The 71,523-nt window shown below is 38.1% G+C and overlaps 5 protein-coding genes, 1 long non-coding RNA gene and 1 other non-coding gene across 11 annotated transcripts in view; 3 read left to right on the top strand and 4 right to left on the bottom strand.

Annotated features, from left to right (window-relative positions):
- LOC105046512 (DEAD-box ATP-dependent RNA helicase 27) overlaps window positions 1–6,444 on the top strand; it is a 7,455-nt gene extending 1,011 nt beyond the window's left edge. Inside the window, 13 exon segments of the mRNA XM_010925109.4 lie at window positions 1–140; window positions 2,095–2,280; window positions 3,088–3,171; window positions 4,253–4,294; window positions 4,374–4,445; window positions 4,522–4,821; window positions 4,912–4,950; window positions 5,048–5,152; window positions 5,241–5,309; window positions 5,398–5,523; window positions 5,955–5,997; window positions 6,000–6,044; window positions 6,047–6,444. The exon segment at window positions 1–140 is cut by the window's left edge and continues 46 nt beyond it. Coding sequence (XP_010923411.2) covers window positions 1–140; window positions 2,095–2,280; window positions 3,088–3,171; window positions 4,253–4,294; window positions 4,374–4,445; window positions 4,522–4,821; window positions 4,912–4,950; window positions 5,048–5,152; window positions 5,241–5,309; window positions 5,398–5,523; window positions 5,955–5,997; window positions 6,000–6,044; window positions 6,047–6,132 — 1,337 coding nt within the window. The 3' untranslated portion in view covers window positions 6,133–6,444.
- A 5,332-nt stretch (window positions 6,445–11,776) lies between these two features.
- Window positions 11,777–15,629, bottom strand: LOC105046514 (leucine-rich repeat receptor-like tyrosine-protein kinase PXC3). The gene is made up of 3 exons (XM_019851126.3): window positions 15,304–15,629; window positions 12,705–15,184; window positions 11,777–12,610 (listed from the first exon to the last, which is right to left on the bottom strand). Exons 2-3 carry the CDS (start codon window positions 15,052–15,054, stop codon window positions 12,285–12,287), a joined length of 2,676 nt encoding a protein of 891 aa, XP_019706685.2. The 5' UTR covers window positions 15,055–15,184; window positions 15,304–15,629; the 3' UTR covers window positions 11,777–12,284.
- A 4,681-nt stretch (window positions 15,630–20,310) lies between these two features.
- Window positions 20,311–20,939, bottom strand: LOC140858618 (uncharacterized). The gene is made up of 2 exons (XR_012142219.1): window positions 20,628–20,939; window positions 20,311–20,524 (listed from the first exon to the last, which is right to left on the bottom strand). It is a non-coding gene; the product is annotated as an uncharacterized lncRNA (long non-coding RNA).
- Window positions 20,940–22,690: 1,751 nt separating this feature from the next.
- On the bottom strand, window positions 22,691–44,386 carry LOC105046603 (peptidyl-prolyl cis-trans isomerase FKBP42). Of its 5 annotated transcripts, XR_012142218.1 has the most exons (7): window positions 30,541–30,870; window positions 30,355–30,406; window positions 29,532–29,718; window positions 27,837–27,922; window positions 23,128–23,312; window positions 22,847–22,958; window positions 22,705–22,737 (listed from the first exon to the last, which is right to left on the bottom strand). XR_012142218.1 is itself a non-coding variant. In XM_073259879.1 (6 exons), the coding sequence occupies exons 2-6, from the start codon at window positions 30,355–30,357 to the stop codon at window positions 22,937–22,939; spliced, it is 483 nt and encodes a 160-aa protein (XP_073115980.1). In that variant the 5' UTR covers window positions 30,358–30,406; window positions 30,494–30,870; the 3' UTR covers window positions 22,691–22,936. The 5 variants fall into 5 exon arrangements, 4 of the variants coding, with proteins under 4 accessions (XP_073115980.1, XP_073115977.1, XP_073115978.1 ...); XM_073259879.1 differs by having other exon boundaries at window positions 22,691–22,958; window positions 30,494–30,870; XM_073259876.1 differs by having other exon boundaries at window positions 22,691–22,958.
- On the bottom strand, window positions 30,945–31,017 carry TRNAE-CUC (transfer RNA glutamic acid (anticodon CUC)). Its single transcript has one exon. It is a non-coding gene; the product is annotated as a tRNA-Glu (tRNA).
- A 5,131-nt stretch (window positions 44,387–49,517) lies between the features above and the next one.
- On the top strand, window positions 49,518–65,029 carry LOC105046515 (uncharacterized). The gene is given in 15 exon segments (XM_073259875.1): window positions 49,518–49,684; window positions 49,813–49,949; window positions 49,952–50,157; window positions 56,933–57,119; window positions 57,197–57,246; window positions 58,490–58,582; window positions 58,670–58,758; window positions 58,957–59,035; window positions 59,427–59,509; window positions 60,279–60,357; window positions 60,439–61,192; window positions 62,006–62,095; window positions 62,304–62,913; window positions 64,271–64,408; window positions 64,528–65,029. Coding segments are annotated over 15 exon segments (2,655 nt in total). The 5' UTR covers window positions 49,518–49,652; the 3' UTR covers window positions 64,556–65,029.
- Window positions 65,030–67,051: 2,022 nt separating this feature from the next.
- Window positions 67,052–70,240, top strand: LOC105046516 (uncharacterized). Its single transcript, XM_010925119.4, has 2 exons — window positions 67,052–67,801; window positions 69,811–70,240. The coding sequence occupies exons 1-2, from the start codon at window positions 67,133–67,135 to the stop codon at window positions 69,967–69,969; spliced, it is 828 nt and encodes a 275-aa protein (XP_010923421.1). The 5' UTR covers window positions 67,052–67,132; the 3' UTR covers window positions 69,970–70,240.
- The last annotated feature ends 1,283 nt before the right edge of the window (window positions 70,241–71,523 follow it).

Here is a 71,523-nt window from a genome sequence, read left to right as displayed (position 1 = left end):
TGGGGGCTGCAAGGACGGGTTCAGGAAAGACTCTAGCTTTCTTGATACCCGCGGTCGAGTTGCTGTATAATATCAAGTTTACTGCTCGGAATGGAACTGGAGTAATTATAATTTGTCCAACAAGGGAGCTGGCTATTCAAGTATGAATCTTTTACTTGCTTCTGTAAATCTGAGGAAAAGCTTTTGGTTCCTGAGCTTCTTATTTATCTAAAATGAATGATAATGACCTTTGAAGTGTAAAAGCGTAACTAGAAGCATCAGAGACTTTCACTTGCAAGATCGTCTACCAAGTCCATAGGCATATGAGCTAGCTAAAAAGACTTATGCTGTTTTACCATGTCAGATACTTGAATTCTCAAATGAAAAAAATGAACCCAAACTCATGGTAGTTAACACCAAAATTTTGAATGCCTGTCGCTTCAAAGGTCTAAGATAATTATGTTTTCAAGAGAAAACTTATTGTGTTCCTGAGGAACTTCAGCTTTAATATGGTTGGGACCTATGTAGCATGCTAGTCTTGCATAAATTACAAATATATCTATAAGATTGCAATATCCACGGGATTGATCTGGTTTTCCAAAGATGGTTCTGCTGAACTTAGAGTACTTTAGGTATCTTGTTGGATATGTTTTTCCAACCTGATTACTTTTTTCCATTAAGATGTTTGCATTATCCATTTTCTTTAGGTATTCCAACATTCCGACATTCCGAAAGAAAATCTTAATAACTTGTTGATTGTATATCTTGTATCAATTTTGAAGTCTTTCCCAGGTAACTAGCCTTACTGTATGAGTATTCTGCTCCTTGCTCAAGATTGAGATTTCTTATGCACACTTTTCCCCTCCACTCATCAAGGTGATGTACTAACTCTTTCCGCTCAAGTCCAAACACATCCACCTGTGTTCTTATTACAAAGTTCCAAGTGATTCTCCAATGGAATGCTAAACATTCACATCATATTTAAGATTTGAAATAAATATATTCCCTGTCTTTCCCCAACAAACTCCTAGCTGCATTAGACCTTCATTTCATTGGCACTTCCTAGCAATTTGTCAGATCTTGGAGACTGTAGGGAAATTGGGGTTAGAATAAGAAGATTGACTGTTTTACTAGTTGCTTTTACAAGAATTGTTGTTCATGGCACTTAGAACTCGCTGCATTTGATTCAAGAAAATAACGGTAATATGAGGGGCATGATTTTTAAGGGGCTTATGGTATATGGAGCATGGATATTTTGGCCAAGGCATTGGAGAAATTATATATATGGTATAAGGGTCAAAATGTTAACTGTCATGTGCATTTGGTGTCAATTAATTCCAGGAGTTCAAACCTATTGAGATGAAAATGATTTTTAATGTTGTATATTAAGACATAAATGTCATGGTTCTAGATTTGGTAGGTTATCTATGTTAGTTGTATCATTGTATGTGTTTTAGACCAATGCTAATTTTAGTATAGGTAACAAATCATGTGTTAGGTTTTGGAATCAACCTTGATAAATGGGTATTGCTCCTTAACATGTCATACTTGCTTGTTTTCAGCGACTAATGAGTATTCATCTGGATAATTTTATAATTATTTCCAAAATGGAGGTGTTGGACTTGAACACGGGAGATTGCTACATCATTTTTTAGGTTTGAACGTTGAACAAAATTTATCTTATCAGCAGAAAGTTAAATAAAAAAAAAAAAGACTTTTCCTATGTTCTCCATGTGGGCCTAGATCAGTGAATAGGGATTGCCTCTATGTAGCTTTATTAAAGGTAGTTATCTTTTCTTGGTAGATGGGCGTAAATAGTCTGCTTTGGATTTAGATGAACTAAGTGGAAAATCATTATTTTTTTCAGATTATTTTTATTTTCCATTCTCACTCTATGTGTGTGCAGCACATTGCTACATATGAGTATCTGCAATATTATGTAATCCTTTTTATTCTGTTGAACTTATGGATGATATGGTTTGGCTTAAAGGTTGATGTAGTTGATTTTCCCCATTGATTGGAATTGAGCTCAATTATATATTGTCAAAAATGGTCATGCTAGGGTAATCTCCGATGTTATGTTTCTGAGAGTTTAATCTTTTGTTTATATTGCAGACACATGCTGTGGCAAAGGACCTTTTGAAACACCATTCACAAACTCTTGGATTGGTTATAGGTGGTGCAGGACGGAGAGGAGAAGCTGAGCACCTCGCAAAGGGAGTAAATATATTGGTAGCTACACCTGGCAGGCTTTTGGACCATCTTCAAAATACCAAGGGGTTTATATATAAAAATTTGATGGTAAAGAAATTTTTCTTATTTATCCGATGTTGTAATTTTCATGACCTTGTTGTTTATTATTTGTCTGAGTTTTTATTTGTTTTTCATAGAATACTATATTGGAAACAAGTTATTTTTCTACTTTAAGAGCTTAGTTGTTTATGAAAATTTGGGGAGGTCATCAGCTGTTTGAATTTATTAAACTGTTTTGCTGCTGAGAGGTGGAGAACATGTTAGCTGTTATCACTCAAAGTATTTGGGAAGAAAATCAGCTAAATTAGTTTATGCTTCATACAATGTTTTTCACATGTGATTTTGTCAATTTAAATTAAGTTAGAAGGTTCTTACTTGATCTATTTGAGCATCAGGTGTGTTGTTGGAGGCATAGTCTATGTGATCGGTCTTTCATGTTGATTTGTAATATGGACATGCAGGTGCATGTTTATCACATGCACAAGTTGTGTTCTTGTGCTTATGAGAGAAAGTTTGTGTTTTTCTGTGAAGTGATTGCAGTCCCATGTGTACAATCATAATACATGAATGTTGTGAGTGTATTGCATGGCAATTTGTATGTTTATCTCCTTATCTCAAACAGTGATGATATTGTTCAATTTATGTCATATCCTATTAATTGGGATGACCATGTACTCAATTTGTTTGTTTATTTCATTGTTATCTATGCCTGTTTATTATATGCATATTTTATGAAGATTCAGTGGAAAATGGATCTAGAACCTCTTGTCTCAAGCTCTCATAATCAGGAAGTCAGTGCTTATTAATGCAATGTGAATATATTGGTTTTTACTTGTGGTCCTCTTCCAAATGCAGTATCTTATAATTGACGAAGCTGATCGAATATTGGAAGCTAACTTTGAGGAAGATATGAAGCAAATATTTAAGCGCCTACCTGAGGTATGTCAATGATCTAATTCCAGTAATTCAGTTGTTTCTTTTTTGTCTTGTCTACATAAAGTAGAAACTGTAAAATCTTGTAGGTGTGATAATTGATATGACCCATCATTCTGCTAAATGTGGGAGAAGCAGTAACTTTTGAAACTCAAACTCTTTCATGAGTGTAAGACGCCAACTGTTAATTGATCATGCATTCCAGCCCAAAATACATTTTCACCTGTGTTTTTTTTTTTTTTCCTTTTTTCTTAAAAAAATTAGCAGTGCAAACATACCATTTGATTTTTACTCCAGGTAGAAAAAGCAGGTATATTGCAGAGAGAGAAAGTGACATGCAGTCAGACCTCCAGTTGAAATGAGTCTGCACAATATTTCTAAACGAAGCCAAATGTAATGCAGCAGCATCTGCAGGAAAAGTGGACAGAAGTTACCAAGAAACATCTGAGAGCAACTATGATAGAAGCAAGACAGAGACCCATCAACAGAATTGGAGGAAAAAAAACCCGGATAGTTGGCAAAGTATTACAACAAATTAGAGAGGCTACAGATCAGCACCTCACACTGAACATTTACACCAAACCGAGCCAAGGACAATAATCCAGACATTAGACATTTTCATCTTTCTCTTTTAAGAGTTTGCTGAATTACCATCAATTAGAAAGTCCTGGGAGTCAGCTTGGTTGATCTAGTGCATGTCAATATTTGTCCAGATCTATCTAATTTGCATATAAGTTTGCTAGTCAAGGTTGAAACAATCATGCTTTATTAAAGGGTTCAACCTTTCATACATGTTATGGTTCCCACCCTCCCAACCTCACTCGTCTGTTATTTGTGTCGATGTTTCTTTATGTTGATTCAGAAACTCTTGTTATATCTGAATCATATTTTCTTGCTATGAGCTTAATGGTTACATATTTCCTCGCTCATGAAATTTATATGCTAATTCAGATGCTGATTAAATCTGAGTCATCTATTTCCATTTCTGAGTTAATTCATCTTCACTCTGATTACATTGTTTGGTTCTTTAGACATTGGATATTTTGTGATCCTAATTGTGAGCTTATTTTATGTCATTAATATGCAGAAGAGACAAACAGCTCTTTTTACTGCTACACAAACCAAGCAGGTCCGTGTTTTTCATTTGAAAATTTACCTCAGTTTTTATTTTCTATATGCTGATTGCATGGAAACAATGCCTTGCACAGGTAGAAGATTTTGCACTTTTGTCATTTAAGGGAAAGCCAATATACATTGGAGTTGATGATGGGCGGTCTAAGGTAGGTTCCAGGTGTGCTTTGTCACTGCTTATGCCCATTGTTTCACTGTGCAGTATTGACAAAGTGCATGCTACAGGTTACCGTTGAAGGGTTGCAGCAGGGCTATTGTATTGTTCCAAGCAACAAAAGATTTCTTGTTCTGTATGCTTTTCTGAAGAGGAATCTGTCCAAAAAGATTATGGTTTTCTTTTCTTCCTGCAACTCTGTCAAGTATCATGCGGAGCTTTTAAGATACATCCAGGTTGATTGTTTTGATATCCATGGAAAGCAAAAGCAGCAGAAACGGACCACTACCTTTTTTGACTTCTGCAAAGCAGAGAAGGGAATCCTGTTGTGCACTGATGTTGCTGCTCGTGGACTAGACATTCCTGCTGTTGTAAGTATTTCTACTTCTACTTAGCTGTCATGTTCCCGTCTTTGCATCTTGTCTAACCTAAACTACCATGCTTTTCTTCTTTCTCTTTAGGACTGGATTGTACAGTATGATCCCCCTGATGAACCAAAGGTGGGCACCTGAGGACATCTACCGACAATTTTAATGTGTGCTCTGGTGCTGATTAAAACAAATGTTAACGTCTCTTTCTGATTCTGTGCACTTCCAGGAGTATATTCATAGAGTTGGACGAACAGCCCGTGGGGAAGGTGGCAAAGGACATGCCTTGCTGTTTCTATTGCCTGAGGAGCTACAATTTCTTTGCTACTTGAAGGTATAGGCATCACATCCTCCCAAAATTAGTCAGTTATTATGTTAGACAGGATATATTTGAATAATGGTATGGTCCGTTATGCTGTCAGGAAGCCAAGGTGCCTGTAAAAGAATATGAGTTCAACGAAAAGAAGGTTCCAAATTTGCAGTCTCACCTGGTATCACTTTCTGTGGATACACTTGAAGTTGCTTTTCCTGTGCTTACATTGCTTTGTCATGAGCTAAATGGTTAAATGGAACTTGCAGGAGAAAATTGTGGGAGAAAACTACTACCTGAGTCAGTCAGCAAAAGATGCATACAGGTCCTATATTTTGGCGTATAACTCGCACTCTATGAAGCACATCTTCAACGTGCATCACCTCAATATGAAGGTACCAACAACCTTCCTTTTTAAGTGGTTCCTTTATCTACATGTTGCTATTAGGAATATTAGGAGAGTGCAGGTTCTGCATACAACCTGGCCAAGTCTATTTACAGTTTATGTGAAAGGCTTCTGTTTAATCTTATGATTCTTGAAAATTTGGTTGAAATCAGCATTTGATAAATTAATTTCCTAGCATCTTTCTTTTTAATAGGTTTTATAATAGCAATTTTCATCAAATCTAGTGAGCATTTTCCTTGAATTGTTATTGAATAGCCATATATTTTTCATTAAGCTGCATCAAGTTGCTTGTACTTGGAAATTAAAAGACTGCTGTCTGTTTTATTTAATGCTTGTGTTGATAAGATCTTGTGAATACTCATTAAAAGAATCATGTGGATTGTGGTAGACTAATTTGATTTATTGTGGGCTGTTTTATAGGATGTGGCAACATCATTCTGTTTTAGTAATCCACCAAAAATAAATTAGACTTGGACAGCAGTGCATCCAAATTTAGGAAGAAGATGCGTAAATTGATGGCAGCCACCATGGTTTCAGTGCAAATAATCCTTATGGAAGTAAAAGTGCTGACAACAAAAGACAGTTTTCAAGATTTTAGAGTGATGTTTGTGCTGAGGTGAAGAAGCTAGTATTTCAAATTGTACGAGCAACCATATGGAAAAGTCAATGGACTGGAATTTTTTTGGATGTCGAGCCATTCAGAATGAGTTGGATCTTTTCATGTTAATTACTTAGTCACATATTGCTTATTTTTTGGCTGCAGATGCCAGCTTTAGTTTCTAGAATTGTATTTTACCTTGTTCTTGATTAATACTCTGTTGCAGTAACCGATGAGTGTTATCAACCGGGAAGTTAATTTGAAGAAATTGACATATTTCTGAATACGATTAATGTTCTATCGGTTTTGGCATGCTCTTTCTGGTCTTTGATTCAAAATGTTTTGTTTTCGGAGAATGAGCAGAGCTAGGTAACGTGGAAGTCTTGCAAAGAAGCTACCACATGTCGATTTTTAATTGCATCCATATTCGCTGCTAGACTGTACGGTGCTAAAATACAATCAGGCAATAACCAGAGTAATCAGTAAGACAGAATTTCGTGTGTTGGACTGTTACTCCGGCACCTCTGGGTGATTTGGTCGTTACATTTTGCAATTCAAGATGTGGTTGCAGTATTGATCGCATTGTCATTCTCATCTTTGAGCCTGCTCCACATAGGATCATTTGACTATTCTTTTGACCAAATCCGGGTCCTATTCTTAAACTTTGTAGTGTTGGAGAAAGACTGCACTTCAAAACAAAAAGTAAGTGAAAATTATTGCTGTATTATTTGATTTGATTCTAAGGAAAAAGCAAGATGCAGGACGCACTGCCTTTGGTCCCTGACTGTATGCCACAGAAATGCTGAAAAAGCACTCCCATGTGCTATCAGAAATACAACCAATTCTTATCACGTACATGAAGGCAGATAGAATCGATTGTGTTCAGTTCTCACATGGCTGACGGTAATCAGATTGACTTGGTTTCTCTGGCTGCGCGCCGCCGCCACCGCCCCACTTGTACTCACGGTGATGGTGCCTGCACCGGAATGATCGAGGGTGGTGAGTCGGAGAGCAGATGCACTGCTTCGGCCCACTGCCAGGTGAGGAAGAAGCCGCCACCGCCGCCCGGTTCACCTCATCAATGGCTGAAAGGAGATGGGACCGCTGTCGCTGCTCGAGGGTATAGCCATGGGGAAGCAAAGGCAGACCAGGGTGACACATGAGCTGGTGGTGGTGGTGGAAGGAATGGTGCAGAATTGTGAGGGCTGCAAACAATGAAAGAATGGATCGGAGAAGAGGAAAGAGGTGGAGAGGAATGCTATGCTTTTAATGGGAATGAGAGGATTGTTTGCTATGATGGTAGTAGCTGCTGTCGTTGGTATTAGCTTGCTTGGTTTGAATGGTAGCTGAATTCCGCCGAAGGAGTGGGCGTGCGGCAAGGGATAAGAACGGACGTGGGCAATGCATCGTTTTGGCTACTTTCCTTGCTTTCGTTTCTCAATGCTCCCAGCCAAAACCGCTTCATTTGGCCGTCTTATTTATTTATGCAACCTTTTTTTAATGTTCGGATAACATAATTAGTTGGCTGCAGCCATGGTTGTAAAACTGCAATGGTTGACTGAGCAGTAGTCTAATTAAAAAATATCATCATAGATCTATTTTGTACTTCACTATTGTTATGTGAAAATTTGAAATAAAAATAAAAATAAATGATTTTTATTCTAGCCGTTTGGTTGGAGGAATTTTATTTGATTTCATTTAGAGTGGAATAGAATAGGAATGCTCTACTATCTCTAAAGTCCATTTCGAAGTCTTCCTACGGATTTAAAGCCCATTCTAGATTTAATAAATTATTTTCTTAAAATATCCCCGCCTCCCCCTCCTCTGCTCCCTCCTCTCCCAGATGGCCCTTGACTCCTCCCCTGCCTCGATCCCCTCTTCGCCCGCCATCTCCTCCTCCCTTTCCTCGCTGCTGCCCTCCCACTCTTCCACCTCTCCTCTCCAACTGCCCCTCCTGACCCCTCTCTTTCCTCACCCTCCTCTTCCTCCTCCTCTCCCTCTCTCTAGCCGATGGCCTCCCCAACGCCCTCTGCCTCCTTGCCGCCTTCGCCGGCCGTCTCGAGGCCCCCCTCGGCACCCTGCCCTCAACCTCCTCGTCGCCGCCCTCTGTGGCGCCCTCCGCCCCGACCTCGCCCTCCACATCTTCGCCGACTTCGGTGCCCACTATTGCTACCCTGATCGTGACACCTACCAGGCGCTCATGCGCGGCCTCTGCGACGCCGGTCGTCTCAATGATGCTGTCCACCTCCTCTAATCCATGCTTTGCCGCATCTCCCAAAAGACTACAATGCTGACATCATCGTCTACCGCATCCTCTTTATGTCCTCTATGCCGCTGGTCGGGCCGTCGAGGCCGAGCACCTCCTAGCCAAGGTTCTCTTGAAAGGGCTCAAGTACCCCGACGGCGCCGTGCTTTCCAACTGTCGGAGCTCCAGGGTGGAGCCTGGAGGACATGAAGAGGATCATCGATGACGCCTTGGTTTCGGGTGGGGTGCGGAGCCTCGCGAGCTACAAAACGATGGTCCAAGATTTGTATGCGAAGGGCAAACTGGGCATGCGGATAAGCTGTTTGATGAAATGATTCATGAGGGTTTCGGTTGCCAGTTTCAAATCTCTTGATATATATATTTTTTTAGTATTAATAAGATAAAAATATTAAAAATATTTGAAAACAATCAATTTTTGGAGATTTTAAGTTCAAAGATAAAAACAAAAAATTGAGTTGATTCTGATTCTTTTTTTAAATGAACCAAGCAACAACAATAGAAATCATCTATTTGATTCTGATTTCGATCATGGACCAAATGCTTGGGGGTTTGTCATTTTGATTTTCATTCCAATCTATTTCAATTTCGATTTTCGTCGCAAACCAAACACCTCCTAAGAGTCTGTTTGGATACTCTCATATGATTGAATGGAAGAAAATTTTTTTGTGCACCGCAGGCGGTATAGAAAATCCGATATCAAGCATACCGTCTTGTCCGATTGGTTCACGTAGTCACTACTTTTCAATGCACATTTAATGTCTATAACTTTATATTTGATTTAAAATTTTGAATGATGAAAATACTCATATTCATTGAAAAAATATGACATCCTACGTCCATATTATGATATTTTACATTCAGAAAGTCATAATTTTTGTCCACAGAAATTATAATATAATATAGGATGTCATAATATGCACAGAATGTCATAATTTTTTTCAAAGAATAGGAGCATTTTCATCATTCAAAATTTTCAATGAAAAAGTAAAGCTGCAGACATTATGCTTGTAGAAAAATAGTTGGACAAAAATATTTCTTTCATATTTTATAATATTCTAGCTATATTATAACATCCTGCATATAAAAAAATCATAATTTGACATAAGATGTTATAATATGCACAAGATGTCATAATTTTTTGAGCCATATTATGATATTTTGTATATAGAAAATCATAATATGCCACAAAAATCATAATTTTTTTAAAAAATAAAATATTTTCGTCATATAAAATTTTTAAACTAAAAAGCGAAATACAGACATTAAATGCGCATTAAAAAATGATGGCTATATGAATCAATCACATAAAATGGTATGCTCCATGTTAGATTTTCTACATCACCATTGGTGTACAAAGAATTTCTCTAAAAAAAATTCTGTAAAAGTTGGGCTATTATTTCATCCATTTTGCATTGCTAAGAGCCTATCAAAACTTAGCTAGATACATTTAGACTTTCAAGAGAAAAAAAATAGTACATGAATGCTTTTTTTTTTTCCTTCCCATAGAATTTGGCTAGGTAGTATTTGGCTAATACAAGATCATGCTTAAATGAGCAATCAAATCCATAAATCTTATAAAATTTTCAACGTAATTTTACAAAAAAATCTAGATTGACCTTAAATAGTTAGACAATCATGTACACAAAGATTTGGATCTAACATCGCAATTTTTTATAAAATTTGACTTGTTCGGGTCACAATCCTCTGCAGTGCAACTTTTGAATCATAAAATCCTATACCATCATGGATGGCCCTCAGGTTATACATCTTAGAGATGGAAGGCTCTCTCTTGTCATTGCAATGTATCATATGACATTATCTCATCATATTTGAGCAATGAATGAAAATTATCCATCTTTATAAAGTAGATAATATGATGGCCATCCACAAGATTAGATGATTCTGTACGGTACAATGGTTGAGGATCCGAACTTTTATCTGCTTGCCCCTATTTCGAATTCCTGTCAAACGGTCCAGTGAGCACGTCGCCCCTAGAATTTACATTTGACCGTTGGACTGGAGGATTCGCTTGTGGACACTGGCACAAGTCCCCAGGGGCATCGTCTGCGACCGGAAATGCATGTCGACATCCCCCACGAGCGACGGCGGCGGTCGTTTGTTCGGGATATGTCTTGCGGCCTCCACCAAACAGCCTCGACGACGTTGGACCAGTCCCACAAGCTGACCATTGAGCCCATCACAAGAATTTTAAGCACCATCCATTAGGTTTGCCATTCTCTATATAAGAATAAGTTTTCCTGTTGGACCTGTATCTAATTCTAGTTCAGGAAGGTCCCCTCATCAAACTCATGTAGGACCCTGGGCCCCATATAATGCATGACCATTGTCTTTGAGTTAAGATGACTGGTAAAAGCTTTAACATAAATATGATTATATCCTTAGACTTGATTAACATGCCAACCTAATGGTTCAAAAGCAACAAACTCCAAGTTCCAAAATCCACATCAACCCACAAGACACAAGCCTGTGTGGCAGGAAAAACACCAATGACCTACTACTGTTGCTCAAGGTGGTGACCGTGATGGAGCTTGCATTTCTCCTAGCCCATATTTCTCTGCTTGTGAACTGATTATAATAGATGATTCATTATCGCTATCAAATCAGCTGGTGTTCATTATGCTTTTTTTTTCCGGAGCTCAAATTTTGGTAGGATCAGTATGTATGCCATTTTGGAAAGATGATATAGGGGGAGCATAGTTTGGATTTTATGGATTTTCCTATTAAGCTTAACTTTGTAAGACATGTATGTCCAATTATAGGCTTAAAAAAATAAAATAAAAAATAATAAACATAGTGAGTGGACAGTTTCTAAACTGCTTGTACAAGAAAGTGATGACTGATTATAAAACCACCTACAAGCTATAACTCCCATACAAAAAAAAAGAGTTTGATTGGAAGTGAATATCTACGAGACTCCCATGAAACTATCTGCAAGAGAAACAACGTTACTATCTTTTCAAGAAAAGATAAACATAGTAAAAAAAAAAAAAAAAAGCAACAATACGAGATTAAAAAATAATTTAGACTGTGATAATTATTTAAATTATTAAAACTATGATCACAAGAACAAGAGAAATGATATTTAATCCATCAAGATGATTTTCTTGGATCTAATGATTTGATCCACAAGAGATAAGTCAATTTCCACTATAATTTTTTAGTTTCTACAACCACCATCAAAGATGGAATTGCTAGTTGAACATTTGGCAAACAATCAATTCAAGGAAAATGCAAATATCAAAATTGGATCCATATATCTAATGATTTATCATATGAAAAGCCTTTCCTCATACTTGTTTTCCAGATTTACATTAAAAAAACAAGAACCAACAATAAAGTCAGATCATGCAGAGATGGTTAATGTTTAAAGCAGACTATCTATAGAGATCAACATCGAGGTACAGAACTAGATTGCTGGTTCTTTTTCAGTCTTCAAACAATGTCAAGTTCATTATACATACAGTTCTGCGGTAGAGGAATCAGATCCTCTCTTCAGATTGACCACTAAGCTACTAAAATACACCATAATTTTTTTTTTTGGGACATGAATCAACTTTGCAAACAGGCATTGTTGTCTCAGAAGATGTCCATATCACAACAAATCCACCATGACATCCAACATCCACTGTACTTACATAAATCTTGCTTCGGCTTTCACTGAAACACACAGCACAAGTTGGGACATTCTTCCTTCCATCCTTCTTCATCCCAGAATTTAAATTTCTTAATCTTTTGGCAATTTGAAGCCTAACCATTACTAATGAAAGCATAGCAGAAGCTCCAAATCTGAAGTGCTTGAGCCTTTGTACCTATCACATTCTAAATCTCGCATGAAACATTGGAGGAATTCCTGAAAATCTTACATTTAATTTTCTTTGGCTTCAAGAAGCATCTCCACGGCTTTCTTCATCTTCGGCCGCTTCGCTGGCGTATTCTCAGTGCAGAGCATTGCAACCTTCAAAACTGCTAGCATTTGTTTCCTCCAAGCAAATGAGACAGTACTTAGCCTTGCATCCATGATCTGTTCTGGGGCCTCACCCCTTCCTGATGCATTATGGACCCATTTCACCAGATCTATCCCTTCTCCAAAGGCCTCATCAACTGGTAATCGCGATGTTAGGATCTCAAGTAACACTACTCCAAAGCTATAAACGTTCCCTGGCACTGTGACTTGCATTGTGTACGCATATTCTGATGGAAAGAGATGGATGGTAAACAAAAATGTTAGTGCTACACATCTTTTAGGCTCAGTATATGGAGAGAATGGAAAGAAATAAAAGTTTACCTGGAGGAATATAACCAAAGGAGCCAGCCACCGCACTGATACTTGCAGTTCCTTTAGATGGATCCAAGAGCTTGGATATCTCTATCTCCCCAATCAGAGCACTGGAATTGGCATCAAGAAAAATGTTACCAGATGATATATCCAAATGGATAATGGCAGTGTGGTGAAGGTAAGCTAATCCTTCGGCAACTCCGATAGCAATGGACAGCCTTCTTGGCCAATCAGGCTCCAATTCAGTGCCGGTGGTGTTGTGAAGAAGTTGTGCCAGAGTTCCATTAGGCATGTGATGGTGAAGCAAAAGAGCGACATCCTCGTAGATCACATAACCAATAGGCCTCATCAGATTGGCATGGCAAAGATTTCCAAGCCTTTCGAGCTCTCTTATCATTTTATTCTGGTGGTGAACAACTGTTCTATCGACAGATTTCAACTTCTTTACCGAAAGAACAAGTCCTGATGGCATAACTACCTTATAGGTGGTACTAAATGTCGCATTGCTCAGTTTATTTGAATCCTTCAAGGTCGCTTTGACAGCACAGTCGAAATCAATGGCTTGCTTCAAGCTATCGATAAAGACATTCCCAGCAGTTATTTGTGGAGGAGTCACAACTACTTCCCCTGCAACCATGGTACCCTTGGCATCCATCTCTTGTCTCTCCCTCAGCATGAACAAGCTGACAACAACCGATACCGTAGTGAAAACAGTCAAACCAGATCCAACAACAGCTAATATGATTTTGTAGGACACCTTGTGGTCATCGGAATCATCAACCGAACTGAAATAGTCCCCGCAATTAAAATCCAATGGATCACCACATAGGTCCTTATTTCCTGAAAAACTTGAACGAGGGCTCTTCTGAAATGGACCAAAGATTGGTATCTGCCCAGAGAGATGATTGTTTGAGAAATTAACTTCTATCAAACTAAGCATGCCTTTGAGTTCAGATGGAATGTCTCCAGACAGTTGATTGTTGGAGACATCCAAGGAAACCAGCTTGTCAAGCCTTCCCAGCTCCTGAGGCAATGGCCCTCTGAAATGATTGAAGCTAAGATTTAGAGCTATCTGCAAGTTCTTAATCTTGCCAATCTCAGGTGGGATCTTACCAGTCAGGTAGTTACTGCCCATATGCAGCTCGAGCAGCCTTATGCAGTTGCCAATTCCCCGAGGTATCTCCCCACTGATAGAGTTATGATCCAGAAGTAGGAATTGCAACCTTGACATGTCGCAGAGGTCTTCCGGTAGGCTTCCTTTGAATCGGTTAAAGCTCAGATCAAGCTTGCTAAGGTTCCTGCACCTGAGGATGGACTTGGGGAACTCACCGGTGAGAATGTTATCCGAGACAATGAACTCTTGGAGGTTCTTCAGCTCTCCTAGTTTCTCAGGTATGGTCCCTGTGAAGCTATTGGAGGCTAAATTCAGAAGTGTGAGGTTGGAGCACTGCGCAAACTCTGGAACAATCTCTCCAGAGAGGTGATTGTTGTCTGCCTCAAAGTATGTAAGACTACTAACATTGCCAATTGATACAGGAATGCTTCCAACAAGCCTATTATTTCCGATTCGAAGACTCGATAGGCCTTGACAGTTCCCTACCGATGCCGGAAGGCTACCATTCAATCTGTTCACAGTCAGCACCAAAACTTGCAGCTTCCCTGACATAAAAATGCTCTCAGGAATCACTCCTTCGAGCAGGTTGGAGTGGAGGTTCAGCACCTCCAGCTGAGAAACAGAGCCCAGATTGTTGGGAATCACACCAACCAAACTATTCTCATAAGCCGAAAAGACCCTCAGATCAGTTAGGCTGCCAACCCAATCAGGAATGGAACCACTAAGATTGTTCCCAGAGATCTGGAGCTCCTGCAGCCTCTCTAAATACTTGAACTCATCAGGTATTTCACCCGAGAGCAAGTTGTTAGAAAGATTTAATGATTTGAGGTTTCTGATACGGCCTAAAGAAGAGGGAATCCAATTCTCAAACTTGTTCATGGACAAATCAAGGAACTCGAGCAGAGCTAAGTTTCCAAAAGAAGAAGGAATGGATCCATGAAAGGAATTGCTGGAAAGATCCAACCGCTTCAGCGACAAGAGCTCGGAGATGAGGGAGATGTTACCTCGGAGGCCGAGGCGAGGGAGGTCGAGCGCCACCACGGTCTGGTTCGAGCCAGCGCAGGTGACGCCGCGCCAGGAGCAGTAGGTGCTTGGGCTGTTGGGGTCCCAATCCACCACCATCAGCTCTCTCTGGAGAGCCACCATGGTGGGGAGATCCTGGAGCTGGCCGGCGGCCGGCCGGGGCCGGCTTCCACATAGAAGACTAACCACAAGAAGAACAAAGCAGCAGCAAAGGGAAGCCATTGCGCCACCTTCTTTCCTCTATCTTCTTTTATTCCGATCGAGAAACCACCTTGCACTTCCTGCTTCAAGGATTACGTCTCCAATCCCCCACATCAGATCTTCTGCTGGAGGCCCATTGTCTCATATCAACCTGCTCTTTTACCATGAAGAGGTGATTTTTTTCCCTCAAATCCAAAGCATGTAACAGAGATATTTACATCCTTTAACAAAATGACAGCAGCTGGAGTTTGGTGGAGGAGTGAAGCATACCAGAAAAGAACTCCTGGCACCTTCCTTTTAACTCCTGGGCATAGCTAACAGCAAGCTTTGCAACGTTGACACATACAAGAGAGGAAGAAGAGATGATGGAGGAGTTATTGAAGGAGACCTGAAGCCTTAATTGGGAGGGGCAGCCAGTTCTTTTGCAGCGACATCACAGAAGTCTCGTTTGGCAGTAGTAGTTGGGTCATGGGTGGAGCAGCAGCAGCACAGCAGTACACAATTTGGCCTGCTACAGCTGACATGACCTTCCCCTCTCCTCTCTCCTCTCTCCTCTCTCCTCTCTCCCTCTCCCGTTTTTTTTTTTTTTCCTCTTGTTTTTAAGGAATTAATTAAATATTTTCGGATACTTTTATCCATTGGGAGGGGTTTAATTTGGTCCAAAAGTTGGAAATGAACAGCAGATGTCAGAATTCTAGTGCTCCACGCCATGAGTACGTCATTTGACTCCCGTCAGAGCCAAGAATATTTTTAAGTCTAATAACGTTGGATTAGCGTGTGTGCTGCCAATGGGTCCGGGAGTTTTAAAAGGCTGATAGCGTGGGTGGCAACCGCGGTGGGTGACCGTTACGGGGACAAGGCTGGAGTTGGAGATATTCCCCGGATCTCGGCCAATGGATGACCGAGATAACGTAACGCACAAATGCTTTAGAACCCTGCAGGCGAGCCTTTGTAAAAAAATTCTCTTTGCTTACAATTGGAATAAGGGCGTGTTCCCTAGCTGAATGATTCAGTGACTGGAGTGTCTTTTTTTGGGGGGCTTTTTGCTTTTTTCGGTTTTTTGGGGGCTTTTTGTTGAAGTCCAAAGCATAGCCCTCCTCAGATTCTGAGTTTCAGAATCCCACAAGTGAGGCCTGTATGTTGTTAAGAATTAGATGATGTATCTTTTAAAGCATTGGTTACAAGTTATGTATCATATAAATAGTAAAATAAATATCAGTGAGTAATTCTAGACTAACATGGAAGAACAAAATTAATGGTAAAGAAGTAGGGGATGGACCACAAAGAGTCTTTAGATCACTAACCTTAACTGTTGAAGTTATTTATCTACTTTCATGCTAGTTTACCACTAATCTGTTGGCCTTACTGGCAATGAATGTACATGTAATTTTTAGAATTGATGAGGTGAATATTGAACTGATATATATGCTATTCCTGTTTATTTGTGAAATAAAGAACAATGGATGAATGGACCATAATTGTACCGTACAACTTAGGGGTAATAACAAAAACAAGTACGTCTGGGGATATATTAGTCCTCCCATGATGTGAGTGAAATCATACCAAGCACATGTTGTTAGGTTGTTTGATGACAGTTTGAATATTACTATCTCATTTAAAGCATCCATCTTTTGATAGACAAAGCTTGTATGTTGGACCTAGGTTATGTGGGTACATTTTTCTAGCCTTTTCTTGAGGGTCACGCCTATCTTTTGGCTTTACTATATCAGAACATTGGACTCTGGTTGGAAAGACTGCCCCCTAGCTTTATATCCAGATTTTTGTCCTTGAAACCAGGAACTTAAATATTTCTTTTTTGGTGCTTCCATAGGCCCTACATCAGAGAGATCAAAGGTCTTGATGCACCTGGTCTGCACTTAGGATTCCAAGAGCCACCTCTGCTCCTCTGTTTGTGGTCAGCTAATTTTCAGAGCTATTGGCTTGCTTCTTGTTTCCTATGTGTTTTGATTTCCAAGGCAAGCATCATGACATTGTGTGCGTTTGGCCAGTTTCTAATGCCAAGATTTGTTGGGTTGCTACATATTATGGAAGAAAGAGAATTGCCCTTCAGAGGATGGATGTTATCAGATACTGCAATGGCATCCATTAACATGATGCCCTCTTTTATTAGCAAAATATATTAGGTAACTTGCAACAGTTAATCGAACTTGTCTGGATATTAACTAGTTTCTTAAGATTTTTCTCATAATTCCGCTGATTAAGATTTGTTTCAACAAAATCCTGGTGATAAACAGTGTAATCGGAATTCAAATGCAACATACACCATATGTTCAAAAAGTTTGCAGACTTATCACAAGCCAGGGCAGCAGCAATATATTATTCCCCATAAGTTGGTGGTTTAGATTTTTTTTTTTTTAAATAAAGAAATTAAAGTTGTTATGAGAGTTTTAAGTTGTTCACTTGATAACTTGGTTCTCCAGCTTGCCTACAAAAACTTCACTGGAGCTTGAAAAATGAATTATATAAATAAAACAATAAATATAGTGGTGATTTTTTTTTTCCAGAATTTAATAATCCTCTTCCTCACTCACACCAGCTGCTGGGCCATAGCGAGGCCGAGATGTACTTGTATATGCTCATGCAAATGTACACGTAAAACACTACATACAGGAGAGGGAGTGAAACCTTTTTTTCCCAACGTTATCACACTTCAACAGCTTTTGATTAAGAGCATGGAGCAGGACAGCTCTAGTTGTGGATGGATGGACCCTCCCTGGCTGTCTTGGTACTCTCATAAAGGAAAAGTTAGCAGGTTCGTTGATCCAGATCAATAATGAATGGGGGACTGGATGTTTAGAGAGACAAGAAGGAGAGGATTTTGCTTTAGGGTTCGTGGACTGTCCTACGACTTAGAAACAAGAAGGCCCTCATTGCTTTAAATTTCGCTCCATGTTGTCAAGGAATCTCCAGAGACCGTTCATAACTAGCGGACCGATCTATTTTCTCGTCCTTTTTATTTGATAAATTCAAAGAATTACACCATTATAACATAATCAGTTGTAGAATCCCATAGTTCCGTATGATTAGCTATATGAAATGCCATCCAATCTACTAGGCGTTAGCCTTTCTGTAGATATTTACACCATCTCTGCACTGTTTGCCCGTCCCTTTCATTACACATTGCTCTTTCAAAATACAAACTAAGAGTCGTCAGTTAATATTTCTCTTACTTTTCTTCGGATCTTACTGCTGCTTATTTCTATTCTTTTATGGGGCATTTGATTGAAGAGAGTTGGGGCGAAATTGGTATGGAATGGATGATTCTCAATCCAACTATTTGATTGGAAGAAGTCTTATTCTGATTGCCATTTCAGAATGAAAATGATCTAATTTATCTAAAACTCAATTCTACTTTTTTTTTTCTAAAAATTTAAATTTTCATTCTAATTCTGATTTTGATTCCGATCACAGATCAAACACTTCAGGAGATTTAGCTATTTTAATTCTAGTTCCAATCCATTTTGATTCCATTTTGATTCCAATTCCGATTCCGATCTGAATCAAATATTTCAGACCCCAACTCTCTCCAACCAAATACCCTTTAGGGGGTGTTTCGTTCACAATGAAATAGATTGGAATCAAATTGGAATGATCAAATCTCCCAAACATTTGGTTCGGGACTAAAATCGGAACGAAAATTTAATTTCTTAGAAAAAGTAGGGATTGAGTTTTAAGTATATTGAGCCATTCCTATTTATCCCAGAGTCGGAATCGGAATCGAAATGAAACTCCTCCAACCACATGGTTGAATGAAAATCCTATCCTTCTTTTCAGATCCTAACTTCCCTCAATCAAACTTAATATTTTCCATGAGTAACCAATTTATGGTTTGTTGTCCTTGTTAATGTTGGTTTTCTTCGGTTATTATCATCAGTCATTAGGCGCATGGTGCAGAAAATTATAGCATAACCTTTTTCTTTTGGATGAAACCAGCTGGAGCTGTCACCTTTTTGCCTTTTGTGCTGTGTAAAATGTTTGTACCGAAATGTTGACCCTCTGAAGGTCTTGGAAGGACAACTTCATGTTGTAGGTGATGCGGTGGTTTGTACTAAGGTGGATCAACATGTGGGAGTGCAAGCTGGTCCAAATGCGATTAGGTTGCAATTGATTTTTTTTTTTTGGGTACAATTAGGTTATATTTGATAGAAATGGAGTCATTGGGCAGAATTTGCGGCTTTGGGGCAGCGAATGCTCACTGCCACTAGCTCTTATGCAATCACCACAGCCATCAAAAGAGTCTTTTGAGATGATGGAGCATGGTGGGTCATAATGGTTGTACTTTTTACTGATTGCAGATTATTATTCAATAAGCATCATGATGAGAAAGCCTTGAAGCAAAGGTTACTGCTGATTACTCTCTATTGTTGCATGCAAAAGCTAGACCCTGTGAAAAAATAATTCAAGGCTTATAACCAGGCATCAAGAAACTCCGAGAAGCTGCTTTGCTGCCCTCTGTGGCTGGTCTTTGTTCCAAGAATATTAGAGTGAGCATAAAATAAAATAATAAAAAAAATCATCTCAATGCACTGTGCTCACACAAGTTAAAGTGACCCCAAAAGTCCTCTGAAATATATTATCAAAAATGCACTGAGCGGTGATCATGAAGAGAAAACTTTCAGAGAACCACCAAGAAGTCCGCCTTACCTAAACAAACAACCAAAGGATCGCAAGCTCACGGCATGCTCCACCATTTTCATCACCATTTGTTTTCTTTTCTTCTCTTTCTTTTCCAAATCATCAGTTCCAGCATCAGCACTCCAATGATCTAAAACCCAGGAATCAGGCCCATTTGTTCCCCCTGATAAAATTTGGCAAGACATTGGCAACTACTCTCTCTCTCTCTCTCTCCTCTTTTTTCTTTTTTTTTCGTTTTTTTTCTTTTTCTTTTTTTTTTTGCCTGAAAGAAGAGAAATGGGCAACTTTTAAAAACTGAACAGGCTGGAAAGGAGAGGAAATACAGGTCCTTTTGGCCTTGTGCACTGACAAATGTGTAGCCTCTGATCAAATAAGCATATCCTCAGTGAATATACCTATTACTTCTTGCAATTCATTAAGCAGCTGCATTTTGAATGAAGACCAGAGACACATGAAAATAAAATAGAAAGGAACAGCGATGAACCAAAAAGGAAAAAGGAAAAGGAAGATATGCATATATAGAAGACAGCCAAAGACAAAGCATCACGGGTGTCACACTGACATCTGGAATTTGTTCATGGGAGCACAGACTTCGTAAGAAAAAAAACAGCAAAGGCCACATCTTCTCAAAAGAAAAGTAACATTATAACAGAAGCATGTTCCGAGATTCCTTTCTGCTTGTTGTACAAATGTTACAAAGTCCTTACCAATTGTTTTTCAGGACTTGAAGATAAATTACACCAAAATTTGATGCCTTCCTCTGGCAGAGATTGATTAGAAAGATGATGCCACATTTGCTTTTCAGCAGCTGTCTTTTCAAGCAAACTTCAGTCACCTGTCAATATCACATACTACTTTAGCCTGTAGCCCATTAAAATTTCATATGATCAGAATTGGACATGTAAAATATGAAGTGCCTGGCAACACAGTCATCTTACAGGTTGTTATTTCTTAAACAGCAGAGAAAAAAGAGCGAACTTGAAGAAGCTTATGTTCTTCGTAAATGTTTGTATAGGCACTAAATTTCTGTATTTTGAAATGGATCGCGCCATATGTATCCGTAAATAATTGGCAGAGCATTCAAATTGTTTCTAGAAGATCACAGAGCTCCCATTGCCACTAAATCAATTCATTCTCACAAACCTGAACATAAGGAACATGAAATACAAGATCTTTCTGATCCCATTTAAAAAGAAATTAAGGTAACAAGACTAGAAGATCTGATATCCTAACAAGAAGTGACAGAGTTCTATTACCGTCTCATTTGGTACTTAGTCAGCTTTAGGCCTTCAGCACTTGAATAGCCTGCAAATCAAAGATACAAGCCATTGCCAGAAAACCACCACCCAACTCAAACTCTAGGGTTTGGGTTCAGGTCTCGGTCCAAAAATCCCCTTAAAAATCTCTTTCTGCCTCTGATAGACAGCTTTGTCATGCTCAGCAAGCAGCTGCAGTTCTCTCACAATAGCCTTGTCTTCTGGAGCAAATTTTCTGGCCTTTTGAAAGTCCTCCCTGGCAGCATCAGTTTGACCAAGTTGTGCTCTGGCTTTTCCTCGTCTGTATGATGCTTTCACATTGTTTTCATCTTCTGATAATACCTGAAAGCCCATTGCACTTGATAAACTTAGTGAAATCACAGATTTATCTCACCATGACATCTGTTGACATGGATTTCTTTATGCTAAAAGACATTCATACAAAAGAAGATGCTCTAAACGTCAATAGCAACAAAACTCTAATCAGTGCACAACATTATACACATGTAACTTTTCAAGATCAAGACAGCCTTTATGGAAAGAACAACTAAAATAGCACAACCCTCAGATGCCCTACTTAGAGAGCAGAATGAAAACCATTCTTTCATTCTTACAGAGTGGTGCCAAAATACTTTATATAACCAGCCAACACCAGCATTCGAGAATCAAAACAATCTTGTAAAATAGGCAACAAGGTCGAAAAGAAAACTATAAAAGATTGATGTTTCATGATAGAATCATAAATTTTGTAAACTTCGTATATTTCCTTCCTCATAAGGTATATAAGAAAAAAAGGAAACCAAGTTCTAAAAGATTACGGCAGCCAATATGAAGAAGTTTACCACACTGGGGGTTCACTCCTATTAAAGTTCACACCCTCAATAGATATGGATTTTCCAATTCCAATCTTACAACTTCATCAAGGTTTATGTAAGTCTGCTCCTCTTCCAAACCCTACCGAGGCCTTTTCTAGTTTTTACTTGCACAAGCTCAATGAGTTCTTCATCACTTCAAACCCTTTAGAGTAACTTGTAAGCTTCCTTGAATTCTAATTTATCATTCCAGTTTTGTTTGTCACATGCATGATTCAATATTCATAGCTTTGCAAAACCTAGTGCATATGTCTGTGCTCACCTTATTGTTCAACATTCCCACAAAGCATATTTAGTTTAACATCAAAAAACAAACTTTGTCCCATATACATGTGGTCAACCTATTGGTTTCATGGTATGCTTTTTTGAATTTTGAGAACAATTTGCAACAAGTTGGTATATTTTTTTGAATTTTGAGAATAATTTGCAACAAGTTTCCAACATGATGTCAACCCTCGACAATTTGTACAAAATGCTTGAAAATAAAATTACCTTATGCCACTGCTCCATGGGAGTAGAGAAGAACTCTTGTTTTAGGACTAGTGAGTGGATTTTAATAGAAAAACTTGAAAAGGAAAGGTAAACTACATGATAATATCTAAAAGGAAAAAAAGAAAAAAAATAGCTTCAAATATGACAAGCAGCTTCCAATATGACGTGAATCATCTATTTATCAGGTCTCCATCACATTGTCAAGCAATGATCGATAAAAGAAAATAAGCACAGAGTAAGCCAGAAAATATAAACCAACTTAATCAATAAACATACAATAGTACATTGTCCAATGGCTTCTTCATATCGATTTAGCTTAATTAAGCATGCAGCCATGTTAAGATGACATGGATTTTTCACAGCCAAGGCCATGTCCCTGTATTTTCCAAACAACTGAACACGAAGCCATCGCCCATATATGCTATTGCCTGACAAAGGACGGAAACATTCATTATGACTTCCTGCAAAACTGAAAATAATAAAAGAAAACAAATATGAACAAATCTAGGTGACTTATAGTTGACAATCATTTCATACTGTAGCATGGCTCCTCAAGCTTTTCTTCCTTAAACTAAGATTCTCCTTCCATATTCCTTCTATCTGCTGCTGGAATTCTTTCCTCTACCATCATGTCACTTTGGGCTTTCCCCTGTTAATCAGATATATGTCACAATAATATATGAAGCTTTTTTTTTTTATTGTTACGCATCAAAGTTTACATAAATCAATCAGTATACATATTTAGCAATATAAAACACATCAAGTACTATAAGAACTGCTGTGAGATACCAGAGTAGAAAAAACAAGAGATGACATACTTCTTTGGCTCATCGTAACCAATAAGCCCAACTTCGTACAAAGGGTCTGCCATAGGGGGCACATTTGGGAATGAAAAGCTTGCTTCTTTTCTGTAGCCTAGTTCCCAACCCACATGCAACAGGGCACGCTCTCCATTCTTCATGCTTGCAACACCAATGCTCAACCCCGTCATTTCTGTTTTTTTCTGTTGTGTTATGAGTAGAATCATTAATATCACTATAATAAGTATTATCTATTGCTAATCAACTCAACAATGAATATACAGTTCAGACTAGATCACTTAGGAAAAGAATTGCTTCAGTTTGAGACATGGTTCAGGTATATTAGCCAATTTCAAGTTCTTTCAAATATTAATTCAGAACAGAGCTAAAATTTCTGCCATGTGACTTCTAGTTTTCTATATCTTTGAAATTATATCAAGTTTTCTCCACTTTCATTTTAGCCTTCTAGGAGTACCATAGTCAAGACTGAAGTAACAAAAGAAAAGTTGAATTTGGAATAGGATCAAAGTTTGTATTGACCCTGCATAGGAATTCTTGGTTCATAAGGATTCACAACTCTAACCACAAGTAGTTGGGTTAAGGCTTGATGGTTTATGATTATAGTGTGATTCCTACTTATCTAATTCTTTGACATCATATGTCCATAATTGATAAACCACCAAAACAGTTCAACTTTATAGAAGTTAGAGTTAACTTGACAAGTTTGCAAGAGGTGATAAACTTGCCAAACAATTCCATGTTGATAGTCATATGGCATCGGTTAGTTGTTGATTAAGTTAGAACCCATAATTTTTTTTTTTTTTTAATTTCATATATTTAGGTTCCGATGACAAGATTTTTTAAGTTCATAGACCATATAGCATTTGTGTATAATATTGTAAACCACAAGATATTCTTTTTCCTTTTAATGCTACAAAGAAATGATAGTTATTGAACATAAGTTCCTTATCCTCCTCTGAGGAAGGTGTGACTATATATTCTTATAATATTTATAAAGGCCTTATATAAGAATGCAGTGCTGTACAAAAATTCCTGAGCAAAAGGAGCGCAGGGGGTGAAACAACTTTAAAAGTGCACCCACCACTTTATCTGAATATATGTCTTGTTTTGTTATTTTAGAAAGGACAAAAGAAAATGCCTTTGAGTGCTCAAATTATGTGGTTTGAAGTTTGAACACTCAGAATTTCCTACATTAAATCCTCTGCAAAGTTTTACCCGATACCAATATATCAAACTTGGAGCCAGAGGCCAGGGGAACAGGGTAAAGGGTGAGAATCATAAAATGGGGAAGTGTGGGAACGAAGCATAGTTGGATAGACAGAAGTGACGTACGCACAAACCTTTCTTTCTTTATTTATTTCTTTGTTTTCTTTTCCCTTTTTTTTGTGTGTTGGGGTAGGTGGTGGGGGAGGGAAGGGTTGAATGGGCAGCTTATTCTAGACCTCCTTATCCTCTCCATCTGCTCATACAACCTGACAGCATCAACAGGCCATCTAAAAAATTGCATACACACACATGTGCTTTTTACTTTTAATTGATCACTTCCAATGTGTTTCTCCCTATAACATGTGCAAAGAGAAAAGAAAGGAATGGGATGCAAGATCTAAAAAAATAACCACTACTATATTATTGATTAAGCTCGCACCTCATTAAATATGATGAGGTCATGATAATGGACATTGTTGGTGCAGAATTCTGCCGATGCCGGAGAAGCTGGAGTCGAGGGGATCACGGCCGCCGTCGGGACCTGCAGAGAAAGTCTAAATCGGAGTTGGGGGTGCTCCGGCAAGACCCTCCGACGCTCAAGTCAGTACTCTGCTTCAACAGAAATAGAGCACTCGAATGAAATTTTAGCAGAATTTAGAGATAGTGCTTAGAGCTTAAGAGCTTTTCGAGAGCTTGAGAAAGCTTGAGAAAAAAACTTTTCAAAACTGTTGCCTTACCCCGTTTTATAGTAGAATGCGGTATGGTCCCGCCATTAATGGTGCAGACAATTGGAGAGTTGTCAAATCGCCAGAGGCTATCAAATCGGCGTGGGTTGTCAGGTCATCAGAATTAACCCATGTCCTTGACAGGACAATGCCCCAGGGCAGTCGCACAGCATGTCCTTGACAGGACAACAGCCCATAGCGGTTGTACGGCGTTTGGACGGGCTGGCCGACTATATGTCGGTATTCGGCTGTCGGGACGTCGGGTGATAACTCGAAATCACCGTCGGCTGATCTGGTGCCTTGTGGAAGTCGGACGTCGGCTGCCACCCCCGACAGTGAGTTGGTGATATGGGTTCGGCCGGTTGGGAACAGTATTGGTCTGTTTGGCCGACATACCTTCGACCGGATATTGTCGGCAGTCATTGTCGGAGTCGTCTGTCTGTCCGGTGGGTAGAGTCGGGCGTCGGTCGGACCGGTCCGAGGATAAGTCGGCGTACGGGGATCAGTCGGTATATCCCAACAAGGACCATGCAATGGCTTCTTTCCGGTCTTGTGGTCCATGACCACCACCACATGGACTGATCACTGGGAGGTCATAATAGTGGAGACCATAGAAGATTCAAACTCCTTCCTTGGCATCCAGCACTACTCAGTTGTAACTGAGATGGAGCCCGTCCGTTGTAGAAGTTCGTCTGGAATTCAATTTTATTATAGAAGTTCGGACGGAGTCCGGTTCTTGTAGGAGTCCGGAAGGAGGCCACTTACTGTAGAAGCTCGGATGGAGACCGGTTGCCGTGGAAGCCCGGATGGAGTCCGCTTGCAATAGAAGTTCGAACGGAATTCACTTACTGTAGAAGTTCGGGTGAAATTCGAAAGGCGGTCGACCGCTGTAGTAACTCGGATGGAGTCTGGTTACTTTAGAAGTCCTGCTGCTGGAGAAGCTCGGACATTAACGAAGCCCGAAAGAAGCTCGGAGTAAAGTCGATCGTGACAGGAGGAAGTCTGAAAAAGATTCAGAGAGTAGTCGATCACTGTAGAAAATCGGCTGATAGTGAAGCCCAGAGAGCATTTGGAGCAGTCCGATAGACGACTGAAGGAGCTCATTATTAGAGAAGTCCGAAGGGTACGATAGGGGTTCGTCCGTTGAAGGAATCTGGAGGACACTGTGGAAGGTCGGCTGCTGGAGGAGTCCGGATGGTACTGTGGAAACTCGGATGGCCGGGAGAGTTCAGAAAGACGCCGCACAAGGTCGGAAGCCGGAAGAATCCTGGGAGGGTTGGCCTCTTACGAACTTCGGCTAGGATTATTTTATACCCAACAGACATCATATGTGCTTTCATCTATTTTGCATTTAACATTTGTTTTCAAGTTGAGTCGACCATTCAAACTTCTTGTCAGTTAAGGTCTTTGAAAGCCATTAATGTGACATCTATCTTTACAACAGTGATATATTTGCCTGTCGTTCTTATCCAGAAAACATGTAATACATTTCCAGATATCCTCCATTAATTTATCTTAGTGTCTCTCTTCATATTTTAGCTAAAATAAACATAAAAATGTACAATTTGAGTTCTCTTTAGTTCAATATGTGATCTGGAATTTTCTCCATACTCCCTGCACCTAAGAATTTTTAGGCATTTCTTCTCATTTATTTCCCTTCATCATCTTCACATATACAATTTTGTTAATAAAGCATAGAAAAGAAATTAAATGTGAATATGGGACATCAAGGATATTGTAGTGGATAATAATTTGCTAGACATTTATTTCTCTTAGACAGCAAGAATAGAGACCGGAGTACTCATAAACTCTCAAAAGAACATACACTTAATTTCTCGGTAGTAGTTAGCCTTGGAATAACTTACTGGGTGCCACAGTTGAAGCCATAGGTGCATGAGTATGATATCACAAAATGCATACTATAGCTTGGTATTTTGGAGACCAAGAATTAATCAGCATTGCTTCCTGTCTAGTGGTATTGACCATTATTCAGTGAAGCAACCAAATGCAGAATGATACATACTGCTGAAGTAGACACATAGACCCTTTTGTTTTGCAACATCAAGTTTGTTTTAGCATTTTGGTGTTGTTGATATAGTGAAAAGAGTTTAAGAAAATAATTCATGCCATTTAAAGGTAGAAAGTCCGTTGATCATTTTGAAGCTATACAGATATTGTCTTGAGAAGAAAAATAGGTTGCTCTACCTTGTGTGTTTGAAAAGTAGCTACTCGTGGGGCTATGTATCTTCTTTGGATTTTTACCATGTACGGGTACAATAAAGCTATGTGTCTCATTGAGTGCTCCCTGATGCTGAGCTGGTCAGAGCAGAGGGCATGCATGTCTGCCACAATAACCTGCATATATGCAGGATTTTGACCCCATGCCAAACCGACAGAGGAAAATACAGCTCGATAATGTTTGAAATTGAGCCAAGAGAACCCCTTTTTTATTGTTTTGTCATGGCAAGGCATGCTGTGCCAGGCACTAGCCAATACTTCCACCAGCCCCAGCACCCGAATCCTTGTAATATTGATTTAAATATCCATGTATCATCAGACAGAAATGACCTATAGAGGTTATTAAGCATAATGAGAAGTCAACGACCACATGTACAAATTTGACACCACTTGGGACCATGAGAAAAGAAACAGAGCAGAGAAACAGTATCACTGAAATCCTAATGTTGTACAGTGAATAAGATCATCCTACAGCTAGGTATGAAAACATATAAAAAAAATACGAGATGCATTAAAAAATATAATGAAAGGAAATACCTTTTCCCAAGATAAGTTCAACCGGTCGCTGCTCCAGCCATCTTCAAATTTGTGTGAAGAGTTTTCAACACATGCCCTACAGTGCACTGCCACATCAAAGGGAACCACTAAAAAAACTTATACAGTAAATCTGTTCATTGTTATTTCTTTAATAATCTTCCATGAGACAAGAAGAACTCTTACCGATGCAAGTTATGCCAATTATAGATAGCCATAAAGGCAAAACAAGGACAAAACTTGCAGCATGCAGCATTACAATGACAACATATTTCTTAACTAACCATAATTAGATGCAGCTGGTGAAAGGTAATTCACATTATTCAGAACAAGTCTACCTTAACACTGCAACTTCTATAACTTATTGCTTCACATATGCATGTACATATATGTAAGTAAGTAAATACATATGTATGTGTATTTATATGCATAAAAGAAAATCCTCTATATTAATATGTTATTTTTTTTATAATATTTTAAAGGTTTATTGTTTTAATTTTTATTTAGGACGCATTTGTTCATGCATGCATCCTAGTAAGTAGTAAAATTTAACTGAAGAGTGGAACAAATATGACTAGAAAAATACCTGTAGAGAAGGATATTATTGTCTTATTAGAAAATAAATAATTCAATTATAAACTCAAGCTGCTCTAGAATGAAAACATGGAAAGGCAGGAGCCCAATATTGAAAAATGATTTTTTTTTAAAAAAAAATCTAAAGAAGAATAATCAGCAACAATTAATGAACCAGAAAAGAACCAATAAAGGATTTTGCTTCTCGAAAGTTTGTATGTGAAGGCCAAAGTGCCTTCGAGGTCTCCTCATCACTCAATAACGAACAATTGTATGAGACACCAAGTCTCCCAAAACTATGTTGTATATAGGTGCAAAAGATTCATCGCAGCCAAAAGGGTGTCAAGAATCCAAGTCAGGATTGATCTTGGGACAAATAGACAGAAACCAATAGGATTTCTTTGCAACAACAACAAATGCATGACATATAGAACTTGTTTTTCAGACAAGAGGCTACTGTCCAAAAGCAGATTTTTGAGATCAGATAAGCTTGGTCAAACAGGTTGGGATACAGTGCTAAACTTCATGATCAGAAGACTCCATTTGCCTGGTTCATCTGGAGCTGAACCATATCTGGATGTCAGATGTCAGACTCCATTTACAACCTACTTTAGTACAAGAAATTTATTCTGAACAATTTTTTTCTTACTTGGACAAGGTCAGTATGATGCATTGGCAGAATTTGCTTCAGCTATTAACCAATTATAAAGCTTGGCAAGATGTGGAACCTCTTTAGTCAATACACTTCTTTCTCATTACATTCTTCTCCAAAAGCATCACTAAGAACAATACCAGACCTATTAATTCAAAACTAGCATCTATTAATATGCACATTTCAACCCTTCCATACCTCACACATGCTCAGTATTAGCATAAATAACCAATCCCACATAGATCAAACAAAGATCGAAGGTTAATGTGTTGGTTGTCACCTCTTTATCATATGAAAAGCTAAAAATTGATCCATTAGCAAACTAAAAGAAAATGGCCATCTAACTATGAAGTGCATAAATCTTTGGCAACGCAATCACAGGATCACTCTAAAGAAAAGGAACTCCAATGCCACTAAATGGCTTGTGTACTTCATTAAATGGATAATACGTAGTCGAACTAATCATCAAATACTTAGAAAAGAATGTCGCAAATTTTGCTGGCTTTTGACCATGACCCTCCTTAATGACTTGCTTCTTGACTTTCTTGTGAAGGACCTCCACCTCATGGTCAACTTTCGGGGGACCTTTGTCATCTCGGAGAGGTTCATCACGCACAACTGCAGCACTCTCAGTGATGATGTGATCATCATCATTTGGACCTATAGAAAGCATATAGAATGAAAAATTAAGGCATCCAGAGTGACAATAATAAATTTGATTAGATTCAAAAACAGACCAAATAATTACCTACCACTTAAATATGTCACCAAGTAACAGAACAAAAAATACTAACCGACTCAGCGACAATAAGAATAGATCAATACCTTAGGTAAACTTACAAAATCAGGAAGACCATAATAGCATGGAATATGTAATAGATATGTGCAGCCAGAGAGATTCGAGTGCACATTATACAGAAACAGGTATGTAAGGAAGAATTACAAAAAGAAGGAAGAAAAAAAATTATAAACATACACTCTGCTCTTAGGTTAAGAATGCAGCTTCGAGAATTATTCGAAGATAAAAAAGTAAAATATAAATTACATAGACGCTTGAATAGGAACTAGAATATCCATTCTTACTACTTCCAGGCACATAAGGTCTACATAAGAATAAAATATTCGTGCTTCTTTCTATTTATGACTAACGGCATTAATATCAATAAATATGTCGGGCTCCCTCCAAAATCATTTGATATTGACCATGGGGAATAAAAATTGGAACGAGGATCACCCAAAAAGGAAATACAGGAAACTGGACGGCTGATAAGAAGTAGACAGCTAGCGAGGGATCACCATTGGATCGATCGTGCGGATCCTCCTCCTCCATTTCTGAGCGAGGCCCTGCCTGCAAATTTTTAGCATTTATTTTTCTTTTTCTCTTTTATTTTTACCAGTGATGGAAGTTAATAAAAAAATGGCGATGAGATCATACTTGTCGGATAAAAGATGAAGCAGGAGAAGAGAAGAGAAGAGCCCTACTTGGCTAACTCGGGGCGGGAGACCAGGAACCACCGGGATGGTTTTCTTCTCAGGGGGAGACCGAGACCGAGATGGGGAAGGAAAGAGAGAAGAAGGCGAGGAAAAAAGTACCTCTCTTCTTTTATTGGGAAGAAGGTTCCTCTTATTCGACCCATCTCTCTCTCCCCCGGTTTTTCCAAAACTCGTTCAACCTTCATCTTCGTCTGGCGATCTCCTCTGGAGTTTGATTTCTTTTTTATAAAGATAAATGAAATGCATACCATCTTGCTTGGTTTGGATTATGCACAAGAGGTGAGGAGGGAAAAAATGAAGCAAATCCAGGTCCTCCTGGTTCGCATCTGTAAATTTTCAAATAGCAAAAAACATCTGTGGTTAAATTAGAGATAACAAAAGTCTAAAAACACTTCCGTTGCCGGGACTCGAACCCGGGTCTCTCGGGTGAGAGCCGAGTATCCTAACCAACTAGACTACAACGGAGAGGAGTGAATGTTGGAGATATAAAGTAAAAAACATAACGAAATTTCCGCACGTCTCTCGACTTCAGACCCGAACATGGGAATATGCGAAGTTGGTTTTGGAAATTACATGCTTTGATCAAGTATTTGAATCAAAATTCTTCAGCCTCCAAGAGATAATATCCACAACCACGATCTGATTAACCTAATGGAAAACAATAGAACTTCCGTACATCGGCATCATCCATTCATCCTCTTATAGGGGAGCTTTTCACTACGCATTAAATTCACATATTAAATGAAAGAACACCCTAAAATCATTCAAATCAATGCTCATAATCTAGATATCGCTCTTAAATATATAAGCTTATCCACTCTATTAGCCCCCAAGCAATCTAATTTGATTGCTTGTAAAATTTCATCCAGCTTGGTAAATCTAATAGGCATTGAGACAATTCAAAAAATGCATTTCAACATGCACCTACTTCTAACAACATTCAGAGTGTTTGGCATGGGGTGACTCATCCAAGATCAAATGTAATATGGATGGAAGTGATGAGATCACTATATTTAGTTGAATCATGATAATCTTCGTGACAGTAATCTCAAATCACCCATATTTCTCAAATCACCTTCCAACCCAGTGATAAAATATTCATTCTTGAGGTTGGAAATCCAACATCACTCTCGAATAATGATCTTAGGCTAAAATATAAAGACAAAAGCACCTCTCAGTTTAGCAAAAAAAATTGATATATCAATATATTGTTAATATATTATATCAATATTGTATATCTAATATCATATTATATTTGATATTATGTATTATTTTTATTATATATATTAAATTATAATATATTATCATCATATTATGATTTAATGATAATTTTAAATTAGAATAAAAATATTTATTATACTTTATATTTATATAATAAAAATATTTAATATATTACTTCTATTTGACATATTTTTTCAATCAAATAAATATTCATATTAAGAAATAATATATTATAAGCATAAATAAAAATATTAATTCTATAATAAGTATTAATATATTTTTATAGAATTAATAATTTATAGGACTAAGAAATATATTTTTATAAAATATATTAATTATCAATATATTAAAAAATATATTAATATTTTATTTATAATACATTATATATGATTTATAAATATATTTTTATGAAATATATTATGGGTAGTTTTCATATTATATAATCATTGATCTTGGATTTCCATGAAATAACAAACATATTACTCATAAGTACTCAAGGATATTTAATCGCTAGACCATGACCTACCAAACATAGTGATCTTAGATCACCTGTAATCAAATCACAATAGAATTTAGATCATTAATGATCTTAGAATACCATGGTGATCTCATTTAGATCATTAAATACTATCTCAAAGTCATGCACCCATTCACTCACTGAAAAGGCCACACATAAGCCAAATAGGTCATGAGAGACGAGAGAAGATTTCACATTGCCGGAAGTGGAAGCTAATAATGGATGCTCATGCATTACAACTTGAGGATAAACTTCAATTATTTTTGACATCATATTAACTATAGAAATATTGAAAAAGAAATAACTTTTAGCTGAAAGATTCAGACAGAAGGAGAGAGAAAAAAGTTATCTTCTAATTCAGTTATGCAAAAGTAATCAAAACGACAATGTCAAATAACTTGTATGTTGATGTAATTTCTCCAATGGAAAAGGAGAACACTTGCATTTGAGCATGTTGCAGTAAAATCTGATCGTTTGTCGTAAACAAAGCAGAAGCATGAATTATCCTTTTTTTCCAGTAATATGAATTAATTTGAATCTGCTTGAAGATCAGCAAGGGCAGTTTAAGTAACATAGGCTGAATTGGAAAAAGAATACAATTATTCAATAATATAGCAAAATTCTACTACGTTGGAGGGTGGAGAAAATATAATGTATAGTTACTGTTACTGTTAAACAATTCAAGAGCCGTCATGATCCCTCTTGATATGCTCCACCAACAATACTGGATCTCGAAAACCTTTGCTGCAGTTGGGGCACACATACTCCTAAGCCCGAATATAATTTAGCACTTGTAACAGCCTGAATCCCATTGCTGAACCATCGTCTTGTCACGTTGTATTAATTACTCATTGTGGCATAAAAAGAGGCATGCTGCTTAATTTTGAAAAAGTAACTGACACATCTTTTCTATAGTAATGTTAGAACAAGATTTGAAGCATCGTAATGATTTTAAAAAAAATATTTTTCGTTATGCCACCACAACTTGCAGAATGACACCACATGGCAGTGCCCAAAGTATCGGATGGTGAGGGTCAGTAGATCAGAGCCATTAACGTCTTTATATTAACAGGGTCACCTATGCTTGGCTTCATCTTTCTGCCATTGCTGCTGCGACTATTATTTTTGAAGTCTCTTTTTTGAATGAATGTCTTCCAGTGTTTTTTGACCAAATTTTTGATAAGAAGTTCCTCATCCCTTTCCTTCTTCTTCATCCCCAAAATCCTATCTTTTAGTTTTTCACTAGTTTTCAGAGGCTTTTAATCCTCTTTTTCTTTAATTTCATGGCTTCCCATAGGCATAGGAAGGATAGTAGCTCTGAACCCTTTAGTCCCTCTTCTCCGAGAGAACCTAGGGTTACTCCACAGAAAGCTTCCGATGAGGCTCCTCATGGTCGGGGCCGTGCATCGTTGGGACCTGACCATGAAGAGCCCCATCTCATTGAATCCGACTTGAAAAAGTTTTGGATTCAATACTTTATTTCATCTTTTTTTAAGTTAGTAGCATCTAATAGAAATGATAGGGTCTTAGTTTCTCTAGAGGGATGTATCGCCTTCTACAAGAAGGCACTTCTCTTTGATCTTCAGTTTTTTTTGCACCCTTTTATTTATAATATTCTTGACTATTATAAAATTCTTCCTACTCAAATAGCTCTAAATGTAATTAGATCTCTAATAGCTTTCCTTCTGATCTGCGACATCGTCAAGATTTCTCCATGATGTTCGCTCCTTAGATCTTTTTTTTTCTTAAATAAATATCCATATGATAAGCATTGATGGTATTCCTCACGACGTCCAAAGTATTAGATCATAGCTGATCTTTCATCTTCGGTCCATAACTAGAAAAATAGATTTTTCTTTATTTCTTCGGACTAGCCATGGGGCGTTAGGACCACTTGGGGTAAACCTTAGCTAGAACCAAACTCTAGGAAAGATCCTTCCAAAGAAGACTTAGGAGATTATGAAAAGCTGGTTGGGATCTATGTCTTTCAATTCAAAAATATTTTAACTGACTAGGGACTATTCGACGTAGGCATCAGCCACATCACTCCCCGACGTAGGTTACTGTTCTTATTTTTTGATTATTTTGTCCTCTTTCACTATAGGTTGCTAATTTTCTCTTTGTTTTCATCATTGCAAAGATGAAGATGACATTTGATGACATCACCGCTCTATGGGTAAAGAAGAAAAAAAGATCGAGCCCACCTCCGAAAGCTAAGCCCTCGAAGAGGAAGAAGATGGTTGTTTTCGATCCACCTTAGAAATAGTCAAGGTCTTCTGGAGAGAGGGTGACCACATCAGACAAGGAGCTGAGGCCAGAGGCTTCGGATGTCCCTCCACCTAAAGTGGAGGTCGTCATCCTGATGAGTGTGGCTCCTGGACCCTCTTCGAAAGTCAATCGACCTTTTTTTGAACCTACCATCCAGAAGAAGATAATAATGCTAATGAAGATAGTGAGGGAAGATGCATCAGCGCTAATAGACGATCAGCTGCTAGAGAGCTAACAAATCTTCTGATTCTTTCCACAAGTCAAAAATTACATAAAAGTATTATAGCGAAGGATGCACTAAATGCTAGTTTGGTTAGCATCATTGCAGCAAGCCCTTCCTCTCTTGCTTCTTTTACTTTTTATTTATATTTTTCTTCTTCCTCCTCTTACAGTTTGTGCTCTTTATGCAAATGATAAATTTAGTTATTTTCGTAAGGGAAGCTTTAGCTGAGCATGATTGGACAAAAATTTTTTCTAAAGAGAAGTTAAGAAAGGCTAAACAGTAGCTGAAGGCAGCAAAGGAGAAGCTAGAGGCCACCTTCAAGAAAGCTAAAGATGATAGAGTTCGATTTGAGACCAAACTTGAGGCATTTCAGACGAAGGTAAAGTCATTAGAGGAGGATGTTAAAAAGGAGCTGGAGAAAAGGAAGAGGGACCTGGCCGAACATCACCACTACAAGAAGAAGACAGATAAGGCTCTTCTTGTAGTCGAGGACAGGATCAGGCATGCATGGATCTAAGCGGTGGAGGATTACAAAGCACCAGCGGACTTTAGGGCCGAAGTCGCCAAAGCTGTCTTTTTCTTATACCACATAGGCTTCATGGAATGCCACGATAAGGTGAAGGAGCTTTTGCCCAAGGTCCATGTTAGCTGCATCATTCTCAAGGTGAGCGAGTCATCGAAAAGCGAAGGTGAAGATGACGAAGCTCACGCTCTCGAAGTAGCCACTCCTTCTGAGTCTATAGCCGCCATCGAAGTGATGATTGCCACCATCATTACAGACCTCGCTTTCGATCATGCACAGTAGAGGTTCGCTCTGATGCTACTATCGATGTCAATCCTGCTCCGACTGAAGACCCCAAGACAAGCTTGTTTGCAGATAAGTCAAGTCAAAAGGTCATTATCGAAGCTTCATTTGTCCAATGATCTTATGTAACTTTTTTTTTTTGGCTTTCATCTTTTTGTAAAGAACTTGTAACAAAAAATATTATAATAAAATCAAGTATATTTTTTTTAAGAAACTTTTCCCAATGTTCCTCATTTCTTTTTGTTGTCTTCTAATTTATTCTATATTTGCAGCCGACTTCGAAGACTTGTATATTCTGCAGGAATGTAATCTACTTTGGAGATAAGGATGAATTTCCAAAAGCCACCATCACCATGACCAGATTTTGTGTGCTTGCTGAAAATACAAGATTATTTTTCTAGGTGTACAAAATGAGATTCAACTGAGGCATTGCTAAAGCAAAGGAGTTCTTCTCCAACATTAACAGAGTATTCCTGATGATGATAGATATCGATGCTGAGCAATTTGTGCCATGAAGTCTAGAGCATTCTTGCATATACATACATTCATGTTGTCAGGACTTCTCTTGACATGGCCATAGAGACTGGCGGGCCATGGGATAGTCAAGACATGTCGAGGGATTGAGGACCGAAGCCCCTGAAGGATCGGGGAAATTGCCCAGGCCCCGTAAAGACTCCAAAGGTCGATGGAAGTCATTGGCAAGATCTAGCGGATGCAGGAGATGTTGAGATCTTTTCTATATATAATTTGTTCTTCTTTTTTTTTTTTCAAAGAATGTAATGGACGATCTTGTAAAGACATATCATTTAATGAAATGATCTTTTCCTTTGAATTATGCTTGTCATTTTCTATGTTCAGTTTTGAATCTATTGACTCAAAATAAAATTGCCATGCACGGTGTAGATCATAGGTCGAAGTGACATGAGTGAGAACAAAAGCAATTCATAATATTTAATAAGACATAGGTAGTTTGAAATAAGGACTGCATTGAGTATTTTCTTAATAATAAGACTTGCTGACAGTACATCCTCAGATTCTCAGAATTTCAAATTTGAGATATAGGAATACCATCAGTTCTTCAATTTGATAGGACCCAGGACAAACTACTTCAAAATTCGATAGGATCCTTTTCAATTCAGGGCTAGTTTGTCTTACTTGGCAGCTTTAGAAACTTCAGATCGACAAAGGACAAGATCACAACATCTAAAAGACTTCAACTTCACCTGAGAGGTATAGTGATGAGCCACCTTTTGTTAATAAGAGGCCATTCTGATCTGCGCTCGCTCTCTAACTTTCTCAAAAAAATCGAGTTCGGAACATAGACGATCAAAATTTTTTTGCTCATTATAGTTCTCCACTCTGTATGATCATAGATCAATTTTTATTGAGATGACAGCTTCTACACCAAATGCTAGCTTGAAGAGCATTTCTCCAATTGGTGTCCAGGGTGTTGTTCAGTATGCCCATAGCATGCTATAAAGCTCATCAACCTAGAGTTGTTTAGTTTGGTCTAGCCTCTTTTTCAATCCTTGGAGAATAGTCTAATTTATGACTTTGGCTTCTCTATTTGATTGAGGATGCCCGATGAAAGTAAATCAATATTTGATGTGGAGTCTGAAATAGAAATCTCTAAACTTCACATTATCAAACAGTCAGCTGTCATTGGTTATGATCATCTTTGAAAGATCAAATCGGCATATTATTGACTTTCAGATGAAGTCTCTGACCTTCTGCTCGGTGATTTGTATCAAAGATTTAACTTTCATCCACTTTGTAAAATAGTCAATTGTCACAATAATTTTTTTTTGACTTGATGCCATCAGGAAAAGATCAAGGATGTCCATTCTCCACATCACAAAAGGCCAAGAAGATAAAATAGGGGTGAGCTGAGATGCCAGCTTCTACTGGATGTTAGCATTCCTGTGACATCGATCATATTTCTATACAAAATTCTCTGCATCCTTGTTTTGTATTGAAGGCTAGTAATATCTTTGACGGAGCAATTTATAAGCTAATGATCTGCTTCCTATATGGTCACCATAGATGCTTTCGTGGATTTTTCAAAGTGAATAATCAACTTCGAATGGCCTTTGGCATCTGAGCAATAGCATTGAAAATGACCTTTTATATAGTTGGTCATTGAGGAGGACATACCATAAGGCTTGCCATTTAATTCTTCTGGCCTCCTTTTTATCGGCTGGAATGGTGTCCTTGCTCAAATATTCAATGAGAGGATCTATCCAGCTCGACTTATTGTCGATATGGTTGATGCTCGAGGCTTCTTCGATGCTTGGGGACTTCTAGATGCTCGATGTAGATTTTTAGTTTCAAATCGATAGAATTGAAAGTGGCTAGCTGGAATAGTGCATTAGCTCAGACATTCTCTGATCTCAGTATCCTTTGAATGTCCAACTTTTTGAAGTTTGCAAAAAGATCTTTTATTTTTTGAAGATACTTAGACATAGTGGGATCTTTCACTTCATACTTACCTCGCACTTGGCTCATGACGAGTTGAGAGTTGGAGAACACCTTAACTTTTTCTGCACTGAGCTTCTTAGTGATCTTTAGTCTGACGATGAGGTCTTCATACTCAGCTATATTGTTTGTCGTACTAAAGTTGAACCTCAATGCATTCTCGACAACAAGTCTGTCGAGTCTTCCATGATTAGACCTATACCACTTTCGAATGAATTTGAAGCTCTATCCACATGCAGAATCCATCAGTTATCTCCTACTCCGATCTCTAATTCAGAAGCATTGATACCTGGCTTTTCTTTAGAAATCATGCATTCAACGATGAAGTCCGTCGGTACTTGCACCTTTATTATTGTACAAGGTCGATACTCAATGTCGAACTCTCCAAGCTCGATTGCCTACTTTGCTAGATGATCAAACGTATCCGATCTCTGAAGTATTGCTTTCAAAGGCCGATCGATCAGTACAATAACTGTGTGTGCTTAGAAGTATGGATGAAGATGCTTACTGGCGATGAGAATTGAGTAAATTATTTTTCGATCCTCGTATATCTAGTTGTCGCATCTCTTAGGACTTTACTGGTGTAATAGATTTTGTATAATAGCATCCTTTCAAATGAGAACTGAACTTATTGCTTGTAAGGTGACTGATAAATACATATATAGTTGTTCACCTTCGACAGGCTTTGACAAAAGAGATACTGATCCCAAGTACTTCTTAAGGCTTTCAAGTGTAGATCAGCATTCATCCGACCACTCAAAGTTTTTCGCTTGTCTTATTGCTTTAAAGAATGGAAGATATTTGTCAATCGATCTAGATATAAATCGGCTTAGTGCTGCAACCCTTCCAATTAACCATTGAATTTTTCTTTTGTTGGTCAAATGCTTCATCTCCAGAAGTGCTCAGATCTTCTCGAGATTTACTTCAATTCTTCTCTAGGTCACTATGAAGCCCAAAAATTTTTCAAAGTTCACTCCGAAAGCACACTTGCTTGGGTTCAATTTTATTTGGTAGCGCCTGAGTTCGATGAATGCTTCATTCAAATCGGCAATATGCTGATCAACTTCAATGCTTTTGATCAGCATGTCATCAACGTACACCTCCATATTGTTACTAATCTATTTTTTGAAAATTTTGTTGACAAGGCGCTGGTAGGGTGTGCCCACATTCTTCAATCTGAATGGCATCATCTTATAACAATACAGTCAGTTATGAAGGCTATCTTTTTCTCATCTTTGGGTACCATTCGAATTTGTTTATAACCAGAGAATGCATTCATAAAGCTTAGAAGCTTGTGGCTCGAAGTGGCATCGACCAATTGATCAATTCTTGACAAAGAAAAACTATATTTTAAATAAATTTTATTGAAATCGATGTAGTTAATACAGATCCTTCATTTACCATTAGCCTTCTTCACCATAAGCACATTGGTGATCCAATCCGAATAATGTATTTTTCGGATGAATCCTACCTTGAGGAGTTTGTCGATCTCTTCATCAATCATCTTTTGTTATTTCAGGATGAAGGTGATGATGAGGGTTGATGTTTAGTTTATAAGTGATGATATCAAAAGAGATACCTGACATGTCAGATGCCGACAAGACGAACACATCAGTATTTACTCAAAGAAAGTCAGTCAATCGCTCTTTGAAGCATCCAGTCAGTAAATTTTCAATCTTGATAGTTCGGCCAGGATCACTTTCGAGCATTACTTCAATAAGTTGCTCCACTGGTTCACCTCAGCTTTCATTTTCTTCTTTTCTTAGGTCCAATCCCTCAATTGGTAGAGTTTTCTTGGGCTTACTTCTCTAGACTGTTTCCATGAAGCATTGTCTCATGAGTTGCTGATCACCTCTTATTTCTCTGGTTCTATCCTTAGTCGAAAATTAGATGAGAAGATGGTACGCTGAGACAATGGATCTCAAAATTTTTAATCCAAGTTGTCCGAAGATTGCATTATATACTGAGGATATTCGGACCATGAGAAAGTTGAGCAACATAGTCACTTGCCGAGGTAATTTACCCGTGATTACAAGCAATTCCACTTCACCTTCTACAGCTACTGAATTACCAAAAAATCTAATCAGTGTGTGTATTAACCCACTTGCATCATTCTCTGAATAATTTCATTCTTTAGAATGTGTCATGAAACAAAATATCAATAAAATTTTTATTATCAATTACTTAAATTTTGTAAGGCACCTTTTTGAATATGATTAAATATTTTGCAAGCATAAAGGATTTCTATGATTCTTCTCTATGTGTTTAAGTAGTAGTATTCATGGTTTTATGATGCTTGATCTTGAATAGTTTATGATTTGTGGAGACGCATCGTGATATGAAGGATACAGTTCGTGCTCGGAAAGATAAGCTATATTAAAAACAAGATCATAGATTTATCTTTTTATTATTTGATTGCTTTTAACTAAATTACAAATTTATTTTTTAAGATTCCCTTTGGGCCTCCTTTAATAGGTAAAGACAGAAGCTTTTGGATGGACAGTTCACTAGCACTGTCATAGGTGCTATGGCGAAACCATCACTTGACAGCTGGTGCTGGGCCCATAGTAGGTTTTGGATTATGGTGCTTAGGGAACAATGGTTAGCTGACCACAAGGCAGCTGTGAGACTGAAAGAATGTCTAATGAAGGGTCAGTCGATCAGGAGTTAGTTGTTTTGGGCTGCCTTTCGAGGAGGAAGATACAAATGGAGAGACAGAGAGGGATCATCCCTAGCCCTTCCGGCCATAACATTTCGTCACGTCCTGTCAGAGACCTTGGCAGTGGGTCTTACCACGCATGTGGCACAATTAATGGCTTCAAAATGACTTGATTTGACATAGCTTCTCATCGTGGAGTGTAGCCAGCCACTTCGGATATAACCACTAGATGACGTGACTTGATGTGACCTGATAGGATCGCGTGGTGGTTAGTCCTATAGGGTACGTCGCTTGGCAGTGGTTAGCAGTAGGAGATCAGTGGCAGTCTTATCGGCTGAGGGTGATGCCAGGATCAAGGCCTTGCGTGGGTCTGCACCTGATGCCTGGCCGTTCGGCCAACGTGTACACCTCGAGATCCAGGCTCACAGATGGAACCGTAGTCGATGAAGGGATGGGGATCTGAAGCCAAGACCAGGTTCGACATGGGTCAAAAGGAGAAGACCCATAAGTCGGCCAGGTGAGTTTGCTAAGTACTGTCGGATTGGGCCCGACTGGCCATCTGTATGTGCCAATGATCCCCACAGTCGGCCTCAGAAAATCGATCATCGAGGGGGCACCGATCGGCCGAGTGCGGCTCCTCAGGGGCCAGTTGGTGGGGTCTCGTCTGCTTGGGTTGCGAAATGCCGGTTAGTCATTCGTGAGTTGGAGACTAGCTGGTCATGAGAATGACGGATGTGGAGACGACAGCAACTAGGCGTCCTAGCCCATTGGGCTTAGACACTCTGAGCTCTGGGTTTCTTCACGTTACGGGCCCATATGGGATTTCCCAACAAATATATTATTCTATTTAAACAATGAGCAATCAACTTATGGATGTAAAGTAATTCCCTGTGAGAATTTGACCTTATAGCATTCACCGGTCATTATGGATCCGATATCAAAAAAAAAAAAAAAAAAAAAGGAAAAGTAGGAAGAGGAGCAAGAACTAAAATGTCCATGTCTAAGAATGTGGAGATTAAGAACTTAAAGGTAAGTTTGGGCTTCGTTCAAACTCGTTCAAAACGACGCTATAGAAGGGACCCTAAAATTGATATAAGAGGAAGAGTGTTGATTCTGGGAAATGTGATGAATGAAGAATCGAAAATGTAAGAAAAAAGGTCAAGAACCAGAAGCAACTTCTCAACCATGCGATGAAATTAAATAAACAAACCTTCAACCAGATTACTGAATCCACGACATAAGTTAAAGGTGCATGCAAGAACGCAAGTGCCAGGTTCATATCATACCATGCCAAAATGTACAAACCATTCCGCAGAGATGCCATATTTAAAGAGTGTGTGATGGTTCTAGCATCAGCAAATACAACATGTATTGGACTATATATAACATATCCTGCTAGGTCCTCATGGTCATGCAAGTAGAAGTTGTCAATTGTCGAACCAAACTTGAATATAACCTAATGTACTTATTACCTAATATTGAATATACCACTAAAGTTCCCAAATTTTCCTGTCCTGAAACTCCCAAATATCTTTTTAACTTCCTTACGATTATTGTTATATTGTTTCAATGATATACAGTGATGCAAATTCATGCTAGTCGTTTGTCAAGTAACGAGACAATGTAGCATGTATGTCCAATGATATTTTTGAAATTAGCACACAGCTTTAGCAAGGTTTAAGGTGACAATTTGATCTCTTTCCCACAAGCAAGAATTCAACAATAAATCGAATGGTTAGAAGGAAGAAGAAAAAGAAACAGGAGTGGGGAAAAAAAGAAAACTAAAACATGTCGCCCTGATAGTTGTGTATCTTACAAAAATCTTCTTGCATTAATGAAATTTAAGTGTCAGCAGGTACGAAACTGTAACCCTATGACTAGCTCAAGGCCTCAAATACCCCTAAAGATTGGGGTTTTTCGATTATGAGAGTCAGAGGACCCTCCTTCAATCATAAAGTTAATGGACCGTGCTACAACGAGGGCTCCTTTCAGAATTTGCTGAAGATTGTGGGCTTGACATAATGGTCGCATTTGATAGGGGAGAGAGGAAAAAAATCTGAAGCTAACCGCTCTCGCTATAAACCTCCAAAGCTATTTTTGTAAGTCCATACGATGATCATGGACCTCTGGTACAATTAAATTCAAGAAGCAAGACTTGGATGGTTTTGCGATGATATGAGGATGAACTATGGGAAAGAACAGCTTAAGATATGTACAGGTGTAGGAGGACATGTCCTTTCATTTATCATGCGTATGTCATAAATTGCTAATTAGTAACAAGAGTCAACAAGTTGTTGCTATCTATTTCCTTTATGCACCCTACCTCACAAGTTTCCCCGTAGCCTCATCACGACCCTCCTTTTTAACAACCCAAAACTCTTAGATACATTGACCATGAAATCTCCATATAAATGTGTATGATTAGAATGTTTGATTCAGTTGCGTAATGCTGACCTTGCTATAATTCCACCTAATTTTTTAATCATGTCATGATTCAAAATCAGCAAATTATCTAAGGATGCATTTGGTTATACTTTTTGATTTTTGATTTTTAATTTTTTAAAAAAATATTTTTTTTTATTATTGAGTAAAAATAAAAAAAATAAAAAATATGTTTGATAACTACGTTGCTATAAACAAAAGGCAACGTTTAGGAATGGCAGGTAAACAGCTCGACGAGGAAAAAAAATTCAGAAAGAGAGAGAGGAAGGGGGTGGGGAAGTGACAGGCTCGATGAAGGAGAAAGATTCGGGTTTTGTACTTTTTTGATTTGGCGTTTTAGATGTGTGAAAGCAAAAAAAAATAAAAATAAAAAAAATAAAATAAATTTTGAAAAATAAAAAATTTTTGTTTTGCATATAAAATAATTATTTTATTTTTTAATTTTTATTTTTTATGATGTTATCGAACATTACTTTTTGATTTTTATTTTTAAAAATAAAAAAATAAAAAATTTTTTTTAATGACTAATCGAATACATCTTAAATAATATTTTCATTTATTTAATACTCAGCAACAAATTACAAAATATATGTTGTTCAGAAGAAGAGTGGTGGTGCCATAGCCCTAAAGAAGAGCCTTTTCCATTTTTTTTTTATTTTAAGTAAAGATTTGTATTATTAGTCTAAATCCCGGAGTGTGGCATAATATGCTAAAGATTTCGCTGCCAAGATTAAGATAATTAGTCATTCTATACCAATGCTTCCGAGCTTTGGCTGCAAATTCTCGGAACTTCAATCATATCATGTAAAACCCACTTCCCTCTTGGGAAAAAACACGGTATCGTCAACGCCATCACATCCTATTAAATTCTTCTTATCAGTGGCCTAAATTCCATCCAATGTGGGAACTGGTTCCATAATCTATCCTAATGTTTTCCAAGATTAAGCAATCAAAAAAAAAGGAAGAAAGAGAGAGATGATTGAGGGGTACCTTTTTGCATCGGTCGCAGGTGAAGGGCAAGAAATCAATTTGCCGGCAGTCTTCGACGCTGCAATGGTTCCCAAGATCGGGAAACTCCGGCATTTCCATCGATGGAAAGAGGCGAGTAGAAGTCAATCGAAGAGGAGGTCAAAGAGATCAAGGAGATGAGAGAGACACGAGGATCGATATGGTCCGACTCGAATTCGGATCGCCACCCTCTCCTCTCCCTCTCTCCGTCCCTCCCTCCCCTTCTTTATTTTTCCTCTCAAGGACGACTACAACAGCCATGCAGACGAACGACGAAGCGAAGAAGACCCTTTCGCATCGAAAAACTGGGGGGTGCGGCGTTGCTTCTCGATTGACTTGTTGACGACTTCTTTATACTGGTCCGTCGTCGTCTCCACCGTCGGATCAGGATTTGACGACCAGTGGTAGTCCAGGCTGTACGATTTGTTTCTAGGCGTTAAGGAATTGTTGCGGTGTCCGAGTTTTACCCTCTTCATGTCCCGATCGACTTTTCTACTGCTCATGAACAGCTATGTTGTTTTTTCACTTGGATTTTGCTATGGCCTGCCTGCGGGTTATCACTGAAAAATATTCATAGAATTTTCCAACATCCCTTAAGGAGCATCATGAATTATGTTTCTAAGATCAAGTGTCAAACATGAATAGTCATCTGATGAATAACATGTTATATTTTTTTTTCAGTGCATCATGGTAACATGTTATATGATTAATATTTTTTTACAAAAATGAACGTGTGCCTTCTTTATCCTACATTAGCATCCTCTTTGTTCCGAATCAAGGCCATCTAATCTCTAACATTAGTAAAATAACCCTGGCATGGGCAAGGTAGCTTATTACGTTGTCATAATTCTTTGCATTATATTGTAGTACAACGGTAAAGGCCTTTGATTGCGGCATTGGTCTGTTGCATTCTTTAATCCTTGGGTTAGGATGATCGGATCCTTCCGATTCCCCCACTATATGTCTAGGGATGTCAGTTTACATTTTTTTTTTTTTTAGTTTAATTATTTTAAAATTTTAAACTTTTTGACGGTTTTTATTTTTAGTTTAAACTTCGATTCATGATAATCATATCGAATTTTTAAAATATTTCAATTTCTCCCTAACTATTACTTTCGTCAAAAGACTCTGACGGAAATGATCACATACCATCACATGACACATAGTGGGAGCTGATATGGAACTAGCTAATGTAAAATTCTAAACCCTTTCTCCATTTTTTCTCCTCTTCTAGAGGTTTAAATTCATTTTTCTTCTTTTTCCTCCCCTCCTAACTAGGATTTAAAGTCTTTCTTCCCCCTTTTCATCCTCTTCTAGTTAGAGTTTCTATTCCCATTTTCCTCCATATATTTCCATCACTATCTTCTCCAAAACCCCCACCATTTGTATCTCCTTTTCTAGGTGTTCAGGGAGGAGAAAAGTATGTGGGTTTAGCATGATTGAAAGAGTTTCATTGCTTCGACTGGCTATTGTATAAGAGAGATTTGCCTTCTGTGGTATATATTCCATGAAAATGACTTGCTTCTCAAGGGTCATGGGGTGATGATGGTGTGGTGACAGAGGTAGTCTTGGTGGTGGTGGTGGTGGTCAATGGAGGCTTTGGAGTTGGTGATGGTAGAGACGGAAATATCGATGGTGGTGTAAGTGGTTAGGTTTTAGAAAAATGATAAAGTGAAAAGTAGAAACTCTAGCTAAATGGGAGAAAGAAAGAAAAAAATTTATAAAGGTTCTACAGTAACTATTTCGTACCACATCTGTTTCTACTATATGTCGTATGATAACATGTGACTATTTCCATCACCACTGCTAATGGAAGTAGCAACTACGGAAAAATTATAATATTCTAAAAGTTTGATGATCTGATTATAACGAATCGAAGTTTAGGATAAAGATAGAAACTTAAAAAAAAAATTTAATATTTTTAAAATAATTAAGGTTTTTTTTTGTTAATTAACATTATCGTTGAGGTATATCATTGTCATGAACATAAACCATGATTTTTTTTTTGGTAGAATTTTTAAATTGTTCATATGCTAAGGGCATTTTTGTTTAAATAAAAAAAGAAAGCATAAATTAATAGTATATTATAGGTGCTATAATAATAAATTATATAGGTATTTTACTGAATGTTTATTCTTGTAATGAATATGTTTGACTATATTGATAATTTTTTTTATTACTCTTATTTTCTAAAATTTATTTTTCAAGCATAAAAGCATAGTCCAGGCCATGTATCTAATCTAGGACCAAATAACCTAAGGTTGCATTTGATAGCTGGCGATCTATCCAGATTGCTGATAATTAAAAAAGACCCCATTAGATTACTACGTTTGGTATATTTTTTGGATTAGTAATCTGGATTATCTTCCATGAGATAATTTGAATTATCAAGAAGATGGGTAGCTATCCAGATTACACTATGTTGGTAATCTTGCAATATTTTTTTTGACAAAATACTCTCAAAAATTTCACGGTCTTCTTTTCACGATGGGCAGTGGAAAGGGGAAGGGCCAAAACCGACGCTCTCCTCTACACATCCGACCGGCAACAGTCAAAATCTATCCAATCGGTGGGCCGCTGTCATCTCCTTGATGGCAGTCGCCGGGCAATCAAGGAAAACTCTCGGTCTATGGAGATCCAACGATCTCCATGCGGAAAGAGGGCTGCAGGGGCAGTGGGAGCGGCCGACGGATGGTATGGGTGGCCAAAGGGCAGCGCCGGGGGTGCGGGGTGGGGTGTGAGGGATCGGCGATGCGGGTGAGGGCGACGGTGCGGGTGAGGGCGGCAATGCGGGTGGGTGAAGGCGATGATGGAGGTGGCTGTGGGGCATGGGGTGCGGTTCACCGGAGGCCAAAGGACGATGCAGGGGTGGCGCAGACGGCTGGGAGCGATGTCGGAGAAGCGACTGTCAGGGAGCCACGGGCAGACAGTCAGGGGGCCGAGGGTGGAGCATCCGGGGTTAGGGGGTTGTGGCATGTGGAGAAAGGAGAAGGAAGGAAAAAAAATAAAAAAATTACAAATATAATATAATATAATATATATAATATAATATTATATATATTATATATTAATATATATAATTTATTCTGAAAAATTAAAAATTTTATATATTGAGTGTGATTTTTAATAAATTTGATTTAAGGATATTTTAAAAATTTGATGTTACATTACCAGTAATCTGATTGTCATACCAAATATATCAATCAAGATTTTTAATAATTTATTTCAATATTATTGCGTGTACCAAACCAGTAATCAATATTATTGGCAATCTATCCAAGTTGTAGATAATTAGATTACCACTGTCTGGCATTGCACCAAATGCAACCTAAAAATATTTGGTCTTGATATTGTAACAATCATATCTCCAAATATGACATAACAAGCAATGTAAGTTTATCCTCTTAGTTCTATAATTGAGGTCTAGGGATCATATTAGCATGGATATAAATGTTGGGACTTTTTCATTGTGAAACCTCCATGATTAGACACCGATCACTTCATTAAGTTGATAGAATGTTAACATCGACATCAAGATATTCTATTACTAGTAGTTGAATTAGTTTAAAAGTTGCTGGCACTCTAGCATGAATGGCATCGTAAGGAGATATTTTTATCTTAGCTTGCTATATTGGTTTGACTAAACTATTGCAAACTTAATATTTTTTTAGAAAGGAGTGAAGATCCATCCACACAACAATATCTAGATCATAATGAGAATGCACTAAGATTCCAACCTTTTGATTTTTGGTTGCCAAATATAGGGGTACGGCCACTGAGACAGCCACTGAGACAGACCTTAGCAGCAAACTCAATATATCTTGATCTTTAAACTTTTGAAGATTCAAAGCATATGATATAAGAAGGTGTGTGTTATCATGCTCAAGTCCTCTATAGTGAAAATGATTAACGTGTGACATAAATCATATTATTTTTCATTGTTCTTTTCTATTATGTTTTTGTCCAATCATAGATTAAAACTCATGCTGGGATAAATCATGCGGAGCATCTTCATTTTTCTTTAATAATTGATTTTCATGATCATATATCTACCATTCTAAATTATTTTTTTAGACTTCCAATTTAATGTGGATGAAAATGGCAGATTCTATGCAGTTACTTATCACGAATATGCAAATTTGATGCTTTATGGATAATATGCCAGAAATATGGCTGGCAAAATATGATCCGATCTGTCGATCCGATCCATGTTCGACCCGCCATAAACAGGTTTGGATTTAGATTAAATGGGTTCGGATCATAAACGGATCTACCCGTTAATAATTGGATCGGATATGAGTTTTAGATATCTGACCCGTTTAACCCGTTTAATATTTAAGTTGGGTTGAATCAGATAATCTATTTAACCTGTTTAACCTGTTTAACTTATTTCTGACCCATTTAACCATTTAACTTGTTTAATTTTATTTAACCATTTAAGATTCGTTTAACATGTTTAACCCATTTAAGATCCGTTTAACCTATTTAAAATCTGTTTAACTTATTTTGACCCATTTAACTTGACATGTTTAATCTGTTTAATCCGTTAATTTAATTTATCTATTTAATAAATAAATTAAATGGATCGAATCGAATTATCTATTTAATAAACAGATCGGGTTCAGATTTAATTTTTGACTCGTTTAATAAACAGATCGGGTATGGATTGATCATTTTCTGATCCGATCCATTTATGATCCGATCCGTTATGATTGATCCGATCCATTTGCCACCCCTACAGACACATGATTAATTGTTCAAACCATAATGTGCAATCAATCATCATGTAGACCATACTGCCAACAAAATTAAGAACACCCGCATAGCAATGTTATTCCAATTCAGGGCAAGCTCAAATGTAAGCCACAATTAAGAGGAGCTTTGAACGTGTGAACATATTTGGTCAATAGTGTAAATTAGGCCATTCACTAGAGTTAATAAACTTGCCTAATTAACTTCCAAATCTACCTCCTAAATGTAGCACCCTGTGGACAGCTAAAAGAAGCCAAGAGCACCTCCATAGCATATTGTTTTGCATCTGAATCATCTCCTTCCCTTGCCATCCCCTGCAATGCAACTGACTCCAAATAAAAATATAACAACAGAATCCGGCAGCAGTCCCGTTATCCTCCTTCACAGCACGGAGTCCACGGCCCAGTGCACGACGGTCAAAGGGGTTTCCGTTACACCCGAAAGTTCACCGTTGGACGGTTTAGATTGATCCACCTCTCATCACGATTCCCACCACGCGTCAATCATCGAAATCCCTACCGCAGTATAAACATACTCTCACCTCTCACCACCCTTATCTCAATCCCACATCCCAGTCCCCGCCGCTCCCCTCTTCTCCTGGTCTCCCCCACCCTTTTCTCTCGACTCTATAATCCCCACCCATATTCCAAAACCCGCTTATTCCTTATTTTTTTATTTCGCCCCCCTTTTTAAACCGATCACTCGCAGCGCAATCCCCCGCTTAAACCCGATGGCCTTTCACGTCGCTTGCCCGATCACTTGGTTCGCTTCATTCCCTCCCCTCCCCTTCCCCCTTTTTTCCAATCTCTTTCCCCTCCCCCTTTCTCTCTCCAAAACCCCCCTTCTTTCTTCGGCGTTTCTTGGGTAAATAGTTCTCTGTGTTTTGGCAGCCGGCTGCTATGCGATTGCGAGCTCGGGTTTCCGGAGGAGCTGCGGAGCCCCCCGGCGAGGAAGGAGTTCGAGGAGCAGGCCGAGAGGCTCGAGGAGTTCTTGCGGGACCCGTGGATCGTGAGGGACGGCGGCGGCGGAGGGGGACCGTCCAGGTTCTTGTCCCGAAGGTCGTGCCCGCGCCGGCGCCTCCCCCGCCGTCGGCGGACGTGGCGGACCATGGTGGAGGCGGGGAGGATGCGCTGTCTTCCGCGCAGGCCCGGCGGGGCCGCGCTGCAGCGCCAGGCGGCGGCCGCGTCGATGGCCGCGAGGATTATGTCCGGCGGCTGGAGACCGGTGGGGCCGCGGTGAGTTTCTTCTTTTTCGTTCTCTTGGTCTTGGGTCTCTTGATTCTTGGTCTGGGGTTTCTTGTTTGATCCGGGTTTGATTTTGTAGGTTGTTCGGGTTTGGAAATTTTGTGGTTTTAAATGAATTTTATGGGGAAAAGAATTTTATCATGTTTCTAATTTTCGTGGTTTTGAAGTATATTCTTTGTGATTAAGCTTGCTTTCATTGCTCGACAAATGCAGCCCGTAATCTCTTGTGATTTGTCTTGCTTCAGTTTCAAGGGAGTCTACATTTCCTGATTTTTCCCCTCTCCAGTACTTAAAGCGATCAATTCAATCTCTTCTAGTTTTATGTTTTTTCGTCGTTAATTGAACTAACAGGAGTTAGATTTGAGAAGCAAGCACTGCATATAGTCTCCATTTCCATGGAGTTATGGAAATTTATATGCATTAATCTCATTTTTGCTGGATACAGTGTTTGCTTACTTTTATTTCCTTGCGAATGACTTCTATGTAATCTCTTCTTTTCAATTGCTCGATTATCTATTTTCTTAAGCAGTTGAGTTTGTCCTAAAGCCAAGGCGTAGGTATCCTCTTATGATGCTCAAATTATTAAAGGCTTGGCATGATATATCGCACCTTGATGTCATGCGCCAGAGACTTGCTAAAGATACGCTGTTCTGTCAAAGGATGCACTAAAGATATCATTTTTAACCTAACCTAGAATTTAAGGATTCCCTTTTTCCACGATCACAAGACATATTTTCAGTGGTGGAACCAGGGGAGCTGCCCACCCTCCCTCCTCGCAAAAAAAAAAGAAAAACAAAAGCGCGCGCACACAGACACACATTGACTCATGCATCACAGCCTCTGCACGCACACGTGCATGCCACGCACGCGCACACACACACACATTGAACTCATGCTTCACAGCCTCTGTCCCTAGTATCTTGCTTGTCTTGCACCACCCTTCCATGCCTATTTAGGATAATAGAATCCCCATTTGCCACTTTCTTGTCATATTATCTTAATTCTTGGTTGATCTGTGAACATATGTTATCTGTAGCATGCAGCTCTCCATCTGCAAAAGGGAAGGATTCATTCGATCTTCTTATGAAGGTTTATGTCAAAAGTAACTTCTTGTTTACACTGGTTGTCAGCCTATATTATGTGCTGAATGAGGACATGAGGGACATGAAATGACATATGGTTCTTCTGTTCTAGTATGATGTGGAAGTGATACTCATAAGGTTTAGTAAAGGACGGTTCTGTTGTGTCACTGCTAATTGACATCTTAGATTGTAAATATTGTACTCATCTTTAGGATGAAACATCAATATATCTTTATGGTAGCTCAGCACTGGCCTTTAAATAGACAGAAAATGCCAATTCCACCTCGATAGGTTCTATCTTTGTAGCCTTTAAATATTTTCTGTTTGTTATGCCCTTTCCTATAGTAAACTTGGCATGTCCAATTTGCCCGGGTAGCTTAGAAGGATTATTATCTGATGGACAACTACAACCTGACGAAATTTTATGAAGTACATGGTTAAGACAGTTTTGTGGCCCACTTGCATGTACCTTGCAGTCTCCATTGCTGCTCTCTCATTTTTTCTTTCTCGAGTCTACCAGGCTTCCTATATTTTTAGCAAATTATCCATGTGATATGTAGATGTCCACTTATAAAAGGGCAAGATTTATATGTTTTCTTATTTATGTTAATTCTAAAACTTCAATTTTTATCGTGGACTTGGATTGCTGGCCTAGTATGTGTGTTGCGTAAGGGCATGGTTGCCATGGCATGACATAAAATTTCCAATAATTCATGGATTGTTACCCAGAGTCTGGTCCAAGAAAAATTATATTTTTATTATACTATTTCATATTTGAATTCAATATTTGGTAAGGAGACACTCTCACATGTGAGTGCTGCTGTCAGTCCCACGACCAACATACTACAGAAGGTATCTTATGAATATTTTCCAATTCATACTTAGAAAAACAAATCTTGTGTCTTTAGGATGAAATCTTCATGCTCCTACAGTATTTTGAAACTAGCCAATCAGAGAAATGACATATTCTTGTTGATGTTGATAAGTTATGTTTGTGCAGCTTTCTAAATAGTGCCTAGTTAATATGCCCTTCTTTGTAGTAAACTTGGCAAGCTTGGTGTTCTTGATTAGTTTTGAAGGTTATTTGATGGATGATTTTGAGATGTGTTGAAGATGCATGGTTGGGATGCCCACTTGAGACAGAACATGACAACCCCCTGCTAATTTTGATGCCTCAAATAAATATCTTTCATATAGTGGCTTGGCAGCACATGTAGCCCTTCATTGGCTTACTTATGGTCCCTCTATCCATCATGAGAATGTCTTCATATTGTATCATTTCATTAGGAGACATGCAAATGCCTTTGGATAAGACATGTGAAAGAAAAGTGCCCTCCTTTGGAGTTATTTTAAGCAAGGTTTGAAGAATCAACCATACCTCAGTAAGGTATGCCCATATCAAGTGTTCCGATGTATTTACTGGGTGTTGGATTGAGATATATTGACAGGTCATCCGGCTATAGGGGGGTCTATTGCTGTTCATACTATGTCGGTGCATTACCATACATCCCCATACCATGGTGCTTTAAACCTTGCTTTTAAATTTGAGATCTTTGCTGATTAGGATCTTTTTAAAGGTTTGAAATCTTTGTAAAAGGAAAGTTATGTTGTAAAGCATGATGCCCGATGCGCATTAGCCATGCTGCAAAGCAACCACAATTTTTATTTTATGGTTGGCCATGGATTCCTTGGCATGAAATATTTTGTGTACATCTTGGCTGAGCCTTTGATTGTTTCAAACATTTAGATCACAATTTGTCTAGCCTAAAGAAGGACATTATCATAATTTTGGTTAAATATTGATATTAATGGACATAAAGCTAACCTATATGACAAGCTGTATTAAAAGCTCCAAATTATAAATTGTATTCAAGATCTTATGACCACAATCTAGGGTGTAAGATCTAAACTGGACTGGATCCCTGCATAAGGATCAATTTTCTCGTCAAATCCTGACTTGGAATTTGAGACCTGGTATATGCATCATATGATCCTTTGGATTGTAAGATCCATTTCTGCATCCCTTATTACATATTCAAGCATTTATATGGTCCATTTGATTTCTTTCACTTTTAGAATGACATATCATCATCAGGAATATTTTTTTTTAAACATAAAAGCTATCTCCTTAGGGATCAAGGTCTGCCGTCCTGGTCAGTATTGCTATTGTATGATACCGGTACCAAACTAGTATGTGGTACCATACCATACGAACAATTGATACGTTGAATCTTATCGTGTTGTACCATATACCGATACTGTTAATAGGATGATACTGGTGTGGGGTCTAGTACCAAGATCGTGAACCTAATAAGAATATTAAATTTCAAAAGTAAAGAAAAAGAGAATTAGTTATTTTGGAAACTAAGACCTAGAACCGAAGTTTCATATCTTTGCGACCACTTTTTGTAGTAGATTCCTTTTCTTCTACAATTTTCTACCCAAGGGACAATTTAGCCGATGCATGAGGGGCTAAACTTGTTCTGTTGGTCAAATTCAAAATTAGGGTCTGGTTCGTTTGTAAAGGTGAGAAAACTGATTGTTAGTATTCTGGATAGGTTCAACTGGCAGATGAGGAAGCAAATGTTATTCCTCAAGAAGCAAAAGAGGCAATTTTGTACATGACAAATGATGATGGTGATGATATATTGCTTTTCTGTCTTTGTTCTGTAGGCTTACATTTACGTCCATCTTTTCAGAATCAACTTGAGATATCCATGGACTATATGGTTGTATATGACTATATTGACAATTAAACATGATGCTTGTTTCTTAGATATGACAAGTATGGGCTTGTGATTGTAAAAAAGTGAACTTATATCCTTTTATGTTTTTCCTTATCGACCAAAATTAAATTCAGTCATGTTTCTTGCTTGTCATATTCAGGCCTTTTTTAATGTTTAACATAAATAAAAAATTCTCTATAGGTCCTGCATATTATGAAACCAATCTTGATACGATTGTATGTGAACTATATTAACAAACTCAGGTCTGTTATTTTTTGCCTATAATGACAAAGCAATTATTTACAATGCCAAAACATTATATATGTAGATTACTTTTTATGGGTGAAACTGAAATAACACACTCTGCAGTTTTTTATTAGCAGCAATATTCCCATCTTGATCCACCTTACTCTCTCGATGTAATCCTATTTAATCCCTCCCTCCCTCTCTTCCTATTATTGGTTGTTTCCTTCTTTGCTTACTTTCTTAAGCATTGCACTTGCCCATATCTTTGTAGAAATGAGAAATCAAATGAAGATGTCGGGGGAGTATGGCATACAAGGAATATCCCTTATATGGAGGGAGGAGCAGTTGGCTTCACAATTTGGGATGAGAACTCTTTTAGCATTTGATGCAGGGTTGACGAACTCTCCAACTACATTCTGAGATGGGATATCAAAAAGTGTCAAGTTATCCTAATTATATTGAGCTTGCAAGATTAGGTGTCTCTAGGTCTTCCATCCCCTCCTTCACCCTCTCCTTAGTTAAATTAAAGGCTTAACTTATATTTACCACCAAAATTTTCATCTTGACTGAAATATCAGTTTGTACAAGTTCATGCATACTATGCACGAACAATTTCATCAACAAACGATCCTAGTCTCACTATCTTGGCTGACATAACCCAAAATATGGTCAAATACAATATTAATGAAGTGGTGAAAATTTTTCAAATTGTTTAAATGATTTGAAACAAGTTTAACTATTAAAGATTAAAACAACATCTTAAAAGATACTTAAGCATCATATTGCTGATACCTTAATCTGTTGGTTCCAATTCCTAGATATTGGCTTAGATCTCAAAATATCTTGGTTCCTTTCCAAATTTTTCTGAATTCATCTGGGCTGAGATAAATTAAGACATTGGTTCATCTTGGTACCAGCCACCCATCAAGATGGCTGAGAATCCGTTTTTAAAAATCTTGTTTGATAGCCATATATGAGATACCACTCATTGAGATGGCCGACGCATCGGTTTCTAAGAATCTTGTTTACCAACCATATAGGAGATGCTATATAAATTTGGTATCTAGGCATCTAAATGCTGCCCGAAGTCCTAAGAGTGAATATGCTACACTTGTCCTTTATCTTTGTCCTTAATTTGCTTCAAGATGTTATGTAGCATAAAATTCTTTAAGAAGCAATAAGATAAGCCTTGAAACTAAAACCTATATTGTCTGAAGTCTGAACCTTCAACTCTTATCAGCTTTCCACACTATGAATCCAGCAGCAACTTCCAGGGCACCCAACTGTACTAAACTGTAATCACCCTTGGTCTTCTTTTATTTGAGAAGTATGGTGGGATGCCACCATCTGGATTGGAACCCAGAACCTCTTTGCTGGCCCATGGAATTACAAGAGGGGTGCCTACTAGGGACCCAGGATCTGTCAGTCCATTGTCACATTTATATTGGGTGAGGAGCTTCAACACTTTTGCCTGGGTAAAGTTTAACTTACATTGAATTTGCACATATTGTGATCTCTGCTCCTCAATACTTGTTGCCTTTTTCACCAATTCTTTAGCAAGTCCTTGTCCATTTTTACCAGATCTGTACAATGTTTTGATAAACAGGTTTGGATGGTCATCAAGGGCCATGCTTTTTCTGGTGCTTCTCTGTCTGAATTAGTGTGCTTTAGGGTTGTTGATGGGATGGGTTAATTCAAGTTCGGATTAAGTTAGCCTTATTTGCTAAATATATTACAGAAATTTTTAATCTCTTGATCTCTACCCAACATTTTGCTGACCTTTTTCCTTTTTTGGTCATTGTCTAGATGAACCGACACCATTCATTTATATTAGGACTCATGACAAAATTTCTAAAAATAAGTTCTGTAGGATTTGAAGATATTGCAAGTTAGCAACATATGCAGGTATACCGTGATGTTACTTCATTCTATATTCATATATGATAATGACCCATTGGATTGTGGGTGCACTATCCATAACTGACTCATTTAACTACCTGAATCAATAGTGCAGTAATGCTGGACATCTGATCAGATTGGGTCCATAACTGCCCCCTCGCAATTTGCTTCATATTTATCAGGCTGCAGATCAGGTTTTTGATCAGCTTGCTTCTTATTTCAAAGATCTGACAACCATTTATTCTGTGTTCATTACTTCTTTCTTAATCGATGCATCTCTCAGCATTAATTTTTGTCTGGAGAAGGATGGTCCAAATACCTAATGATTGAATTGGTTCTGTAACTTAGTCATTTGAAATTTTGCTATTTACCTATGGGAAGTTACTCTTGTCTTGTTAAAAATTGTCATCTTTCCTTGATTTCCTACATTCTATTTCCCTATTATTGATGGTTCATCTAAAGTATTAATGTTGACTTTGATATGCCAAAAGCTAGTGCTTGTTTTAACAACTTTATGGTGCATTTATGCATGCAAATGAAACATACTTGACTTTGTGAGGAGAATCAGGTCGCATTATCCCAAAGATGTACAAAATTTGATTTGAACGCCCTTGTAATGCTTTATCAAATAGTTCAGTATTTTATCAGATTTTTTACTGTGTCAATATCCAGATGTCACTAATTTAGGTATCAGTCTGATTGGAGATGGGCCTCACTTAATGATTTTACTTTTTCTATTTTTTTAATGATTTATTTTGAAAGTCTAGATAGTCCTTTTGATGGTACTTGACAGAGTTGCTTGTGCTGTCACAGGACATACCGGGAGAAGCAGCTAATAATCTTGGTACAGAAGATCAAGGTTCTTTAGTCAAGGTTATATGCCGCATTTGTTTTTCTGGTGAGAATGAGGGCAGCGAACGAGCTATGAAGATGCTGTCATGCAAATTTTGCAATAAGAAATACCACAGGAGCTGCTTGAAAGTTTGGGCTGAATATAGAGGTCTCTACTTTAATGTCTGAGTTCTTTGGGAAAGCCATTTACAACTACTTCTATACTTAAAAGTGCTGAACTTGCAGATCTATTTCATTGGAGCTCATGGGCGTGCCCCTCTTGCCGCATTTGTGAGGTTAGTTTTTTGTTGCTCCAATATGGAGCACTTAACCTTCTATGTGTAAAAGACCAGATTGATGCATTCATGAGTTGCATAAGGAGATGCATTTTAGTTTTAGTCCAGTCTTGGACTTGGCCCAAGTAGCTGGAATAATGTTTACTTCTTATCATCATGGTTTAAGATTTTCTCTTTAATTTGTAACTTGTTGTGGGTTGGGAAGACTCTCTGTACTTTTCTGACTGATTACTAGTTTGCCAAATAACCTCTAGCTGTTCTTTTTTTACTTCTGCTGATTTGACTTTGGACAAGTTAGCAAAAGGTAGAAGTTTCTTTGATGCTTAGGCTTCAGGAGTTGGTGCCCTACCTCAGGTGGTTCTTTGCTGTGTGAGAAGGATGTTGAGCTCTTCTATTTTCTCTTTATTGTCTACTTACTGTTATGTAATGGGACACAAACTTTTAGACTTTTGGGTGGAATTCTCAAGATAGCTTCTTTGTAAGGTTCCTTGTATGAGGAGAGAGGCGTCGTTTTGCAACAAAGCCTTGGAGTATTAAATGTGCCTTTCAGACGAAAGTCTTCTGATGGTTCATAGTTAAGATATACATACTCATGATTTTACAAACAAGAAGAGTTTGGTTGGAGAAGTACACAACTTTATCTGCTTTTGCCTTTTGGAGGAATAGACTCTTGAATATACATTAGTTTCTTATTTATCACTGTTCAAATTTCAAGCCTCCCTTATCATTACTTATTCTCAATAGATTTACTGACTAACATGGTTTAAATGAAGCTTCCGTTGCTCCATGTTATACATCATGGCTTGAAATAAATATGGGATTTGAAGAAAATTTGGAGGTACGAGTCTTGCTAAAAGATCCTTTGTATCAATTTCTGAAGTTAAGGCCAAAAGAGAGAGAGTTTCTGCTGGAGTAAGCCCAAAACAAATCAGTTTCATCTGGAACTAAGCTGAAAACCAACCCACAAAAATAAGTTTCTGTCAGTTTCTGCTACTCCAAGGTTTGGCTTAAACTAACAAATGTGAGGCATGAAAACCTTATTGCTTCCTGTTTGCTTATTTCTGATGGTGCATAGGGCGAATGACCATTCCATATTGATCAACTTGCAGCAGGTTGCTGGAAATTTCTAACAAATACAAATTTACTTCCTTCTAAGATGATGTATTGAAAGCAACTAAATAGCCAGTGCCCTTGCCTTTGACTTTATATAGTTGTTGATGTCAGTTAAATCTTTGTTCTTCAGGTTTGTCGAAGAGCTGGTGATCCCACTAAGTTAATGTTCTGTAAAAGGTGTGATGGTGCTTACCATTGCTACTGTCAACAGCCTCCACACAAGGTGCATATGGTTTTTGGGTTCTCTTGTGTGAAAATTGTGAAGTATTGTTTTATGTAATTTTTTTTTTTTTTTTTTGAAAAATTGCAGAATGTGAGTCATGGGCCTTATTTATGTCCAAAACACACAAGATGTCATAGCTGTGGGTCTACTGTCCCTGGAAGTGGACTTAGCACAAGGTATCGGCTGTTCATTTTTGTCCTAAGGTTTCTTCATATGATGCGTACATTTTCCTGTTCTAGCAAGGACTTTATTCTCAATTTTGTTGAATTATTGATGCATGTAGTATTTCTCAACAAGGGTGGTAAGGAAATCAGTGTTCATGTTGGTGCTGTAACTGACTCTGACATGGCATGATGCGTTTGTTGGACATGCAGGTGGTTTTTAGGGTATACCTGCTGTGATGCTTGTGGAAGATTGTTTGTGAAAGGAAAATACTGTCCTGTTTGTTTGAAGGTAATGGTCAATATTTTCAGAACCATAAACGAATTGATTTTCAACTGAAATTTCCTAGTTGGAATTCAGAATTAGTGTCTTGGAAATGTTCTTACTGCTGAAGTTGTGATTTGAAACTTCTTTGGTAGGCAGGTAAGGGGCTTTTGATAAACATGCTTGGTTTTCATGCTAAGTTGTTTTTGTTTCAAAGACATTTTGATGGATTTGAAACAAAGATATGGACACCTCACATACATATGGGCATATCTGAAGCTTAGATATATCGTTCCTTTTTCATTTGTATTTTTCTTGAACTATTTTCCTTGTTTTGCTTGTATATGCCGGCAGATGGACCAGCATGACTATCTAGAGTTAATGAGTTACTAAATTTTTTCATATTCAAATTTTGTAGGTCTACAGAGATTCTGAAATGACACCCATGGTTTGTTGTGATGCATGCGAACAATGGGTGCATTGTGTATGTGATGGCATCAGGTTTGTGTTAAATTTTCTAACAGCTTACTGCCTTGAACATTCCTTTTTAGTCTCATCTCTCATTCTGCTTCATCTAGCTTCTTAGGGAGAGATATTTTCGTATTCCGACTGTATTGAGATAATCTGTCTCTATATATACTGGAAAGCTGTGTATGGATGTATGGATACATGCATGGAAGGCCTGGGAGTCCTGCATATGCATGTTGGATTCCAAGACCTTCTGTGTTTTAAAGGATGTCCGCACGACTCCGAAGTCTGAACTCTGAAAGCACAGAGAGAGAGAGAGAGAGAGAGAGAGAGAGAGTCTCGTTAGAAAATGCAGGTGTGCAGACTTGCTCAAAGCTGCGCTTCTCCATCTGCACTTTTCCCCTCACCTCTGAAGCATGTGTTAATTCTAGTTATAGTAATGGAATACAACACATGGTTGTCAGTTAATATCATGAAAAGTTCGGTATGATTTATTTCATAACAAATTACTGTTAATGTTGGTTGAGACTTGAGGGGTTCTGCAAACTTGAACATATATATGAGATTTTATCTGTTCTCAATATGATGATGTATTGGAAGCAAACCTTGAGTCCTGGACCCAGATTTAATTGCATTGTTGCAATTACTAGATGTGTGATATTTTTTTGCATCCATGAGTTAAGACTGCCTTATTCACCTGTCTGAAATCATAATTTTTTGGAGGAAGAGTTACCTTTTCTCATTATCAGATTTGCTGCACACATTCATCGGCTTCTTGTCTCAATCCTGCATTGTCTTGCAGTGATGAAAAATATCAGCAGTTCCAAGCGGATGGAAACTTATATTACAAATGTCCTGCATGTCGTGGAGATTGTTACCGGGTGACATTTACTGTTCTGGTAGTTGGCAGGGAATTTTCTATAGCCTGTTTGTGTTATAACTGATACATACATAATGGCCAGGTCAAGGATATGGAAGATGCTGTTCGAGAGCTTTGGCGGAGGAGAGATAAAGCTGACCGTGATCTAACTGCAAACTTGAGAGCTGCTGCTGGACTGCCAACTCAGGAAGAAATATTTTCTATTTGCCCCTACTCAGATGATGATGAAGCTGCTCCAGTTATACCAAAGAATGATTATGGTAGTTCATCAAAATTTTCTGTCAAAGGTTTGACTGATAAATCAAGCAAGAATTCTAAAGAACTTGGGAAAAGTTTCTCCAAGAAATCATCCAATAAGAAATATATAAAGAAGGGGAATCAGGTGCAATTTGCTGGTAAGCCTGGTGAGCCATATCAAAATACTGAAAGGCAGCATGAGTTGAGATCATTGGAGAGCAGCCTTAGAGACACTAATTTTGATGAGACAAAGTCATACAGAAATGATGCACAGGACATCTTTTCATCTCCTTTGACCAGAAGTCCAGGCAATGATAAAGGGAAGTCTTCTGTTGATCATATGGGAAGTAATAACCATATGTTTATTGAGGAAGTTGTAAGTAATAACTTTGCTAAGATGCCTAAGGTCCATATAAAGGGTAGTAAATCACCAGGACTGCATGTCAAAGAGGGTGCTGGAAAAAATTCAGGCAAAACGGAGATGGTGAAAGGAACTAAATTAGTAATACATATAGGTGCCAAAAATAGAAATGCACCTGGTTCTCCCAAGTCAGAAGCTTCAAGCTGTCACAAGGATCAAGACGTTAATGCCTTGAATGGTACATGCCTTTCCTTGACCAATCATTTACTTGGCTATGTTATTTATTTTCTCAAAGTTTTACACCTGTTTGGGAAATTGTCATGCTCAAGGTTTGCTGTACCGGTGTGTACCACCCTGTACCAGCAATCCAGCGTGCCATTGTATCATTGCTTGCTTGAACTTGACGCCACAAATGTGATAGTCAGAAATCAATCCATTCATCTCCCATAAAACTTTGGTAAATTGCATCCCAAATTGCTTTAATATGTCCTTGATCCAAGGTCTGTATTTTAGAGCGTTATCTTTCACAATTGAAAGTGTTTAATTAAAACTTGAAACTCACTCTACTTGATCGGAATTAAAAGAGCTTACTCATGGGATCAAGCAGTGGCTGATTAATGTTACAGTATGGCCATTTCACACTTTTATTGCCCCGAGCCTGTACAAGTTTGACATATGAGACCAGTTTATGGCTTCAACAATGTGACAGCTAATCACAAAACTTTTCCAAACATTATTTGGTCATATTGTTGAATTGCTCAGTATTGATAATGTACACTTACCAGTTCTGGCTATTTCAATACACAATATTGATAATGGCAACACGGATTTATCATTATGATAAATTACCACAACCAAAGGCATTTCAAACAGAAAAATTCTAGTAGTCAATGGAGCTATAAAGTCTTGCTGGGCTTTTGAATCTTTATCTGAGATGTTATATTAAAAATAAAAGAAGATTTGCTGATGTTATATCAACCTATATTTTAAAATTTGAATCATCTATTTAACTGTCTTCTCAAGGTCAATTACTATATTACCTTGGTTACAGGCAGTGAAGGCATGAGCCAGCTGCAGACGAAATCTAAGAATTATGTACATGATGGTCATCCTGTTATTGCCAGAAATCATGATGGAAAAGGTAATTTTATCATGTGCAGCTGATTCTTTGTCATGGAGTGTTTTTTTCCTGCATTAAGGTTTAGGCAAACTACTTTTATAGGAAAATCTTCTCAGGATTTTATTGCTCCTGTGTAATTAATGAAGGCTCTCAAACTGTCTCATGATGTTATTTAATTGACTATATGGTCAGGCAGAAAAGCCTTAAGATAACAGTCTAATATTTTCAGGAGCTAAACTTGATAACTCAACTCAGATAAAAAGTGCAAGACAGGAAGATAGAGATGGTGTGAAAAAGCTCCAAAATATATCCGAGACACACAGGAAAAGCAGAGCCATTAATGCTGAGGAGTGTGAACCTATGACTGCTCGCAGAAGTCCTCTTATAATAAGAAAAACAAGCACAGAGGTGGACCCTGCAATAAAGACTAGGTCTCAAACCATGTTAACAGATAATGATGATTTGCCAGGGAAAATTTCCCCAGTTACAGTGGTTAATTTCCAAAGTGAAATCCATAATGTGGCTGCATCATCATTTGGTTCCAATTCCTCCAATGATCCCAAACCATTGTTGAAGTTAAAATTCAAAAACCCATATTTTGAACAGCGAAGCTCTTGGGCACCTAGTGGAGGAGAAGAGAAGAATCCTGTCAAGGGACAGAGGTCAAAGAGAAAGAGACCGTCTATTCAGAGAGAAAATAATCAGGTGGATGGTGACAATGAACAGCCAAATCAGGAAGATCCAATAGATGTCGTTGATGCAAACTGGATATTGCAGAAGCTGGGTAAGGATGTGATCGGAAAGAGAGTCGAAGTTCATGAAGCATCAGAGAATTCATGGTGAGCTTTGCTTTAATACCTTGCATCTGATCATAGTGTTATGAGTTGCAAAAGCTTGACATAATCTTCAATACTCATTATAAAAATTGTGAATGATACGGATTCCCTTTTTGGAAAGTGATATATCAGAGACAAGCTGAAAACCTGTTACACTGCTGACATATAATAGTTTAGAGGACATGTGTGTCTTCTGGACCATTCAATATGTCCTTTTCTTTAAGAAACAAAATTTGAACCTTGCATTTTCCATTCTCCATTGGTTTGTCATTAGATTCAATAAAAACTGAAAAGTGCTGTTTAATTTACATAAAAAGAATGGTTTGTTAGATGATCTTGAGCTGCAGTCTGCAGTTCTGTGTTAACCTTCGTGGCAAACACTAATGCATGTTGAAAAATGTTGCAGAAACTTTTTCTTTATGAATCTGTTTGAAAGTTCCATGCGTTGGATAAGCCGGCTAGAAATTCTTATTGAACCATCCATCAACTGAAGACTGAATCCTTGAAGTCAATTAATAATATGAATCCATGCCCCAAGGTCAAAGACTGCTTTTAGCATTCCATGGTTTAACTCACCAGTTTGTAGTGGTAACTGGACTCCTAGGAAGTATGTATACTTCATATCACATGCCATTTCTGTATTGGATATTTATTGTATATGGATACTGACCAGATACTTCTTGGCCACGCATTTAATACTTATATGAAATACTTCATTTTTCCAAAATTAGAAACATACTCCAGATACTTCTGGATATTCTTGAGATACTTCATGGATACCTCAAAAAAGGAAGGGGACGGCATTTCTTTCTTTCAAATGTTTACCTTTTGATGATGCATGGATAATTTTGTACTTTATCATGTTGATATTAAAATACAATGTATTAATTGTGATCTGTGGATTTGATTGATGACTAAATGATGAGCTTATTAAAGTTGATACCATAGTATAAAATATGGACTATGTTATTTTAATAGCGGACTCTGCTTTATAGATGACATGCATGCATATATGCATACAGATATATGTTTTTTTTTTTTTTTTTGTATATATATGTGTGCATTTATGGATGTACAAAATACATATATACTCATTGATGTATTATAGCCATATTGTATCCTATTATTTCAATGTTTGCTGTATTGGTGTATCTGTATTGTGCTGTGTCCAGTCATCATGTTTGTGTCTGTGCTTTATAACTCAACTCTTTACCAGATAATCTTGTTACTGTCATTATGTGATGTTTTTGCTATGACACAGTAATCTACTCCCTTGATGGTAGGCTTCAAATTTTAGCTGATGCTCCGCTTGTGGAGATGTCCTAAATCATTGGTTAAAGTGCAAGTTTCTGTAATGCAGGCACAAGGGAGTGGTTTCTAATGTCCTCGAAGGCACTTCATCTTTATCAGTTCGTCTAGATGATGGAAGATCCAAGACCCTAGAACTTGGAAGGCAAACAGTTCGCTTCATCTCTCAGAAACACAAAAAGGCAAAACTGTAATACCATCATGTTCTTTTATGTGTTGCTATTGTAAATGTTGTAGCCTCTCCAACTGTGAGTTGCTGTCCCTGGTCATGTGGGTGCATCAGTGCTCTCCTTGTTTATTTCGTCACAGGTGGAGCCATTTTGGTGTTGTTGTGTAGGCAGAGCAAAGCTGGGGCAAAAAATAATCCATTCTGTATAAGGTAATCTCCTGCAGCTCGTCAATTCCTTCAACTGAACATACTTTTAAACTGTTTTGCATCGATTTGGAATAGTTTCATTCCCTAAGAATGAAATGAACAAGAAGCTTCTGTTGCCCTGCTCTCCTCGGAGGTTATTTGTTAATATATGTTCTGGTTTGTGTGTACCATTATTCTTTTATGATGTGGAAGATGCAATAATGCTGGCATCCCTGGCTTAATCATGGGAGGGGACTGGGGCTTTCTTGCAACAAAATTGGGTTGCATATTCTGTAGCATGGAGGTTGGATAGAAGAAATCAAACTCTAATCTCTGTCAAATTAACCGGCTGAGAGAACCTGTCTCAAACAGTAAATCTATGTGTAAGAGGCAGCTCCAGTTCACATGTAGGAACAGCACTTGTATTAACATAACAAATTCCAGGTTGTTTGCTTTTGTGCTTTTTTGCATGTCTCTGTGCGTGCCGGTGTGTGTGCCTGTTGGCTTCTTGGAATATAGTGGTGTTTGGTGGATGGCATTTGGCTGTGTGATCCCACACGCCTTTTCCAGTGGGGTTAGCAAATGATAAAGCGTTGGGATGGTACATGCAGCTGGATCCTGTCACATAGAAGTGGTGCAGTTGAAGCGTTAGAAAATAATGCACAATGATTTGGCTATGACACATCTCTATTTCTGTTTGATGATTTCGACTTTTGTAGACATATAGTTTAGATATTCTGCAAATATGGTTTCTATTTTCCTTATCATGCCTGGGAAGATGTTACATTTGGTTAATTGTTCAAGTCCAAGGGTCATTAGATTTACCTGTGCTTAATTTTTCGAGTCCAAGGGCCATTCGGTTTGGCTGCTTTTGCATTGTAATTGGAATTGCATACAGGCATGGTTCATTTTGGTGGAAAGCAAGTGCGAGTGCGGTAAGTGTTGTATTTGTTTTGGTTACCTGCAACTAGAAACCATAATTTCAAATATTTTGGTTCGTCATCTTTAAAGTGCAAGAGAGCCACCTTGCAATTGGGTGTTCAATTACGCCTTGAATTTATCCCAGCCAGCCCCATACTCCCGTTAAAAGCAAAAGTGAAGTTTGATTTGTACATCGCCCAATAATTATCTTAGTTGACTCTGTGGATGGTTTAATCAAAATGACATGTGGTTGACTTAGAGTGGTCACGGTTGATTCATTTGGCCCACCATGACTGGTACTTTTCCAGGGTGAGCTGACTGGTTCTCTTAGATCAATGCGTGGTAGATAAGTTCAATGCGGAATAATTCTTGTGGGGCCCGGTCTTGGTTAATCTTGCTTGGACTAACCAAAATTTGCTCTTGTAAAATTTATTTTGTGTTCAGTAAAATTGATTTAACTAAAATAGGGAGTGTAATTACAAAACAGATGCACATGTTTTCTTACAACCCAATGAGTATGAACATGCCTAAGCTACTTGGCTGCAATTGCTTTCACAAATTGGCTTCATGGATGGAGTACACAAAGTCGAAGTTTTATTTCATGAGAAAAGCTTATTTCAGAAGAGGGAAGTTAGAATGATTTATAATGACCAAAACTAATATCATACCACCATATAATAGTTTTTAGAAATCCATGGTGGCTCAAAAGTCATACGCCAGTCCAGATTACAAGTTGCTATTCTGATGCTATATTGGTTATGATCTACTTCAGGCAGATAGGAAGTTGGCTATTGTGTTGGAATGCATCAAATAGGTTAGGCCGGACCTCCTGGCTAAATTACATAAGAAACCAAGGCCAACATTTGTCAGGGTGTATCATTAATTATCATGCATCAGGAATGATAATAATATTGCTTCTTTCAATTCTCTACTGTAAACATTGTTCTCCACCATTTTCTAAACACATGCCTTGCAAAATACTAAATTATAGCTCATCTTAGTTCCATACCACAGGATAATCCTAACGCAATGTCAGATGGCACCAACTCTCTGCCCAGTGCTTATGATGGGGAGGCGTTTTGGCATGACTTGGGAAAGGTGGTACTCCCATGATTATTGTGGACATAAACATAGTGTCAATGGGCAAAACATATATAATGTATAATACAATAATTAAACGAATGAAGACGAGTAATATGACGATTGTGTAAGATGTAAATGAACAAAGACTAGCAATTGCATGAGATGTGACTGAATGGAAACCAACGTAACACCAATATGCGTTCATGCATGGTTTGGTTTGCTCATCAAACCTTGCCATTGCCATTCATGCAAGCTTATCAGCATCAGTAAGGCAGTAACGGATACTGATACCAGTGGGCCGGATAGGTCTCTCTTCCATTTACAAACTGAACTAAAGCACGGATCCAGCCCACAGACAACCGCTCCTAGACTTCAGAGACCTGGACGGCCCGGCCCAGTCAAAGCCCTAGTTCGCCGTGATCCAGAATAGAAAACCCTAGATCCCGATTATAAATATTTCTCTTCCCTATGTTGTAGCCACAACGCCCTCGCGCTCTCTATTTCCTCCACCTCTCTACAGGCAAAAACCCTAACCCCCCACATCCCCACACCCCGATGGCGGAGAGAGGCGGTGACCGTGGCGGATTTGGCCGTGGATTCGGCCGTGGCCGTGGCCGTGGCCGTGGCGACCGTGGGCGGGGCGACCGCCGCGGTGGCCGGCGCGGACGCCGAGACGAGGAGGAGAAGTGGGTCCCCGTAACCAAGCTCGGCCGCTTGGTGAAGGAGGGCAAGATCCACAGCCTCGAGCAGATCTACCTCCATTCCCTCCCCGTGAAGGAACACCAGATCGTGGATACTCTCCTCGGCCCCCAGCTCAAGGACGAGGTTATGAAGATCATGCCGGTCCAGAAGCAGACCCGCGCTGGGCAGAGGACCCGGTTCAAGGCCTTCGTCGTCGTCGGCGACGGCAACGGCCACGTCGGGCTCGGCGTGAAGTGCTCGAAGGAGGTGGCGACCGCCATCCGCGGGGCCATCATCCTGGCGAAGCTCTCGGTGATTCCTGTGAGGAGGGGCTACTGGGGGAACAAGATCGGGAAGCCGCACACCGTGCCGTGCAAGGTCACCGGAAAGTGCGGGTCGGTTACCGTTCGGATGGTCCCGGCGCCCCGTGGTGCTGGGATCGTCGCTGCCCGTGTCCCCAAGAAGGTGCTCCAGTTCGCAGGGATCGAGGATGTTTTCACGTCATCTCGTGGTTCCACCAAGACCCTTGGAAACTTTGTCAAGGTTTGGATTATGAAAGTTATATCTTTGCTTGTTTTTTTACTTCTTTTGATTGATTGGACTGGTGGAAGTATGTAGGTACTGAGTCTGCTGTTTTCTTTTTTTCCAAAGAAAAAACCGCAATTTTATATTTTAATTTATGATTAACTGGATTAACAATGAAGTATTTTTTCTTCAGATTAGCTACAATCTTATTTAGTCTGTATTATGTGATGCAATATCAGTTGCTTCTGTTTTGGAACGAAGTCTTTGACTAATTGATTGCTGGTATTCCATGTGTTTGATATAGAATTGGGGGCTTTTGATATTTGATCGAGTTCTCAATGGTTATTAGAAAGTGTTTGTGTTAAATTTTCATCTGATAGATAGTTTTAGAAGGATGCAATTTAATAACGACTTTGATGACTTCACATGATTTAGAAAACAGAAGCTAATGACACTAGAGTGAATGTAGATTTGCTCTTTTTTTTTTTTTTTTTTTTAAATCTCCTTATTAAAGAAATTCCATCTATTGAAATGGATCATTTCGATCATCTAAGACTACCTATTAGTGCGTTCGGTGCAAGAAGATCACGTGCAAGAGATTGTTATGTCAATGTTGCATGATAAATGATAGATCTTATATATTCTAGCATTTTTTTATCCATGTTCTTTTGTGCGTTGAAAAATGGTTTAGGCATGACGGTTTGGGGACCTGTTACTCATATTCTTTTGTATTACTATTTTTCTGGATAAGTTGCTATAATTTGTTCATATTTTTTATAATATCTATTATTATATAAATATTATTATATATTATATTATTATAATATAATATTATTATATATAAACATATAGTATAATATATTATTATATTGTTATATATTAATATATTATATTAACACATAATAATGTATTATATTATTATATTATTATAATATAATAGTATACATACTTTACGTTAATATAATATATATTATATAATATATATTATATAATATTATTATATGGTTAAGGATATATTAGAAATGAATTAAAAGGGTTATTTTTTTGTTTGTAATTTAGTCACCCCCTAAGTGGGTATGATTTTTCATCATTTCATGGTTAAATACTATTCATGGAAAAGTAACTCATCCATCTTGAAAAGTGTGAGAACAGGGGTAAGTTGGTCTATGGAAAAGTTGACTTAACTTTTTCATGATATTTACCCACAAAAGAACAGGCCCTGAAGGGTAAAGTTTGGGGCGTTAAGGCCATTAAAGGATTACAGAAAAAAGGGAGAGTCATTTTGGTTTTAAAATTTACATCAAATGAAAGTATGGTCCAAGGAGTTTGCTAAACTGTATCTTTAATATAATTCAAGAGTTCATATCCTATTTGAAGCAGCACAAGCTTGATATTTCAGTGGCCTAGTGCTGAGTAGTGGGAGGGAAGGGAGATTTTAGGAACTTGACCTTGTATCTCTTAACCTAACCAACCCAACTCAGCCTTGCATTGGAATTTATTCTACCCAAGTGTATATAAGCCAATTAAAGGTTGGCTTAGTTTAGCAAAAAGTCAGGTCTAGTTGATTTGTTTTGGTCAGTTTGAATCTTAGGTTAGCAATGTTAGGGAAAATGGTTATTTATATATTGTTAAACTACAAGGGCCAAAATATCTTGTATGTAAGTAGATATTTTAAAATTTGACCTAGTTGTGCTTCTGCAGGTTGGGTTTTGGTTGGGTCTGGGCTGCTAGGCAGCTCAACCCAAACACTACCCAATCCCGTGAGCAGGGTTGGTTGATGGCAGATTGCTGAAAGTGTATATTTCTGTTTATATAGCCATGGAAACTGATGTTGCTCTCCTTTCTTCACTTGGTGGTTGCCATGTTACATTTTCACTATTTGACTTGAACACCTTTATCTGTGGCAATTTCACCTGAGACATCTATTAGCCTCTACATGAATATCTGGATGACTTGCATCTAGTTTAGTTTAGGCTTGATTTAATGTTGATTTTTTGGGTTATAAAATGTGATGAATGTTTTTGCAGGCTACTTTTGATTGTCTCATGAAGACCTATGGATTCCTGACGCCTGACTTCTGGAAGGAAACTCGCTTCACCAAGTCCCCGTTGCAGGAATACACGGACTACCTTGCAAAGCCCACCAAGGGGATTGTTATTGAAGATCCTGAAAGGGTGGAAGCTTAGAACCCTGAGCAATTAGTTTACCTTTTTTGTTTGCCAGATTTGTCTTTATCATGCACTTTATAGGAGATGATCGCACTTGGATGAGGCATAGACAGCTGGATGTCAAGTTGTTACAGAACTGCTCGCTTTGTCTTAAATTGTCCTAAGAGTTTTTTTTTTTTTTTTTTTGAGTGGATATATGTCCTAAGTTGTGAAGCTATTGTGAGTTTTTTATTTCGTTAAAATAAAATATCATTGTGCTGCTGAGGATCAAGCAATGTGATTTGCACCATTTTTTTGTGCAATTTAGCAGAAAATCTGCTCTCTATTGCACTATGTTGAGTAAGGGCCCATTAATTTTCTTTGATCTTTTTTTTCTTATATAAATTTGTTCTTTATTATTCCAAAGGCTTCAATGGAAGATGCGGGTGTGAAGAATCTCTGGTGTTTATTTTTTTTTAAATTAACAAAAGTTTTTTCAGGCAAATTGCAGACTGGTGCTGTTACTTTGTATGTATACCTGTACCTTAGATGCCGTGGGTTAGTGTTTTTATGTAGTCTCCTGCTAGACTGAATGAAATTATATGGTCTTCAGCATGAATTTCCTGGATTTGGGTTTTTCTTTGCTTGGTTATTTCTTTCTTCTTCTTTTTTTTTTTTATTTAAAGTCTATATGATTTTCAGAGTATGAATCTCCTGGATTTTTTTAAAAAGCATTTTCCGTGTTAAAATTCCACACACCAAGCCCCCCCTGACACGTTTAATTTCATAATTCAGTGCATATTGTTTCTGTTCGATGATCTATGACCTTCTCTCCAGATGTTTAAGTTGCATGCCTAGAACATTTTTTCCCCAATTCGGTTGCCCCTAACAGGCCTGATTTCCAAAAGTGTTGGTTGTCCATGCTTGATTGTACCATGCTTATGGATACTATGAAACTGAATTGGACAATCCATATCTTTCAGCTTGGGGTGCAAATAAAAAATGCAATTCCAGTTGCCTGACTCGTGAATTACCCTGTAATCCCCCTTGAAAACTGCCTCCTTACAATGCTTCTGAGGATGTTTCTTATTGCATTGTTGCCGTTACATTAAGTTGAGCAAGCTTCCGATTAGTGACCCAATTGGCTGTCCGTAGGCCAAAAAAAAAAAAAAAAAAGTCCATTATTGAATATGTATGTAAAAGGAAAAATTAGTGCATGGATTTGCATTTAAGGTAGTCAGCTATAGCTTAGATTTGAAATGTGAACTTCATATAGTTGCACGGATTAGGTTCACAATCTTGAAAAATAAATAAATAAATAAAACCGCTCGCCTAGATATTTTTTTAATATATATTTATAAAATGAAAGCCATACGCAGAACTTGCTTGCGTGTGAATTGCACTTGCACTGTTAATGGGACCTAATAGTCCACCAACTCCTGTCAACCACTTCCCCAAGTCAAAGGACCAACTCCTTGTCAACCACTTCCCCAAGTCAAAGGAAAGGCGCTTCCCCAAGTCAAAGGAAAAGATACCGAGGAGGCATCACGAAATGTGAATTTCCGCTCTCTCTGCAACGTGAAATGTGAACTT

Source organism: Elaeis guineensis, chromosome 6 (assembly GCF_000442705.2).
Source record: "Elaeis guineensis isolate ETL-2024a chromosome 6, EG11, whole genome shotgun sequence".
NCBI lineage: Eukaryota > Viridiplantae > Streptophyta > Magnoliopsida > Arecales > Arecaceae > Elaeis > Elaeis guineensis.
This window is presented reverse-complemented; position numbering and strand designations above follow the sequence as displayed.

Coding starts and splice junctions, on each gene's coding strand:
- LOC105046514 (XM_019851126.3), bottom strand. CDS start 15,054: ATGGCTTCCCTTTGCTGCTGCTTTGTTCTTCTTGTGGTTAGTCTTCTA. Junction 12,611..12,704: donor CTTTGGTTATATTCCTCCAG/GTAAACTTTTAT, acceptor TCTTTCCATCAG/AATATGCGTACACAATGCAA.
- LOC105046516 (XM_010925119.4), top strand. CDS start 67,133: ATGGCGGAGAGAGGCGGTGACCGTGGCGGATTTGGCCGTGGATTCGGC. Junction 67,802..69,810: donor CCCTTGGAAACTTTGTCAAG/GTTTGGATTATG, acceptor ATGTTTTTGCAG/GCTACTTTTGATTGTCTCAT.
- LOC105046603 (XM_073259876.1), bottom strand. CDS start 30,803: ATGGTATGCATTTCATTTATCTTTATAAAAAAGAAATCAAACTCCAGA. Junction 29,719..30,354: donor TCCGCACGATCGATCCAATG/GTGATCCCTCGC, acceptor TGCTTTCTATAG/GTCCAAATGATGATGATCAC. Junction 27,923..29,531: donor TTTGCGACATTCTTTTCTAA/GTATTTGATGAT, acceptor TTGATGTGGCAG/TGCACTGTAGGGCATGTGTT.